Source organism: Staurois parvus, unplaced genomic scaffold (genome assembly GCF_062004578.1).
Source record: "Staurois parvus isolate SC_StPar_1 unplaced genomic scaffold, SC_StPar_1.0 ptg001111l, whole genome shotgun sequence".
Taxonomy (NCBI): domain Eukaryota; kingdom Metazoa; phylum Chordata; class Amphibia; order Anura; family Ranidae; genus Staurois; species Staurois parvus.
The window spans coordinates 6,510-78,598 of NW_028318907.1; the positions used below are offsets into that span (position 1 = coordinate 6,510).

General features: G+C 43.5%; 3 protein-coding genes across 3 annotated transcripts; all 3 read left to right on the forward strand.

Annotated features, from left to right (window-relative positions):
• Positions 1 to 3,899: 3,899 nt before the first annotated feature.
• On the forward strand, positions 3,900 to 18,940 carry LOC149440121 (killer cell lectin-like receptor subfamily G member 1; the record flags this gene model as incomplete). Its single annotated transcript, XM_089658908.1, has 6 exons — positions 3,900 to 4,049; positions 4,275 to 4,331; positions 8,794 to 8,871; positions 14,274 to 14,425; positions 17,928 to 18,049; positions 18,143 to 18,940. Coding segments are annotated over 6 exons (683 nt in total), but the record flags the coding sequence as incomplete, so codon positions are not given.
• Positions 18,941 to 29,574: 10,634 nt separating this feature from the next.
• LOC149440122 (C-type lectin domain family 2 member L-like) lies at positions 29,575 to 40,987 on the forward strand. Its single transcript, XM_089658909.1, has 6 exons — positions 29,575 to 29,704; positions 29,915 to 29,983; positions 31,021 to 31,080; positions 35,444 to 35,595; positions 40,658 to 40,770; positions 40,864 to 40,987. Exons 1-6 carry the CDS (start codon positions 29,575 to 29,577, stop codon positions 40,985 to 40,987), a joined length of 648 nt encoding a protein of 215 aa, XP_089515035.1.
• Positions 40,988 to 54,868: 13,881 nt separating this feature from the next.
• Positions 54,869 to 66,997, forward strand: LOC149440123 (killer cell lectin-like receptor subfamily G member 1). The gene is made up of 7 exons (XM_089658910.1): positions 54,869 to 54,881; positions 57,088 to 57,189; positions 57,400 to 57,468; positions 58,500 to 58,559; positions 62,520 to 62,671; positions 65,660 to 65,772; positions 65,866 to 66,997. Exons 1-7 carry the CDS (start codon positions 54,869 to 54,871, stop codon positions 65,987 to 65,989), a joined length of 633 nt encoding a protein of 210 aa, XP_089515036.1. The 3' UTR covers positions 65,990 to 66,997.
• Positions 66,998 to 72,089: the final 5,092 nt, after the last annotated feature.

Genomic DNA, 72,089 nt, shown 5'->3' on the forward strand with positions numbered 1-72,089 from the left:
TGGAGATCATACCCCCCCTTATGTATTATACATGGAGATCATATCCCCCCTTATGTATTATACATGGAGATCATATCCCCCCCTTACGTATTATACATGGAGATCATATCCCCCCTTAATCTCCTCTTCTCAGTAGAAAATACATTCAGTTCCTCTAATCTTTCCTCATAGCTGAGCTCCTCCATGCCTCGTATCAGTTTGGTTGCCCTTCTCTGTACTTTCTCCAGTTTCCCAATGTTCTTTTTGTGAATTTGTGCCCAAAACTGAACTGCATATTCCAGATGAGATATTACTAATGATTTGTACTGGGGGAGGGGAGGGGGGGAAATGATATCTCTCTCTCTGAAGTCTATACCTCTCCTAATACAAGAGAGGATTTTGCTCGCTTTAGAAACGGCAGCTTTGCATGCTATTATTAAGATTGTGATCTACCAGAACCTCAAGATCCTTCTCCACCATTGACCCCCCCAGATCCTTCTCCACCATTGACCCTCCCAGTTGTACCCCCCCTAGTATGTAGAATGCATTCATATTCTTAGCCCCCAAGTGCAGAACCTTACATTTATCAACATTACACCTCATTGGCCCCATAGTCCCCCAATTACACAGAGCATTGAGGTCGGCTTGTAAGTTGGAGACATCCTGTAAGGACGTTATTCCCCGGCACAGCTTGGTGTCATCTGCAAAGACTGAAATGGGATTTATAATCCCAGACCCTATATTGTTTATAAATATATTAAAAAGTAAGGGTCCCAACACTGAACCTTGGGGTACACCACTGACAACACTGAACCTTGGAGTACACCACTGACACCCCTAGACCCTTCAGAGTATGAATCATTAACCACTACTCTCTGAATACGATCTTTTAGCCAGTTTTCTATCCATTTACATGCAGACTTTTCAAAGCCTGTAGACTTTACCTTACACATTAGCCGTGTTGTTGCCAGCGGTTTAGACATTAATGGCGGTGTGTTGAGTTATTACAGCAAATGTACATGTTATGCAAGCTGTACACTGACTACGTCACATTGTAGCAAAGTGTCATTTCTTCAGTGTTGTCACATGAAAAGATAGAATAAAATATTTACAAAACTGTGAGGGGGGGACTCACTTCTGTGAGATACTGTATATCTGTTGGAAACATGTACAACAGGCCTTGACCACCGTTACCTGCAACTGACTTCACTTCCGGTATGTTGGTGCACAGTGTCACCACACCGTTCTGTGCATGATGACGTCCCACATCTGAGAACCGCCGACACACACAGAGGCCACTCACAGAGGAAGGCGGCACCCAACAAGGACACCACTCCCCCACCAAGCGGCCAACACAAAGGGCCTTACTCCACCAGGGAGACCAACTCTCCCCATGGAGCAGGCCCGTGTGTGTAAGGAACCCCAATGCGGGTTTGATCCCTTTAGGTGTAGGAAGCAGTAGACGACCAACCCACACATGGTTGCCTGTGAAAAATGGAGGTGTGTTTCACAAAGACATTTGTACATAGCATATGTCAATTATGCAGAAAGACATAGGTGGAAGAATGAGGACTAGGGATATTTTAGACCCCAATCCTGGCAGATAGAGAACAACACAGAAAAACTAAGAAATAAAAAATAATATACGATACGATGTTTGTATATATGAGCAAGACCAGAGGACATATATAGGAGAGCAAAAATGTTAATCCCTAAAAAATGGCCATTATTTTTCCAGTCCCCGGAAGAGAAGTCCTCTAAGAATGGTTTAAAACTGATAGCTTCCTTTAATCTGGGGGGATGTGGTGTGAAGTGTAAAGATCCATCTAAGTTCCAAATGTAACAACGACTTATTCCAGTCTCCCCTCCTAGGATTGGGGTGTATACGATCCAAAATCAAGAATTTTAATTTTGGAAATTTGCCACCATGCACCAAGATGGTGTGTTGTCCCAAAGGGAGTTCAGGATCACATTTTTCCATACCCCTAATATGTCGATCTGCTTGTCTTCAAAATTCTAATTTGATCTTGTCCAGACAGAAGCAACCACATACATAAAAAAGTAACTACACAACCCCAAACGTTCTACAATTTGAAAAGTGTCTTGGTTTAAATAGATCTCCATTTGGTAGTCTAGGTTGAAATTCAGTATGCATGTACTTGTAATAATTGCAGCACATACAAAGGTGTGTGGAGCCTGGGAGGGGGCCCCAGAGAGGGGAGCCTACCTACAGGCAGGATACTAGAAAGGAGGACCTCCACTGTGCCATGTCTCTTAGGGGGGAGAGACATGCTGACGGACATTGTTCTTCTGCACCAGCCCGGTTTAAGTAATAATGTTTCTTCCTCATTCTACGTACTTTCAAACATAGCAACAGTTCTCTATGTATTTACTTATTATTCTCATGTTATATACAGAAACCGTGTGTATTGCATTTAGCCTACCACAGTTTCCAATCCCTATGTAAATGCTGTTGTTTGATTCTTTCCATTCTTTACCCCAATGTCTACACTGACCAGTCTGCTGCAGTATCTCTAGCCATAGAACACTGTTTTTTTAACACTAATTATACATTGCAGTCCTACATCTGAAGGGCATGGCTTCTTGTTACCAAATCTTTCATAATATCCAGTTGGCTGTAGGATCATCTACCATACAACAGCTCAATGGGACAAAACCTGTGGTAGACTGTGGGACGTTGCGTAGACAGGGAACATGAGACAGGGAAGAAGACAATCCCAGTCCCAATCATCTTTTTCAATTTCTTCACACAACATTCTTTTTAGCATTTTGTTAAACTACTCCACCAACCCTTTAGGTGATTTACAGAAGTTCTTGACAATTTGATTTTTAGCAGTGTATATAAAACCTTCAATGCTGTTGCTATTTTAGTGCAGGTGAACATATGGAATAGTTCTTTAGCAATGGCTTTTGCCGAGGTGTTCTCAAAGGAATCTCTTCTGGATAGCAGGTTGCGTAATCTAAAACCAAAATATACCAGTGGTCCTTGACCAATGGTCCAACCAAATCCATTGCAATCCTTTCAAAAAGCATCTCAATAATTGGCAGGGCTTAGCCATGGCCCTCCTTTCTAAAATGGTGGGACATTATAAGTTCTTATGTTCCTCTATTTATGTTGACTAAGTGGTTTAATAGGTCATTGATTGCCACTATCAATGCAAACATGTCTGGCGCCCCTGGGACATGGGCAACCCCATTCCTTAAGATTTGTGGTGCTATTAGCTCTGATATTATTCCCACAAACCGATTCCTGCCAATTCTTTCTAAAAGTTCCCTCATAAGGACTGGTGAGCTGCAATATATTACATTTTTGATTTTGGAGTTAGATACATTTTATTGGAGATGTAGGACTTGTTACTTATGAACATGTGATTGGTTTGTGGCCAGGAAGCTCCACAGCTCCACTCTATTTCCTGGATGTATAATTCTGTAGAGGAGGAAGTTACATCTCAGAGACATCACTTCCAACTCTGGTGTCCGTTTATGACACAGAGAATAGCTGCGATTCAACAGATCTCAGCTATTCTCTGGTCATTCACAGTTTATGACACTCAGGAGATCATGTCAGCCTTTCTCTGGAGATCTGTGTTCTCCCTCCAGATTCTCCAGCCCAGAGCTGGAGAATCAGAGGGACCAAAAACTAAGCAGAGATAATTTACCTCTGCCTAGTAAACTGATCTTTTACTGTAATCTCACGAGATTATAGTAAAATGAGCCGTTTTCCAGAGTTTGTAGACCGTTCTCCCTTCGTTCGGAGAACTGCTTCATAAACTGCATTCACAGGAGAACTGTGTTCTCCGAGAATGCCGGAGAACTGAGCAGCGATCTATTACCGCTGGTTCATAAACGGACACCTCTATAAAGTAAGTTAGGATTGCCTCTTATCTCATCCATGGCAGGAAATCCATCACTGCACTTTATTACTGATTTATTGATAATCTCTACAGATAACAGTGGGAAGAAACTCTGGCGTCCTTCCTGGAGAGGGGTCATTATAACCGTCCTTGTGGGATCCAATATCATCCTCATCCGTATCATTGAAGCGTTGGGTAAGTTACACAGTGTGCTGGACACAACCCATAAGAAGGGAGAGTTCCTGGACCTGTTTTATCAAACTGCCTATTGAAATGTAGAATCTGATTGGTTGTTGGAGGGACACAAAGACCATCAGATATAATTCTTCTTTCTGATTTGAACTGCGAAACGCGATGACCCCTCGTAACATGTAAGAGTTTTATTCTGCCTATTATGTCTCCTGTCTTTGTGTCTTCCAGTTTATAAAGGTCAGACTATGGAAAATGAGATCAGCCAGCTAAGGATGCCATCCTCAGGTACGTTTATTTTTATTAGATACAGCCTAGGATATTGTCAGACCGTTCACTGACGCCATATGGAAGATTCTTTTCCAGAAGTAAAATAAACTTGGACTGATCAGAACTAAAACTGAGGGACAGTTTGAGATGTACAATGCACTTCACATTTATATATCTATATAAAGGCATTCATTATATGTACTGTACAGATATATCTATGCTTTAATAATAAAATAATGTACCAAAAGTACTCTTATCCTTTATATGGGACCGTATAGGAGTTTTGAACATATTTTCTCTCTCTTTGTTATGGACAGGACTAAAATATTAAAACGATTAAAATACTGGGGTTAAAACAATTACATATGAAAATGATGTAGTCTTTTACCCAGCCAGCAGGTAAAGCTTTAATCTCCTTTTCACATATTCCCCTGTCTCCTGACCATGTACTGTTAAAAAAAAAATGTTGTTTACCGAGAACAATAGCTCAATCAGCTTCAGCTAAAATTTTCACACACAAGAGAAAGAACAAAGCAATTGTTCCCCCTATTATAACAACCAGCCCGAGGTTTCAGTGGGAGGCAGCATGCCTGAAAACAGGCTTCTGTTGCTGTGTTGTTTCTAGCTAAGCCACAGTGCTCTGTGATTCCCTTCTGTTTATTGTAAAATCAGAGAATTTACATAATGGGTATATTATTATTATAATACAGGATTTATATAGTGCCAACAGTTTGCTCAGCACTTTACAATATAAGGGAGACAGTACAATTACAATACATTTCAGTACAGAAGGAATGTGAGGGCCCGGCTCGTGGAGCTTACAATCTAAAGGATGGGGGAGGTGATACAAAAAGGTGATAGCTGCGGGGGATGATCTGGCGGAGGTGATTCAAGTACAGTTCTTAGGTGGAGGTGGGGTAGGCTTCCCTGAAGAAGTGAGTTTTCAAAGATCGCCTAAAGGCAGACAGGGTGGGGGCTGACCGGACATACTGTGGTAGGGAGTTCCAGAGGATGGGAGAGGCTCTGGAGAAGTCCTGGAGGCGAGCGTGGGAGGAGGTGATGAGGGATCTATAGAGGAGGATATCATGGGAGGAGCGGAGTGGGTGATTTGGGCGGTATCTGCGGATGTGGTTGGCAATGTAGCTAGGGGCAGTGTTGTGGATGGCTTTGTAAGCTGTGGTTAGTATTTTTAATTTTTTACATTGGGTTGGTGGAAGCCAGTGAAGCATTATAATTAAGTTGACTCCAAAACATGATATGTTCCCTTTTATCCTTACAGGTAATTTAGCAAATCGTTTTTTGCAGCTTATACACATTTTGCATAAAAAGTCAAAGTTTTTATGGAATACATTGTAAAACAAAGGTTAAAATTAGACATAGTGACAAAAAAAAAGAAAAAAAAAAAGTTAAAAATGGCGAATTAAAGATATAATAACAACATATTTATTGTAAATCTGAAAATTGTTCAGCTTCCTTTAAACCTTGAGGTTGAAAAAAAAATTGGCATAGAGGTTTTTTTGAATCACAAATTAAGATGATTCACATATTGTGAACATTAGACAGATATAAAAGACATCTAGTAAATCCAGTTATATATGTATTAACATGTCTTTAATAAACGATTAAATAGTACCAAAATTGCCGGTTCTCGGCAGTACTTTCCTCAAGCTTTGACAACGTGAGGAAAGTGCAGCCAACAACCGGCAACTGCATTTACCCAGTGATCTGCTGTGTCATTGGACACAGCTGATCACGTGGTAAAAGGCTGCTGTGATTGGCCTTTTACCACATCACGTGATCAGCTGTGTCTGTAGGACACAGTGATCATGGAGATCACGGGCGCGTTCTGGGAGGACGTCATATGATGCCCTCCCAGAACTGGACAACCGCGCTGTAGCCGTCATTCACCTATAGCCCGGTTGTCAAGTGGTTAACCTACACTCAGTACCCCATAATGACAAAGTGAAAACAGAATTTTAGAAATGTTTGGAAATATATGAAAAAAAGAAAAACTGAAATATTATATTGGCATAAGTGTTCAGATCCTTTGCATCAACACTAGAAATTTAGTGCCTGCCGTTTCTCTTGATCATTGCTGAGATGTCCACCTGTGGTAAATTACGTAAATTGATTGGACCTGAAATTGAAGGACACACCTCTCCATAAAAGGCCTCACAGCTTACAATGCACACTGTATCAGAGCAAAGGCCATGAGGTCAAAGGAACTGCCTACAGAGCTCAGAAACAGGATTATTGCAAGGCACAGATCTGGGGAAGGCTATAAAAAATGTTTGCTGCACTGAAGGTCCCCAGGAGCACAATGGCCTCTATAATTCTCTGATGGAAGTTGTATTCGCACAACAGGACTCTTCCAAGAGCTGGTCGTCTGGCCAAACTGAGCTATTGGGTTAGAATGGCTTTAGTAAGAGAGGTGACCAAGACCCTGATGGTCACACTGACTTAGCTCCAGAGATTCTGTATGGAAATAGGACAAAGTTCCAGAAGGGCAACCATCACTGCAGCCTTCCACCGATCTGGGCTTTAGGGCAAAGTGGCTAGATGGAAGCCTCTCCACAGTGCAAAACACATGAAAGCCCACTTGGAGTTTACAAAAAAGCACCTGAACAACTCTCAGACTCTTAGGAACAAGATTCTCTGGTCTGATGAAATCAAGACTGAACTGTTTCGCCTCAATTCTAAACGTTATGTCTGGAAGACACCAGGTACCGCTCATTACCTGCCCAATACCACCCCAAAAGTGAAACATGGTGGTGGCAGCATCGTGCTGTGGGGGTGGATTTCAGCAGTGGGGATTGGGAGACTGGTGAGGTTGAGAGAAAGCTGAATGGAGCAAAGTACAGAGTGAACCTCAATAGAAGCCTGTTCCACAGTGCTCAGGACCTCAGACTGGACCGAAGGTTCTCCTTCCAGCGACAGTGATCCTAAGCACACAGCCAAGAAAGCACGGGAGTGGCTTAGGGACAACTCTGTGAATGTCCTAGAGTGGCCTAACTAGAGCCTGATTTGAACCTTATTAAACATCTCTGGAGAGACCTGAAAATGATTGTCCACTGAGGATCCTCATCCAACCTACTCCCTCCTCACTGGTCTACCGTTACACAGGCTATCCCTCCTTCAGTCTATTATGAATGCTGCTGCTAGACTCATCCACCTTACCAACCGATCAGCGACTGCTGCCCCTCTCTGCCAATCCCTTCACTGGCTTCCACTAACCCAATGTATAAAATTCAAAATACTAACCACAGCTTACAAAGCCGTCCACAACACTGCCCCTAGCTACATCACCAACCTCATCCACAGATATCGGCTAAATCGCCCACTCCGTTCCTCCCAAGATATCTTCCTCTCTAGCTCCCTCATCACCTCCTTCCACGCTCGCCTCCTGGACTTCTTGTCAAGGTCCTACCTTTTCCCAGAGGTTATGTTACTCCATGTGCTGGCATCCATCTTGGATTTCTGCTGAGCATGGTGGGAATCTTTTATGCCTGCAGGTCTCTGAGGTCCATCCCCCAGAGGGGTATGGCTGATGACATATAAGCCTGTGGTCCGCACATGCTCTTTGCACTTGTGTCTTGTGTCTTTGTGTTGCTATTACGCTGTTCTGACTCTCGTAACTCTCCTGGAATCTGACTCTGCTTGTGACTTGACTATTCTTTGTGTTCTCCTTCGATCTGACCCTCTGTTGCTGAACCCGGCTCGTGACCTGTGATTCTCGTCTGCAGTCCTGTACCGTTTTGTCCCGTTGTTGTCGACCCGGCCTGCCTGACTACTCTATTGTCTTTTCCACCATCTACATGCCATTGGCGGCAGCCATTACCGCAACTGAGGTGTCTCGGGGGCCGCGACCTGGTTCCTGGCTGCGTCCAGTCCATCCCCACCATCAGGGGCCCTGGTGAAGGGCAGCCTGGGACTTAGACTCCGCGCCCTGAGGGACTTCGGTCTGTGGGTGGTGGTTGTCGTCAGCCAGTGCGTTTTAGGCCTGTCTGTCCGTTCCTCAGCTCTTGCCCTGACACTTCTCCAGAGCCTCTCCCATCCTCTGGAACTCCCTACCACAGCATGCCCGGTCAGCCCCCACCCTGTCCGCCTTTAGGCGATCTTTGAAAACTGACTTCTTCAGGGAAGCCTACCCCACCTCCACCTAAGAACTGTACTTGAATCACCTCCACCAGATTATCCCCTGTGGCTATCACCTTTTGTATCACCTCCCCCTTCCTTTAGATTGTAAACTGCACGAGCCGGGCCCTCCTATTCCTTCTGTACTGAAATGTATTGTAATTGTACTGCCCCCCTTATATTGTACAGCGCTGCGCAAACTGTTGGCGCAGCGCTGTACAATAGGGGGCCTGAATACTTTATGAATGCACTGTATATGACAAACCTATTTCACACAAGTAAATATAAGCAATTCCATAACTCCTACAAAACATATTATTTTTTCCATTGATTTCCTTGTTTACAGCTCAGCTTCGTGATGGGGAGATCAAGCTGATGGACATAAAGAAGCAGCTTTGTTTGAACACCAACGTGGAACTTGCTGGTATGTCCTGTTAGCTACTGTCAGGGTTTTCTTTCAGCAGGAACATGGGGGAACCAGGGGGGGACTGACAACTAATGGGGCCCCCGGGCAATAGGGGATCATGGGGCCCCTGTGTCCTTGCCCAAACTCAAAAAAGCCTATGAAAAAGGTACCAGGGGCATCTCATGGGGCCCCCTACTGACCCCGGGCCCTCGGGAAGTGCCCGAGTTTCCAAATGGTCAGTCCGCCCCTGGGGGGAACGCAGCTCCAGCACCTTTTGCACTGAATGTATGTAATGGCAACAGGTACTGAGGTGTGCTGGAGAGTCTATTGATGCTGGCTGCTGGGGGATCTATTGTTGCGGGGAAGGTATATTGTTGCTGGGGAATCCTGTGTTGCTGGGAATGCTCTACTATTGAGAGAGCAGTCTATTTTTGCTAGCTGCTGGAGGGTCTTTTGATGCTGGATGCTGGGAGATCTATTGATACTGGCCGGGGTCTATTGTTACTGAGGTGGATTTATTGTTAGTAAGTGGTATCTATTGTTGCATGGGGATCTATTGTTGCTGGGGAGGGGAGTCTGTTGTTGCTGGCAGCAGGGGATCCATTTTAGCACTTTTCCTATTATCATTAATACATTCCAAAAAAGTTACTTCGCACTACAAAATACTTGGTTCTGTATTCTCTAAAAGGGGCTGTACTGGGAGGTGGGTTGGGGGTGGAGACAAGGAACAGTGCTCAGAGGTGGGTAGTGGTGGGGACAAGTAGTGACTTGGAAGGGGGAGTACCTGTGCCCAGGGGCGGACTGACAACTCATGGGGCCTACATACCTTTGTAGTACAAACTTACATTGAATAAAATGTAATTCTCACCCTATCTTTTGATCTGGAAGCTTTCAGTGCGGTTCTCTCCTCGCCAAAACTTGAGGCCCTGGACGGTCCCTCAACATCATCACATACACTGCAGGGTTATTAACCCTGCATTGTACAGGAGGAGGCAAGCTTGCAACCGGAGCCTGAAGCACCTTACAGCCAGGGGCGGACTGACAACTCATGGGGCCCCCGGGCAATAGGGGAACATGGGGCCCCTGTGTCCTTGCCCAAACTCAAAAAAGCCTATGAAAAAGGTACCAGGGGCATCTCATGGGGCCCCCTACTGACCCCGGGCCCTCGGGCAGTGCCCGAGTTTCCAAATGGTCAGTCCACCCCTGCCTGTACCTATTCTCTGAGCAAAAAAGGCCTGGCTACTGTCCATGTGATCTTATCAAGTAGAGAAAAACTGGAATACCCTACAGGAAGAGGAAATGGGCCTTTAAAGGCAAATTGAAGAGGGGAGCGCACAATGGCTTGGTAATGTACATCAGAGAGTTGACTACCATGGCCAGGAAGGTATTTTGGAGCTTTATTGTGCCCTCTCTACATCTGAAAAACAGGTTCAGTTAAAAAAAAAAACAGATAATGGAGGACCTTGCAGCCTCTCTGTACAACCGCGGGGAAGTTTTTTGAGACACTTGGAGACCATGGCAATATTTTGTCTTAACTGATTCTTATCTTCAGGCACCTTCTGAGCTGGTTTGAGGGGGCTTGACACGTTTGTTGTCATGGTTGGCTTGCTGTTCGGGGCCCCTGGATAGGAGGGCTGATTTGTCCTACTCTCCTACCTCTTCCAGCTTTATTTTCCTTGGTCCCTTCTTGTCTGGTTCTCCCTTGTTTCTGCTTTTCTTCCTTATCCCCTCTCTTTCTGGTTTTCTTCACCAATTTCATCCACCGCTCTCTCTCTCTTGTCCCTTTCCCCTTCCCTTTGTGCCCTGTTCTCCCCCCCCCCTCTTTTCTTTTCATGATTCCTCCATGTAACCTCAGTCTTCCTCATTGATTTCTCAATTGATGGGGAATTCTTTGTCTGAATTGTTTTTTTCAGTTGGTTGCCTGAGATCCTTGGTGGAGTCTCCTTTCCCCATGTCTGAGATCTTGGGATGGCCTGGTTTTGTGTGTGGCCCGTCTAGTTGGTTATCTGTATTTGGACCATTGCCACATCAGCTGGTTGGGGTTACACAGTACCACGCACCTGTTTCCATTTTGTTGTTGCCTATCTCGGTTTTTACCATGCTGCTGTTTGCTCACCTGATTATTGGTTATGTATGACCTGCATATTGCCAGTTGCCATGTGGCTTCTGTGTACCTTATATTGTATGTTTGGCTACATTGCAAAAATGTATAAATAAAGGAATAATAAAAAAAAAAAAAACAGACTCCTAAATTTTAGGCCACTAATATGCTTTTGTCTTTTATATCTTCAGACCTACAGTAGGTGGCTCCCAGAGTAGTCACTTTTCTGTTTTATGAGGAGACACAAAGCTCTTCTAAATCAGTTGTAGGTAAGGGTGCGCAGAGGGCGGGGTTTATAGAAAGGAGTATATAATCTATTATTTTGGATTTTGATTAGGGATTGAAGGTTGTTATTCCAAAGCAGAGATTAATGGTCTTGTAATCTCATCCTGCTGGGTGCCACCAGGGGAATGGGCACTGCTGTTAATGATGCTTATTGAGACTTTTAATTAAAATGTACATTCAGCTAACAGTGAACATCAATCCATGAGATGCATACAGGGAGGAAAGCCAACATGCTCTGTACTTTAGCTTTTCATCCAGATATTGCTCTACTAAACCAGTTCCCACCATTACCTTTCATCCATAATCTGGTGATTCTGAGATGAGATGCTGGGACATCCTCATCAAGCTCTTCGCTGCCTGTTACATAGTGAAAACCTGGTGTATAGAAACCCAGGAAAGATTGTTTTCTATCAGCCACCAATCAGATTCAAAGTTGACTTAAAAGTGGGAATGAGGTACTCGAATTTCCTTTTTCTATGATTCTGTTTTATAAGACAGTTTTTTTTTTTTTTTTTTACTTTTTTACCTTCTTTTTGATGTATGCTCTGCTTCAGCAAATGGTGCTGTTTTTTTTGCCTATCTCCTAATAAAAACGTTTGTAAACAAAAAAAAAAAAAAAGTGGGAATGAGGAGAAGTTAAATGATAAAATCACCAAATCCACCAGTATGTGTCCAGAATGAGTTTTGTTTATCGTTGTGATCAACAAAATCCGTCAGCACATCTTGAGATTTTAAAGGCTCTGCTTCATCAGGGTTGGAAAATGAGGAGAACTCTGGTAGGGATGAAATATACTTATACCAGCAAGTGGTTTGGCAGGAGCATATATATTATTATATTATTATTATACAGGATTTATATATTATTATTATTATACAGGATTTATATATTATTATTATTATACAGGATTTATATATATATATATTATTATTATTATACAGGATTTATATATTATTATTATATTATTATTATTATTCAGGATTTATATATATATATATATATTATTATTATTATACAGGATTTATATATTATTATATTATTATTATACAGGATTTATATACTATTATATTATTATTATTATACAGGATTTATATACTATTATATTATTATTATTATACAGGATTTATATACGATTATATTATTATTATACAGGATTTATATACTATTATATTATTATTACACAGGATTTATATATTATTATATTATTATTATCCAGGATTTATATACTATTATATTATTATTATACAGGATTTATATGGCACTAACAGTTTGCTCAGCGCTTTACAATATAAAGGGAGACAATACAGCAACAATACAGTTCAATACAAGAGGGATAGGAGGGCCCTGATCCTTGGAGCTTACAATCTAAGAGGGAGGGGCTGGTGGTACAAAAGGTAGTAATTGTGGGGGATGGACTGGTTGGAGGAGTAGAAGATTCCATTATTAGCTGAGGGCAGGATAGGCTTCCCTGAAGGTTTTCAGAGATCGCCTAAACATGGGCAGAGTAGGCGATAGTCTGATAAATTGGAGAGTTCCAGAGGATGGGGGAAGCTCTGGAGAAGTCTTGGAGATGAGCATGGGAGGAGGAGACAAGGGAGCTAGAGTGCAGGAGGTCGTGCGAGGAGCAGAGAGTATGGTTTGGGTGATATTTGGAGACAAGATTGGTGATTTAATTTGGGGCGGAGTTATAAATGGCTTTATATGTTATTGTTAATGTTTTGAATTTTATCCGTTGGGTAATGGGAAGTCAGTGGAGGGATTGGGAGAGAGGGATGGAAAACACTGAGCGGAGGCCAGTGGAGGGATTGGCAGAGAGGGATGGAGGACACTGAGTGGAGGTCAGTGGAGGGATTGGAAGAGAGGGGTGGAGGACACTGAGTGGAGGCCAGTGGAGGGATTGGCAGAGAGGGGTGGAGGACACTGAGTGGAGGTCAGTGGAGGGATTGGAAGAGAGGGGTGGAGGACACTGAGTGGAGGCCAGTGGAGGGATTGGCAGAGAGGGATGGAGGACACTGAGTGGAGGCCAGTGGATGGATTGGCAGAGAGGGGTGGAGGACACTGAGTGGAGGCCAGTGGAGGGATTGCCAGAGAGGGGTGGCAAATACAGAAGGGTTAGTAATGTGGATGAGTCTGGCAGCAGCAATCATGACAGACTGAAGAGGGGATAACCTGCGATGAGGTTGGCCAATGAGGAGGGAGTTACAATAGTCAAGGCGAGATATAACAAGGGAGTGAATATCTTGGAGATGTTGCGGAAGTTGGAGATGTTGCGGAGGTGAAGTCTACAAGATTTGGACAGTGATTGGATTTGGGGCTGGAAGGACAGATGGGAGTCTAGGATTACACCTAGTACCCTGGAATGAGGGGAGGGGCTGATGGTTGTATTATTGATCTTGATGGAGAAGTCGGGGGGGGGGGGGGGGCACGGGCTGGAGGGAATAGTATGAGCTCAGTTTTGGAAAGATTGAGTTTAAGGAAGTGGAGTGACATCCAAGCTGAGTAGGTTAGTAATGCGAGAGGAGACTGAAGGGGTGAGGTGAGGAGGAGACTGAAGGGGTGAGGTGAGGAGGAGACTGAAGGGGTGAGGTGAGGGGTAGAGAGATAGATTTGTGTGTCATCAGCAAAGAGATGGTACTTAAAGCCATGGGAGTTTATCAAGTGACCAAGTCAGTCCTACCCCAATTCACTGCTACATACTGTATATCCAATACCTGATCAGTTATCCATAGCCATTACCATTCAAATTTCAGCTTTATTATTTTTCAACCCTGAAAAAAGGGAACCTCAAACTCTTGAAATGTGTTGAATCATTTGGATGATTAAGTAAAGATAATTAAATGTATTCTGGACAGATACCAGTGGATTGGCACTTCCACCATTTACCCTCTCTTCATGCTTCTACAAGGACCCCTCCAGAGGCTCCTGTATGATCAGAGATCTGCCTGTCATCCCACATTTACTATCCAGATCCTCCTCTCTATCTCAATATTATTAATATATTTGGATTTTATAAGCAGTTAAACCATTTTCTTATAGAGTGCACGGTGTGTCCTGAAGGCTGGTTGCGGCACAGAGAGAATTGTTATTACTTTTCATCTGGCAAAGAATACAGAACATGGAATGAGAGCCAGGAAATGTGTGAAGGGATGGGAGCCCATCTACTGGTCATAGAGGACCGGGATCAGCAGGTATGGAATAACATGGCAATAGATGTGAAATGGATGGACATATAGAGATACAGAATTTTGAAGAGTAGGATGTGGACTTTCTAGGCACATACACTCAGGGCCGGTGCTGCCACTAGGCATACTAGGTGGCGCACTGCCACTTAGGGGCACCTGGACGGAGCACAGGCCAGCACTCTTTCTGTGTGTGACACGGCCACATCATGAATGATCCTCCAGCTGGAAGGAGGGGCAGCAGAGGGGAAGAAAAAGGGACAGAGGAAGATGCCCGGTGTCTGGGACCAGTGTAGCAGCTGAGCTGCTGTTCCTTCCAGTGTTTCTCTTAGACTCGGTCCCTTACTCACAGTCTCTGCTCTAATCGATCCCAAAAGGTGTTCTGCCGGGTTAAGGTCAGGACTCTGTGCAGGCCAGTCAAGTTCCTCCACCCCAAACTCGCTCATCCATGTCTTTATGGACCTTTCTTTGTGCACTGGTGCGCAGTCATGTTGGAACAGGAAGAGGCCATCCCCCAAACTCTTCCCACAAAGTTGGGAGCATGAAATTGTCCAAAATGTCTTGGTATGCTGACATGCTTAAGAGTTCCCTTTACTGGAACTAGGGGGCCAAGCCAAACCCCTGAAAAACAACCCCACACCATAATCCCCCCTCCACCAAATTTTTCACTTGGCACAATGCAGTCAGGCAAGTACCGTTCTCCTGGTAACCTCCAAACCCAGACACATCCATCGGATTGCCAGACAGAGAAGTGTGATTGGTTACTCCAGAGAACACATCTCCACTGTTCTAGAGTCCAGTGGCGGCATGCTTTACACCACTGCATCCAACGCTTTGCATTGCACTTGGTGATGTAAGGCTTGGATGCAGCTGCTCGGCCATGGAAACCCATTCCATGAAGCTCTCTACGCACTGTTGTTGGGCTCATCTGAAGGCCACACCAAGTTTGGAGGTCTTTAGCTATTGACTCTGCAGACAGTTGGCGACTTCTGCGCACTGTGCGCTTCAGCATGCGCTGACCCCGCCCTGTCATGTGACGTGGCCTACCACTTGGTGGCTGAGTTGCTGTTGTTCCCAGTTGCTTCCACTTTGTTATAATCCCACTAACAGTTGAGCGTGGAATATTTAGTAGCCAGGAAATGTCACGGATGGACTTATTGCACAGGTGACCACCTATCACGGGACCACGCTTGGAGTCACTGAGCTCCTGAGAGCGACCCATTCTTTCACCAATGTTTGTAGAAGCAGTCTGCATGCCTAGGGGCTTGATTGTATACACCTGTGTCCATGGAGGGGATTGGAACACCTGAATCACATGATATGGAGGGGATTGGAACACCTGAATCACATGATTTGGAAGGCGGGGCCAATACTTTTGCCAAAATAGTCTGTGTGCATGGACGCATAGGATAACATGCTGGGGAGTTTACTAGCTGTAAAAAAAATGCTAGAGGCCCAAAACAGCAGCTGTAAAAACCCCAAGTGTGCATGAGGCCTACATCTCCCACAAATACAATGCTACAAATCTCAAATGAAACAATGTTACAAAACATATAATACAGAATTGCAAAATAAAACGCTACAAAATAAACTGTGTTGTCACTTCGCAGAAATCACAACCAAAACTCCCATCCATTTATTTATATATTTTTAATAGTTTGTTTTGAATTATGCCTGGTGGGTTGTGGAGACTGTAGGGATGGGTTGTAGCTCACCACACACATTACAATCTGATTGTACAATTTAAATCTACCAACAATTATGTAATGTAAAGGTATGACTGATTGGATGTGAATCAGTTGGATGGTTCAAATAGGTCCTTATTCACTTGAGGATTTTGAACATGAGAGGTTCAGTACATCCCAAAATACAACAACGTTTTTAGAATGCGGCTCTTAGGCTCCATGTACACGGGACGTTTGGAAAACACTTCTGAATGATGGAAACTGACTGCTGGAAAACGTAGGTTAAAAAATGTCTGTTTAGCCGCGTTTGCATACCGCGTTTATGAGCATTTAAGAAGCGTTTTTTTTAAGATAACCTCAGCAGACCTTCCAAAATGCCCAGAATGCACTGAAAAACAGTAAAAAATTAACTATTTCAGACATTTTGAGAGAAATAGAGAGAGCAGAAGCAGAGAGAGCAGTATGTGTTGAGATTAGCTGTCTTTTTTTTTTCTATGTGGTGTTGGATGTGTTCCGTCTCATTTCTGTGCAGAAATTATTGCAGCCGTGTCTAACATATTTTCTTTCATGCAAAACTTCAAAGTACGGTGTACCGGGTAAACGCATTCCAAAAATGTAGATTTGTACTTTTAAAGACATACAGTATATTGGAAATGTATTTTTAAAAATATTTTTCATATATTTTGTAATAAAAACGCATTTCAACATAGTGTGTTTGTGTATGTATATGTGTGTGTGTGTGTATGTATGTATGTATGTGTATATATATATATATATATATATATATATATCTATATATATATATATATATATATCTATATATATATATATATATATATCTATATATATATATATTTATATATATATATATCTATATATATATATATCTAGAGAGAGAGATATATAGATATATATAGATATATAGATATATATATATATATTTATATATATATAGAGAGAGAGAGAGAATCTATCTCTCTCTCTCTCTCTCTCTCTCTCTCTCTCTCTCTCTCTCTCTCTCTCTCTCTCTCTCTCTCTCTCTCTCTCTCTCGGGAAAGATATTCTCTCTCTCTCTCATATATATATCTATATCCATCCCTTGGCGATTGCATGGACTGTCACTTGTAAGCGACTTTTTCCATGAATTCTCTTAGCAATTATTTTACAGGGTAGGTTGCCAGGTCTTTCATATATATATATAACAACAAAGGTCCCTCCCGGCCGCCATTTTGCAATAGGCTGGATGGGAAGTGGTTAAAAAAACTTTGTGTTTTCTTTTATGCCACTTTCATTTTTTTAAGCTTTTGTTTTCTCATTTCACTTTATTGCTATCACATGGGGTTGGGCAGGGACATAATGGAAATGACAGGTCCCCTTTATGAAGACATCAGGGGTCTATTAGAGCCATAATGTCCCCCATGGACCTCCCTGAAGTTGAAGTGCAGATTGCACATCACCAGCTTCTTTACCTCTCACAGTATCTGGAGGAAGGCAGACTGACATTGGAGGTGATGAAATCCTCATAGGTGAGATCAGATGGTGTATGTGCGCTGATCTCCCTCTAGTCTAAAGCCAGAGATCGCTCATGCTGGTTCTGGGCCCACAGGAGGGACAGCAGAGCCTGGGATATATGGAGGTGATGGGTCGGGGGAAGGGTTGTGCGGTACCATCTCAGGACCATTTAAAAGGCAATTGACAAAAAATTCCAGTTCACAGATTATCAGCTTCAGTACAAATTATGGACTAGACAGATCTCCAGACTTCCATCCATGTGTGTGTCCCATGTCTGTGTCTGGATTGTGACCGATGATGTTCTGTTGTCTCAGGACTTTATAAACAGAGCCATCAAGCAACAAACAGTACAAGCAAATGGAAGGTTCTGGATCGGTGTGTACAGAGATGGAGATGGATGGAGATGGGTGGACGGTCAGCACTATGATACCAGCCTGTAAGTGACTCTTCATCTACACTGACAATATGAATGTTGTCCATCCAGGAAACAATAGATCCTCATAACTACTCATTGTTATTTATTACCCAGATTTCAGCTATCAGGAGAATTGCCAGGAGACTGCGTACACATGCATGCAACTTCTAGATATTATAGTGATCGCTGCCAATCCCCACATGGCTGGATTTGTCAGAAGAGAGCTCCGAAGATCTGACAATTACCTCCCAACATCCCGACACACTGCTCGATCCATAATACAAAGTAATACATAAACTTCCAATGCATTATATCCTTACAGTCTAGATCAGGGGTCTCCAGACCTTATAAATGAAGGGCCAGTCTATTGTCATTCAGACTTTAGTGGGGCCAGACTGTGGCCAGTGGGAGAAGAAAATGTCCTGACATCAGTGGGAATAAACAATGCCGATGTGTACATGGACACATAGGGGAACATTAGGGAGAGTTCAGGGGCTGCTGAAAAAAACACAGAAAAGCTCCTGAACGTCATTTTATCAGCTGCAGTGTACATGGAGCCTTAAGATTCCCACCGTCTGACAAGTTTTCTATTTGATGCACACAACATTAATGGCAGTTGGTGCCTCGGCTTGGATTGGATGGCTGTTCATGGTTTATATCCTGGGTTGTTGGGTCGGCTGAATGGCAGTCCAGTACTCAAGGTGACAACAGAGATGCAGGTTATTGTGAATTGTGTTTAGGTACTATGTTTAAATCTGTGATATTTTCTGCAATTCAATCATTTTTCTGCATCATTATTTGGATATTGTAATGTGAACATTTGTCATATAGAATGTTTCTCAACAGTCACAAGCTTACAATGCTAGGAACATTTATGTGTCTTAATTCTTGCAATAAAGTGAAGAAAACGGGCCTGGCAGAGTATTATTGTACTTTTACTACATAAATACATGAATACAAACTACACGAATGGATACAGGCAAAAGAAACATAACAGATCCACTTGCCAACCGCAATACATACATATACCATGCAGTTAGCAAGTGGCTTCCCGGGGTTATGGCTGCAGATATCAGCCATAACCCCGGTATCTTTTTTTCTTTTGAAAGCAGTCCGAGTGGCTCATTAGCCACTGGATCGCTTTCAGTAGATGCCCCCCCCCCCCCACTGCTCGTCGGTGTTTCTCCAGCTTACCGTTAAAACCGACACACTTGGGAAATGATCCGCTGGTGCGGCCGTCTGCTCCAGAGGTGATAAGAGAGTCTCTGTTGTCACCTCTATGGCCTTGCAGGACTGGAGCAACATCATGACGCCACTTTCGGACTGGGGCAGATGTAAACGATTCACAGAAGAACACATACAATAGTTGCACACGCAGGGCTGCTGTTAAAAACCATGGGGCCCCATACAGCCAACCCGAGAGGGCCCCTCCCCTCACAAAAAAAATAGTCTGCTATGCTTCATTTATGAATAAACACAGTGAGTGATTGGTACCAATCACTCATTGTGCTCATCTAGGAAAGGAAGGGGCTGGGGGTTTTCAGTAGATGCCCCCTCCCCTCCTGCTGCTCGCCGGTGCTTCTCCGGCTTACTGTTAAAACCGACACACTTGGGAAATGATCCGCTGGTGCGGACGTATGCTCCAGAGGTGATAAGAGTCTCTGTTGTCACCTCTATGGCCTTGCAGGACTGGAGCGACGTCATGACGTCACTTTCAGACTGGGGCAGATGTAAACGATTCACAGAAGAACGCATACATAAGCTGCGCACACAGGGCTGCTGTTAAAAACCATGGGGCCCCATACAGCCAACCCGAGAGGCCCCCGCCCCTCCCAAAAAAAACACAGTCTGCTATGCTTCAGTTATGAATAAACACAGTGAGTGATTGGTACCAATCACTGATTGTGCTCATCCAGGAAAGAAAGGGGCTGGTATAATCTTTTTCCCAAAAAATTGCATTTGAAAAACCGCTGCGCAAATGCTATGTGACATAAAAAATTGCAACAATCGCCATTTCATTCTCTCGGGTCTTTGCTAAAAAAAAACAAAAAAAACATATATATATATATATATATATATAATATTTGGCGGTTATAAGTAATTTTTTTAGCAAAAAATGCTAATTTAAACTTGTAAGCAAAAAGTGCCAGAAAGTGCTTGGTCTTCAAGTGGATAAAGAACCGGACTCTGAGTTTGAAATGATCTCAGAGAACAGGATCTGATTCTGGTTAGACACAATGAAGCATGTCAGCATCTAGCTTTAACCACTTGCCCTCCAGAGGATTTACCCCCCTTCCTGACCAGGCCATTTTTTGCTATTCGGCACTGCGCTATTTCAACGGGTAATTGCGCGGTCATGCAATGCTGTACCCAAACTAAATTTATGTCTTTTTTTCACACAAATAGAGCTTTCTTTTGGTGGTATTTGGTCACCTCTGTGGTTTTTAAAAGGTGCTGGGGTTATTCGGTGGGTCCATGTGTATTTATACATGTTGATCATATCCCCCCTTATGTATTATACATGGAGATTATATCCCCCCTTACGTATTATACATGGAGATCATATCCCCCCTTACGTATTATACATGGTGATCATATCCCCCCCTTATGTATTATACATGGAGATCATATCCCCCTTATGTATTATACATGGAGATCATATCCCCCCCTTATGTATTATACATGGAGATCATATCCCCCCTTATGTATTATACATGGAGATCATATCCCCCCTTATGTATTATACATGGAGATCATATCCCCCCTTATGTATTATACATGGAGATCATATCCCCCCTTATGTATTATACATGGTGATCATATTCCCCCCTTATGTATTATACATGGAGATCATATCCCCCCTTATGTATTATACATGGAGATCATATCCCCCCTTATGTATTATACATGGAGATCATATCCCCCCTTATGTATTATACATGGAGATCATATCCCCCCTTATGTATTATACATGGAGATCATATCCCCCTTATGTATTATACATGGAGATCATATCCCCCCTTATGTATTATACATGGAGATCATATCCCCCCCCTTATGTATTATACATGGAGATCATATCCCCCCCCTTATGTATTATACATGGAGATCATATCCCCCCTTATGTATTATACATGGAGATCATATCCCCCCTTATGTATTATACATGGAGATCATATCCCCCCTTATGTATTATACATGGAGATCATATCCCCCCCCCCCTTATGTATTATACATGGAGATCATATCCCCCCTTATGTATTATACATGGAGATCATATCCCCCTTATGTATTATACATGGAGATCATATCCCCCCTTATGTATTATACATGGAGATCATATCCCCCCTTATGTATTATACATGGAGATCATATCCCCCCTTATGTATTATACATGGAGATCATATCCCCCCTTATGTATTATACATGGAGATCATATCCCCCTTATGTATTATACATGGAGATCATATCCCCCCTTATGTATTATACATGGAGATCATATCCCCCCCTTATGTATTATACATGGAGATCATATCCCCCCCTTATGTATTATACATGGAGATCATATCCCCCCTTATGTATTATACATGGTGATCATATTCCCCCTTATGTATTATACATGGAGATCATATCCCCACTTATGTATTATACATGGAGATCATATCCCCCCTTATGTATTATACATGGAGATCATATCCCCCCCCCCTTATGTATTATACATGGAGATCATATCCCCCCTTATGTATTATACATGGAGATCATATCCCCCCTTATGTATTATACATGGAGATCATATCCCCCCTTATGTATTATACATGGAGATCATATCCCCCCTTATGTATTATACATGGAGATCATATCCCCCCCCCTTATGTATTATACATGGAGATCATATCCCCCCTTATGTATTATACATGGAGATCATATCCCCCCTTATGTATTATACATGGAGATCATATCCCCCCCTTATGTATTATACATGGAGATCATATCCCCCCTTATGTATTATACATGGAGATCATATCCCCCTTATGTATTATACATGGAGATCATATCCCCCTTATGTATTATACATGGAGATCATATCTCCCCTTATGTATTATACATGGAGATCATATCCCCCCTTATGTATTATACATGGTGATCATATCCCCCCTTATGTATTATACATGGAGATCATATCCCCCCTTATGTATTATACATGGAGATCATATCCCCCTTAATCTCCTCTTCTCAGTAGAGAATACATTCAGTTCCTCTAATCTTTCCTCATAGCTGAGCTCCTCCATGCCTCTTATCAGTTTGGTTGCCCTTCTGTGTACTTTCTCCTGTTCCCTAATGTTCTTTTTGTGAATTGGAGCCCAAAACTGAACTGCATATTCCAGCTGAGGTCTTACTAATGATTTGTACCGGGGGAAATTATATCTCTCTCTGTCTGGAGTCTATACCTCTTTTAATACAAGAGAGGATTTTGCTCGCTTTAGAACCCGCAGCTTTGCATTACATGCCATTATTAAGTTTGTGATCTACCAGAACCCCCAGATCCTTCTCCACCATTGATTCCCCCAGTTGTACCCCCCTGATTGTTAGATGACTTTGCAATTTATGTGCCCTATCCTTAAATTCCTTGGTTTTCATGTGTCCAGTGAAGAAAGGGTTAGAAGTCCTCTTTAATGCCTAGTCCTCTTTGACAGGTCCTGCCATAAAAACTGAGGTTGTATTCATTATTGTCTGCCTGACCCTAGTTGTTTACACTAAGTGCATGGCCTTAATAGATTCCTCAGTTCACAACCACCTAGACCTTATACCTCTGGCTGTACGTTACTGAGTGGATGGCTTAGTGGGTCCTCTTCATCTTTTATCAAGATACACTTCTTTTCCATTGGCTCAAATTATGGTCATCAGAACTTCTGTGCAAGAAGTGTCTCAAAAGGATGCCCTTCGAAAGAAAGCACCTATTTTGGTACCGTCTTAAACAAGCACATAAAGGAGATCACTGGGGTGAGCGTACTCTTCTGCACCAAAAAATAAAGGCTTGCATTCCTACAGATAGAGCTGCACCTTCTTAAACTAGGAAAAGTTTATTTTGCCCCTCTACAGATTTGCACTTCAAGTCTAAGCCCGGCATAATTCTGTCAGAAGGCATGGACCTCCAACCAGGCCACGGCGGGGTCCAAGCCCACTACCCAATGAAGGGGTGGCCTCAGAATGGGAAAACATGTGTTGTCCTTCTTAGCCATCTGGTTTCATACAATTACAGACTTTTGGGTCTTATCCAGGGGTTACAATTTAGAATTTTAGACTCTGCTGCCTCAGCACTTTGCAAAAAATAGGCAGATCTCCTCACTGATATTTGGCATCTTCTCTCGCAGGGGATCATTACCAAGTTGAGAATGAGAAAGAGATTCAGGGTTTTTGCTCTAACCCATTCCCGGGACAACAAAGGCATTCGGCCCATTGTGATTCTGAAAAACTCTAAACAGGTGGATCAGAAAAACTCTCAGCTTGTTCCTGCAATTTCAAAGGTTCTGCATGGAATTAGCTATTCCCTCCCTTCCACCGGGAGACATTCTGGCCTCTGTGTATGCTTAATTGTACATCCCTCTCTTTCCTCCTAATTAATGCTATCTGCATTTTGCTGGGGGCAGACTTCATTACTAATTTGTTCCCCACCACTTTGGCCTGCCAGTTGCACCCAGGATCTTCAATAAGGTGCTTGCCCCGCTCCTAGCTCTGCTCTGTTCTCGTATGATATACATTGTGGGTTACATGGATGATCTACCATTAAAGGATCAGTTCTCCCAAGCCCTGACAGCCAATGTCTAGTGGATATCTAGAAAATAGGAGTGTTGGTAGACATACAGGTAAGCAACCTGCCTACATTCCTAATACCCAGCACAAGATGTATATATTCCCTGACACTTTAACAGGCAGTAATAATAGTAACCAAAAAACAGAATATAAAACAGGCTGGTATTTAGAGTGTATACTTAGTAAAACATGTTGAGGTTCACCCAAAAACCAACATCATTACTAGAGATGAGCGAATCAAACATGACGAAGTGGAATTCGTTCCGAAGATTTGGAAAAATTCTATTCGCGACGAATCCGAAGATTAGCAAACTTCGGATGCACGAATCGAATTTTCCCAAAAATGGCAGCGACATGTGTGGCGACGGAGAAAATGGACAGAGAAGATGGGGCGGGGATCTCTGGGAAGGCGCGCAGACAAGGCGCGCTGACCCATAATGCATTCATGACATGTGATCGCATTAGCCAATCAGCAGCCAGCCAGCACTGTGTAATGGTGGAGCTATAAATCGCGGCCATCTTAGAATTCTCCATTAGCCTCCGGTCATTCAAGAGAGACAGACCTGTGTGTATTAAGGGACAGAGTTAGGGCCACAGAATCGTTACTCAGGGACACAGAATCGTTACTCAGGGACACAGAATCGTTACTTAGGGCCACAGCTATCAAAGAATCGAAAATTTAAAGTGACATACACCCTTTTTTTTTTTGGTGGCTGTCGTGCACAGTTGGTGCTGCAGTTTGCCGATTGTGCAAAATAAACTGACTTTCTGCTTCACAACCACTATTGTACGTTCAAAGAGTTAAATCCATTTATACGCCGGGTGGCGGTAATATTTTTTGGGTGATTAGTGCATTCCAGTGACAGAAACGTACAGTTTCCAGCCAACGGCAAGCTGCAATTGACCGATTGTGTACAATAAACTGACTTTCTGCTTCACAACCACTATTGTACGTTCAAAGAGTTAGATCCATTTATACGCCGGAGTATTATTTCTCTTCTCATTTAAATTAAAGGTACAGTGTTCTGCACTAATATAAAGGCTCTCTGAAGCCTAGAAACACCCTTTTTATAAGTTAAATTCGAAGCGAATATATTCGGCTCGAAGCGAATTTATTCGGCGAATTCGGCGAATCAGCCGAACCGAATTTTTGAATAATTCGCTCATCTCTAATCATTACAGGAGAACATCACAATGAAGAACGTAATACGCAAAGGTTCTTCAAAGGGGTAAAATCAATCACCCACTGTGTTTTGAGATAGACAGCTTTTCCTCTTCCTCAGGGGTGTATAGAAGGTCTTGGGTCTGCAGAATAATCACATCTATCAGTGAAATTCAAATCGATACTGTAACATATAGAGTCCATAAATATATATTACAACACGGTGTACTTACAACCAATGCACAAAGCCAAACTTAACCAACCAGGTGTGAAAAAACACATTAACTGATAAGAAGATGTCATAGACTGTCTCACCATAACTCGGGTAGCGCATGGATCCCCCAACAGGCCAACACGCATCCTCAGAGGCCAAGAGGGCCCCAGCTACAAACCATCAAAGAATAAAAAAAAATAACAAAAACATAAGAAAAAGGAAGAGTGCTCACTGGAAAAGCATGCCATGTAGATTAAATGGTGCCAAAACATGTTCAAAATTGTAAGTATATAGTAGACTAATGTCCAAGTCTCATGCATAAGGATACCCCAAAAGTGCATCTATACAAAAAGAGAAAAAAGCAATGTGATTTATTCTGGGGATCCAACATCTATGTGCTATCAATATTGATATCAATATCCATGTGTTCTATGGCGATGGCTAACCATGTATATGGTACAAACAAAACACGTGATGGGAATGTTTATTTCCGCCTTCCTCCGGTCTCCTTGAGCATGAGACAAATAGACACATCCTGAACTGCAAAGCCAGGTTCCCTGTTGTGGTGGATTCCAACCAGCTGTCAGAATGTAGTCAGACAATGCCATGAAGGTAGCCTACATCAACCATCAAGGAGGCACAAGAAGTTGTGTTGCTCAGTGTGATGAGGCCCTAATTCCCAGTTGGGCAGAATGGCACATTTTAGTCCTGTCCACCATCCACATGCTAGGTGTGAATAATGTAAAGGTGTACTGTCTCAGCCATGAGCATCTGGATTCAGGGAATGAACTCTCCACCCAGACATGTTCTAATCTCTTTTCCACAGGTATGGAATGGCAGATGTATATCTTCCTGTGTGCAGATTCACCAGCATACTGAACAGTTTTTTCACCGGGTCCAGGGGCCCTCAGACCTTAGCATTTAATACTCTTGTGGCTCTATGAAATCAGTTCAGCCTCATCTGTACCTTCCATCCTCTACAGCTTCTTCCTTTCTGCTCCACAAGATCGAGATGGAGGGCATTTCATTGATTCCCATTGCACTGAACAGACCCAGGAGGATGTGGTACTTGGACATGTGGTACTCATTGAAGACTCTCTGTGGACTGTTCTGGATTTCAATGAAAACCTATGAGAACAGTTGATAGGGTGATAAGGAATAAGCACATGCTGCAGCAAAAACTGAATGTGGCTAATTATTTCAAAAGGTTTGGTTTAAGGTCTGACGAAGAAGCAATCAGCTTTGAAACGTGTTACCGCCCCTTCATGCGGCATCATGTTCCCGTAGTGACATCACTTCCGCCCCGCGGCCATCTTGCGTTCTAGCCTGGTTCTATACACTTGACACAGCCCATGCATGCTGCACAGGACTTGATGTGAGTTAGGAGACCTGGCCTTCACCACAGCCGTGGCCCCCAGATGCTCATCTACCTCCTCTACTCTCCGGTACCTCTTCTGGATGACGTCCCTATGTACCCATGCCTGCTTAATATGTACCTCCTGTGAGTTACTTACTATTGTGTGCAATAAAATGATTGTTTCATCCTGCACTTAGTCTGGCGCCCCTCTCTCTCCTTTATCTTACAGTAAAGAAGATGTTGAACAGACAGAAAGTTCTGCAGTGCAATTAGCAAACAAAACCAGAAAAACAATCCATTACAGGATGCAAAAGTGGTACCATTCAGTGTCCATGTAGACCTAATACGCCCGGCTTAGTGGTACTATCAGAGTCCATACATACAGAATAAGAAGAGATACACCCAGCATACAGGATGTATAAAGAAGACTCCTTCACATTGACATGAAAAGAAGGAAACACAATTCTATCCAGTGTGTGATCACACTCATGGTGACTCTGATTTTAGGGGGAGTTGACATGGCGGCACACAGACTGGGCCACATCAGTTCTTGCACCCAGAGGGAGCTAAGAATCTAATATCCATACACAGTCATACAAACATACATACATACTCTGACATACAGGATGTTCTGATCCTCACACTGTTCTTTATGGTTAGACTAGACTGGGCAGATCTCAGCCTGGGTGACCACACAGGAACAGGGGGATGGCCGTGTAGTCACACCATGTACAGTATTAGTGATATCATACATATATCCTATTAGACCGGACATCACAGTACAGAGGTTCAGGACTCTTCTTGTGTTATCAGACATGGAGACAAAAGGTAAAAGGCTCTTCTGTCTTATAATATTTTAGAAAAGATTGGTGGGATTTAGTATTCATTCCAGAACAGTGATCACCGGTATTAGTAATCATCACTTAGAATAGAGGAATCACCGGTGTCACGTGACTCGGGGACTTCAGACTCCATTGGGGTCATTTACTAAAACTGGGGAGTGCAAAGTCTGGTGCAGCTGTGCATAGTAACCAATTGGCTTCCAGGTTTTATTGTCAAAGCTTTATTGAACAAGCTGAAGTTAGAAGCTGTATATAAAATTCCAATGTGAAAAAATTGTATAAATGTAAGCGAAAAACTACTAAATGATAAAGTCCATCTCCATAGCATGATTCTTTCAATATATAATGATGATTTGTGTCATTTAAATTTTCTTTTGAACAAATACAATGTGCCTTCACCCACACCAGATGTGCGCTCACAATTAAGTTTGGACAAAAATAGGTTGCGCTCATTAAATGGACATATATTAGTGGCAAGATCTCTCTGAAGACTCTCCTTCACTGATGATTCAGCTCCTTCCTTCTCCTCCTCTCAGCACATATATAGGAAAAACACAGGCAAACCAATGGTGGTTTATTGTTTAAAAAACTAACAATTTGTTATAATATACAACGACCAATCACATAATACAGGCGCTCCATTGTACCAGTCAGCTGACCTGTCCCGGAGAGTGCTCATGGAGAGGAGTCCGGTGAGATCCATTAGAGCCTGAGGGTGTCAGCTACGGTTTAACCACTTCAATACCGGGCACTTGTACCCCCTTCCTGTCCAAGCGAATTTTCAGCTTTCAGCGCTGTCGCACTTTCAATGACAATTGCGCAGTCATGCAACTCTGTACACATATTAAATTTTTATCATTTGTTTTCACACAAATAGAGCTTTCTTTTGGTGGTATTTAATTATGCTAAATAAAACAAAAAACACCTGAAACTTTTGAAAAAAAATGCACTTTTCTTCATTTTTTTGTTATAAAATTTTGCAAATAAATAACATTTCTTCATAAATTTAGGTCAAAATGTATTCTGCTACATTTCTTTGGTGAAAATAATAATAATAATTGAATTTGTATTTTTTTTTTCAAATGTTTCTATTATTTTTTTTATTTTGTATTACATTTCTTTTCTTTTTTTTTACTATTTTATTTTTCAGCACACTGTGACCAAAGCAATACAATGTTACCATAGTAACATTGAACTACTCTGGGCAAGTGATCAGGATTTATTTATTTTTAACACATTATGATTGCTACTACCAATGTATTGTATGTTTTAGTATTCATTATACAGTGTAGTCCTACATCTGACAGACATGTTAAATCAAACTCTTGTGGGGCTTGGCTTCTTCTTCCCAAATCTCTTTTGTAGTATCCAGCTGGCTGTGGGACCATCTATGTATAGCTGCACAATGGGGAAAACCCCTCTGGTAGACTGTGGGATGTTGGGAACATTGCAGAGTGCAAACATAAGACAGGAAAGAAGACAATTCCAGTCCCATCCATCTTTGTCAATTACCCAACACAATATACGATTTAGCTCTTTGTTAAACCACCTATCAGATTGTGAGTGATACATAGAGAATCTTGAATGTTTGACCTTCACTGTGTACATACTGTAACTCCTTTGTCATTTCTGTCATAAAGGGTGTCCCATAATTCATAAGGACCTCTGCTATTCTAGTGTAGGTGAACGTAGGGAATAGTTCTTTGCTGATGGTTTTTGCCAAGATGTTTCTCAAAGGAATCGCTTCTGGATAGCAGGTTGCGTAATCTAAAACAAGAATATACTGGTGGTCCCTAGCAATCTTCACCGATGGTCCAACCAAATCCATTGCGATCCTTTAAAAAGGCACCTCAATAATGGGCAGGGCTTATCCATGCCCCACCCAACTAAAAGGGTAGGACACCGCAAGTTGTTCAAATATTTCTCCATTTATTTTGGATAAGTGGTACAAAATGTTGTTGATTACCACTGTCTGTGGAAACATGTCCACCACCAATGAGACTTGGAGAACCCCATATATCTCCTTAACGTGCCGCTAATAGCCCCACCCAGCATTCCACCCCATTCCCAGGAATTATTTTCCAAATCTCCCAGGTATGGCAATGGTTGTCACACAGTTCCAAAATATAAAGTTGGAAGGATTTAAGCCTACTATGATTAATGAATGATTTATTGATAATCTCTACAGATAACAGTGGGAAGAAACTCTGGCGGCCTTCCTGGAAAGGGGTCATTATAACCGTCCTTGTGGGATCCAATATCATCCTCATCCGTATCATTGAAGCAGTGGGTAAGTTATACAGTATGCTGGACACAATCCATAAGAAGGGAACGTTCCTGGACCTGATTTATCAAACTGTCTAATAAAATGTAGAATCGGATTAGTTGTTGGAAGGATACAAAGAACATTAAAAAAAAAAACTCTCTGATTTGCATAGTAATAAACAATGACCCTTCTAACATGTAAGAGTTCAATTATAACTATTATGTCTCCTTCCAGTTCATAAAGGTCAATCTTTGGAAAATGAGATCAACCAACTAAGGATGAACCTCACCCAGTCATCTGCAGGTAAGTGTATTTTTATTACATAAGGCCTAGAGCAGCTTTTGGGAACCTAATACAGAGGAACCTTTTTTTTCATGTCTTGGGGAACCCCTGCTATTATTACATCTCTAGCTCACGGCACATTTCTGTGGTCAGAAAGTTGTAAATAAAAGAATACATAAAAGAATAACGAGTGTAGTGTATCTAGAATATTTGAAACTTTGCTCTATAAGAAAACATTGTTCGTTTAACAATCATGAAGTGGAACTAATAATAATAATAATAATAATAATAATAATAATAATAAACGGAAAAGAATAACTAATGGTAATAATTTTATTGTCCCTTTACATTGGTGGTCAGTGGAAAAGGGATTTCTTATACTGGTAGTCGGTGTAGTGGTCCCATACATTGGTGACCAATGGGGGAAGGAGCCCTTTTATTAATGGTCAGTGGGAGAAGGACACTCTTACATTGTTCAGATTCAAAATTCAGAAAATTTTCTTAATCCTGAAGGGAATTATTATTGCTGACCAGCGGGAAAGAAGCCCCATTACACACAACTAAAAATCATTGATATTGGGGCTTACTTGGAATTAGAATCTCTTCATTGCTCAAGGAACACCTAGCAGTCCTGGTTGAGAAACCCTGGCCTAGGGTGTTATCAGACCTTCCAATGACTCCAAATGGAGGATTCTTTCCCAGAATGCAAATCAACTCAGGCCAATTAGAACTGGATCTAATGAGGGACTCTGCGAGATGTACATGTGTGTAGCTAAGCCATAGTGCTCTGGGAACCCCTTCTCATGTATTGGGTGTTAATTGGAAAAACAGAAAAAATACTGTATACAGTATATGTATAAAACATTAAATAAAATTGACCGCAAACCATTACAGGCTCCTCTTTATGTTGACAATTAAGTTTACTTGCAGGTAAATTAATAGGTGTGCCATGTGAGCTAATTATAAAAGCTATTTCACACATGCAAAATGAATATAAATATTAAATCCTTTCCACAAAAAGATTTGTGTTCTTTTTCCATTGCTTTCATTGTTTATAGATCAGCTCTGTGTGGAAATAAAGAATCAGCTCTGTGTGAAAACCAATGAGAGACATGATGGTACGTCCTGTTAGATACTGTCTATGTGATCTTATCAACTACAGTTGCAAGAAAAAGTATGTGAACCCCTTGGGATTACGTGGAGTTTTGCATGAATTGGGCATAAAATGTGCTCTGAACGTTATCTAAGTCACAACAATAAAAGAACACAGTCTGCTGAACATAATACTACACAAACATTAGATGATGCCATGGTTTAACTGCACATAACATGTAAACATTCACAGTGCAGGGAGGAAAAAGTATATGAACCTTTGGACTTAATAACTGGTTGACCCTCCTTTGGCAGCAATAACCTCAACCAAACGTTTCCTGTAGTTGCAGATCAGACCTGCACAACGATCTGGAGTCATTTTGGACCACTCCTCTTCACAAAACTGTTTCAGTGTAGCAATATTCTTGGGATGTCTGGTGTGAATCGCTCTCTTAAGGTCATGCCACAGCATTTCAATCGGGTTGAGGTCAGGACTCTGACTGGGCCACTCCAGAAGGTGTATTCTGTGCTGTTGCAGCCATTGTTTTGTTGAATTACTTGTATGCTTTGGGTCATTGTCCTGTTGCATCACCCATCCTCTGCGAAGCTTCAGTTGGCGGACAGATGGTCGTACGTTTTCCTGCAAAATGTCTTGATAAACTCTGGAATTAATTTTCCCATCAATGACAACAATCCGTCCAGGCCCTGAGGCAGCAAAGCAGCCCCAAACCATGATGCTCCCTCCGCCATGTTTCACAGTGGCGATGAGGTTTTGATGTTGGTGTGCTGTGCCTTTTTTTCTCCACACGTAGTGTTGTGTGTTCTTCCCAAACAACTCAATCTTGGTTTCATCTGTCCACAGTATATTTTGCCAGTAGTGCTGTGGAACATCCAGGTGCTCTTTTGCAAACTTCAAACGTGATGCAATATTCTTTTTGGACAGCAATGGCTTCCTCCGTGGTGTCCTCCCATGTACTCCATTCTTGTTTCATGTTTTCCTTATTGTAGATGTGTCAACAAAAATGTTAGCATGTGCCAGAGATTTCTGTAAGTCTTTAGCTGACACTCTGGGATTCTTCTTTACCTCATGCAGCATTCTGCGCTGTGCTCTTGCAGTCATTTTTACAGGACGACCACGCCTAGGGAGAGTAGCAACAGTGCTAAACTTTCTCCATTTGTAGACAGTCTGTCTTACCATGGACACAGGAACATCAAGGCTTTTGGAGATACTTTTGTAACCCTTTCCAGCTTCATGCAAGTCAACAATTCTTGATCGTAGGTCTTCTGAGAGCTCTTTTCTGCGAGGCATGGTTCACATCAGACAGTGCTTCTTGAAACCAGTAAACCCAAAACAGGTGTGTGTTTTTTAAGGGCAGGACAGCTGTCAGAAACACATCCAATATCATCACACTGATTGGAGTCAAGGTTGGCTCACTCCTGGCTCCAATTAGCTCTGGGGGAAGTCATTAAGCTAGGGCCTCACGTACTTTTTCCTCCCTGCACTGCGAATGTTTACATATTATGTGCAATTAAACCATGGCAACATCTAATGTTTGTGTAGTATTATATTCAGCAGACTGTGTTCTTCTATTGTTGTGACTTAGATGATGTTCAGAGCACATTTTATGCCCAATTCATGCAAAATTCCACGTAATCCCAAGGGGTTCACATACTTTTTCTTGCAACTGTAGATAATAACTGAAATAATGCACAAATGCAAACCTTGTATATATAATACGTGAAAAAGCAAAGTGAAGGTGTGAAGAGCTCATGACAGCTTGGTAATATACTGTATAGAGCAGGGGCGGACTGACCATTTGGAAACTCAGGCACTGCCCGAGGGCCCAAGGTCAATAGGGGGCCCCATGAGATGCCCCTGGTACCTTTCATAGGCTTTTTTGGGTGTGGTTTGAGTGTGGGCAAGGACACAGGGGCTCATGATTCCCTATTGCCCAGGGGCCCCATAAGTTGTCAGTCCGCCCCTGGTATAGAGATAGCAGCCATGACCTGTAAGGTGTCTTTGGAGCTTTGTAGTTCCCCCTTTCACCATCTGAAAAACAGGTACATTTAAAAAACGATTAGAATCCCAAATGCTAGTCCCGGGTCACACTCATGTGCTGTCTCTCCTATCTGGAGACCTGAGCACAGACTTGCTAGGTCGCTCCCAAGGTGGTGAATTTCCTGTCTTTTAAATAGAAACAAAGTTCTGCTCCATAAGTTGTAGGCAATCATTCTCCTTTAGTCCCCGGGCACACTGGGTGCGACTTGGCATACGATTTGCATGCCATACGATTTGCAAATCGCATGGCAAGTCGCACTCTATTGTCCGCAGTTACAGCGGTCATATCGGTGTGGCTCCGGCTTGGTCAGAGCCGCACCGATTAATAAAGTAGTGCATCTGTGTCAGATGTATTGCAAATCGCACCTCAAATCAGCAGGTCAAACGACTTTGAAATCGTGGGACTTCACTGTAATTTGCACGATTTTAAAGTCGGGATCGGTGTGACCGGGGTGCAACAAGGGTGCACAGAGGACCTAGTTTATAGGAAGGAGTTTATAGTCTGTTATTTTGGAATCTGGAGACTGAAAGCTGTTAATCCAACGTGGGGCAGAGGGGCTTGTAATCCAACGTGGGGCAGAGGGGCTTGTAATCCAACGTGGGGCAGAGAGGCTTGTAATCCAACGTGGGGGAGAGGGGCTTGTAATCCAACATGGGGGAGAGGGGCTTATAATCCAATGTGGGGGAGAGGGGCTTGTAATCCAACGTGGGGGAGAGGGGCTTGTAATCCAATGTGGGGCAGAGGGGCTTGTAATCCAACGTGGGGGAGAGGGGCTTGTAATCCAACGTGGGGGAGAGGGGCTTGTAATCCAACGTGGGGCAGAGGGGCTTGTAATCCAAAGTGGGGCAGAGGGACTTGTAATCCAACGTGGGGCAGAGGGGCTTGTAATCCAACGTGGGGCAGAGGGGCTTGTAATCCAACGTGGGGCAGAGGGGCTTGTAATCCAATGTGGGGCAGAGAGGCTTGTAATCCAACATGGGGCAGAGGGGCTTGTAATCCAACGTGGGGCAGAGGGGCTTGGAATCCAACGTGGGGGAGAGGGGCTTGTAATCCAACGTGGGGCAGAGGGGCTTGTAATCCAACCTGGGGCAGAGGGGCTTGTAATCCAACGTGGGGCAGAGAGGCTTGTAATCCAACGTGGGGCAGAGAGGCTTGTAATCCAACGTGGGGCAGAGAAGCTTGTAATCCAACGTGGGGCAGAGGGGCTTGTAATCCAACGTGGGGCAGAGGGGCTTGTAATCCAACGTGGGGGAGAGGGGCTTGTAATCACAACCTGTTGGGTGCCACCAGAGAAGTGAACAGTGGGATTGATGATGCTTATTGAGGCTTTTTATTAAAAAAGAACACTTCCGCTAACACTGAACATGAATCCATAAGGTGCATACAAGGAGCAGAGCCAACATACTTTTGTTCTTCACCCAGATATGTGCTAAACCAGTCCCCACCATTACATTTTTTGTCCATATTCTGGTGATTCTGAGATGTTCTGGCTTGAAAAACTGGAGCACCCACGGCAGGCTCCTTGACGTACTGAAATCCTGGTGTCAAAAAATGCCAGCCACCAGAGTCAAGTCTGCCCTAAATGTAAGAATGAGGAGAAGTTCAATGACAAATTTGTCAAATGCACCAATGTGTGTCCAGAAATCATTGTAGCCAACAAAATTGTCCAATGTGTTTCCGTGGCTGGAAAATGATAAATCTGAAACCTAGACTAGGGCCATAGGGTTATAAATACAATGAAGAACTCGGGTAGGGCCGCAATGTACTTGTTCCAGTTAGTGGTTTGGTAGGGGCACATTTCAGTCTTACCCCAATTTTTCAGTGTATATATCTATTACCAGAGTTAAAGTTCAGCTTTATCAACATTCTGCTCTGATGAAGGGGAAACTCCAACATCTGAAATTAACTGGTTGACTTTTTAAGACTGCCCTAATATTCCGAATCCTTTGATTCCTTTTATATTTTTTCTATGTGTCCAATAAATATCATTGTTTTGATATACTTTTTGCATACTCATTGAGGCTTCTGCCCTCAAAATCCCTAGGGGAATATTTTCAGTTTTTTCTGGTATGCCCAATTAAGGTCTATAGCCAAAATGTAAAGGTCCATTTAGTCCATAAATGTAAAGGTCCATTTAGTCCATAAATGTAAAGGTCCATTTAGTCCATTAGAGATACAACTGTGAGAGCTGAAGTAGTTAAAATACAGTTGCGATGAGAGAATTACACAAGATGCTATTGTTTGGATAAGACAACTGAGTTTTGAAGGACAAGGTTTATGGATATGAATTTTTTTGGATTTTAAAAGCAGTTAAACCATTTTCTTACAGAGTGCATGGTGTGTCCTGAAGACTGGTTGCGGCACAGAGAGAACTGTTATTACTTTTCATCTGGCACAGAATACAGAACATGGAATGAGAGCCAGGAAATGTGTGAAGGAATGAGAGCCCATCTACTGGTCATAGAGGACCGGGAACAGCAGGTATGGAATAACATGGCAATAGATGTGTCAGGAAAGCAATATCCAGGTACACAGATGCCCTGGATTGAGGAACTCTGTCCATGGCTGGATCATAGGTGCGTGTGCATGAACAAATTTTTGTGTATGAATGATTGCACATGCGCAAGTGCGCATTGGCTCCTGGAGGACTATTTAAACTGCAGTATGGCATGGAGTCCTTGCCGCTTGGTCTACTACGTTCCATGAACCATCTGATACCTTTTCCTGCGTTGACTTCTTGATACCGACTTGATCTACCTCTGAACCTACCTGACCGCCGCCTTTACCGACCCCCCCCCCCCCCCCGGCTTGTCTCTGGATTTCATCTTTGCCTGCTCCTTCTGTTTATCCACCCATCTGCCTACTATTACAGACCCTGGCCTGACCTTGACTGCCTGCTGATTGTTCTCTGTTTTGCCTGTCCGCTTCCCAACCCTGCTCTCCTACATCTGAACTTGCTGTCTTGTGATTAGCCCCTTCCCCCTAGTACTGCTACAGGGTGGCACGGGTGCGCAAAATCAAGTGTATATATATATGTGTGATTTCGCATTTCCAGGTAGGGGGCGCACACGAGCCATGCGTGCTCTACCCGTGCCGCCATTTGCGGCCTCGGCTGTTCATCACCTGGTCCCAGCTGGTGATTGCTCGCCAGTGCCCGGTAATTGCTGAGCATCTCCGATGGAGGAAAAACTGTTTGTAAACAAAACAGTTCTCTCCCCTGTCAGCTCCTGCTCCTGCACACACGTAAACCAAATAATTTACACGTATTGGGATTTTTTTTAGCAAAGACACGGAGCAGAATACATTTTGGATGAAATTTATGACGAAATTTGATCTTTCAAATTTTTTTTACTGGACATGTTTTATAGCAAATGTCAAAAATATTGTTTTTTTCCTCAAAAATGTCACTTTTTTTTTTAGAGAGCAAAAAATAAAAATCGCACAGGCAATCAAATAACCACAGAAAGAAAGCTCCGATTGTGGGGAAAAAAAGGACGTAAATTTAATTTGAGTGCAGCGTTGCATGACCGCGCAATTGTCAGTTAAAGTAACGCAGCGCCGTAACGCAAAAATGGCCTGGTCAGGAAGGGGGGAAATCCTCTGGAGGGGGAGGGGTTAAAGTGAATTGAATGAAAAAAAAAAAATAAAGACCCTCCAATCAATATATTCAGTGAGCTCTTGAATGATTTCAACATCACCAAAGGTGGAATTACATGGATTGCTTTTTGTTTCATAAAACCAACAGTGATACCAACTGATCAAATGATCATTTTTAATAGATTTTATCAATTTATGGTCGTAAGGACTGAGACAATCTAAAGCTCACCACACACATTACAATTTGATTGTACAATTTAAATCTACCAACAATTATGTAATGCAAGAGCTTGCTTGACTGGACGCAAATCAGTTGGATGGTTTAGGTGGGATCCTATCCACTTGAGGATTTTGCACACGGCAGATACATCCTAAAAAAAAAAGTTTTTGAGAATCACCGCCTATGTCAAGCCCCTTCCCCCCACATTGAAATGATCTGACTATTGTAACTCCCTCCTCATTGGCTGACCTCATCGCAGGCTATCCCCTCTTCAGTCTATCATGAATGCTGCTACCAGACTCATCCACCTTACTAACCGTTCCATGTCTGCCACCCCTCCACTGGCCTCCACTCCGTGTCCTCCACCCCTCTCTGCCAATCCCTCCACTGGCCTCCACTCCGTGTCCTCCACCCCTCTCTGCCAATCCCTCCACTGGCCTCCATTCAGTGTCCTCCACCCCTCTCTGCCAATCCCTCCACTGGCCTTCACTCAGTGTCCTCCACCCCTCTCTGCCAATCCCTCCACTGGCCTCCACTCAGTGTCCTCCACCCCTCTCTGCTAATCCCTCCACTGGCCTCCACTCAATGTCCTCCATCCCTCTCTGCCAATCCCTCCACTGGCCTCCACTCCGTGTCCTCCACCCCTCTCTGCTAATCCCTCCACTGGCCTCCACTCAGTGTCCTCCATCCCTCTCTGCCAATCCCTCCACTGGCCTCCACTCAGTGTCCTCCACCCCTCTCTGCTAATCCCTCCACTGGCCTCCACTCAGTGTCCTCCATCCCTCTCTGCTAATCCCTCCACTGGCCTCCACTCAGTGTCCTCCATCCCTCTCTGCCAATCCCTCCACTGGCCTCCACTCCGTGTCCTCCACCCCTCTCTGCTAATCCCTCCACTGGCCTCCACTCAGTGTCCTCCATCCCTCTCTGCCAATCCCTCCACTGGCCTCCACTCAGTGTCCTCCATCCCTCTCTGCCAATCCCTCCACTGGCCTTCACTCAGTGTCCTCCATCCCTCTCTGCTAATCCCTCCACTAGCCTCCACTCAGTGTCCTCCATCCCTCTCTGCCAATCCCTCCACTGGCCTCCACTCAGTGTCCTCCACCCCTCTCTGCCAATCCCTCCACTGGCCTCCACTCAGTGTCCTCCACCCCTCTCTGCCAATCCCTCCACTGGCCTTCACTCAGTGTCCTCCACCCCTCTCTGCCAATCCCTCCACTGGCCTCCACTCAGTGTCCTCCATCCCTCTCTGCCAATCCCTCCACTGGCCTCCACTCAGTGTCCTCCATCTCTCTAAGCCAATCCCTCAACTGGCCTCCACTCAGTGTCCTCCATCCCTCTCTGCCAATCCCTCCACTGGCCTCCACTCAGTGTCCTCCACCCCTCTCTGCCAATCCCTCCACTGGCCTCCACTCAGTGTCCTCCATCCCTCTCTGCCAATCCCTCCACTGGCCTCCACTCAGTGTCCTCCATCTCTCTAAGCCAATCCCTCAACTGGCCTCCACTCAGTGTCCTCCATCCCTCTCTGCCAATCCCTCCACTGGCCTCCACTCAGTGTCCTCCATCCCTCTCTGTCAATCCCTCCACTGGCCTCCACTCAGTGTCCTCCATCCCTCTCTGCCAATCCCTCCACTCAGTGTCCTCCATCCCTCTCTGCCAATCCCTCCACTGGCCTCCACTCAGTGTCCTCCATCCCTCTCTGCCAATCCCTCCACTGGCCTCCACTCAGTGTCCTCCATCCCTCTCTACCAATCCCTCCACTGGCCTCCACTCAGTGTCCTCCACCCCTCTCTGCCAATCCCTCTGCTGGCCTCCACTCAGTGTCCTCCATCCCTGTCTGCCAATCCCTCCACTGGCCTCCACTCAGTGTTCTCCATCCCTCTCTGCCAATCCCTCCACTAGCCTCCACTCAGTGTCCTCCACCCCTCTCTGCCAATCCCTCCACTGGCCTCCACTCAGTGTCCTCCATCCCTGTCTGCCAATCCCTCCACTGGCCTCCACTCAGTGTCCTCCATCTCTCTCTGCCAATCCCTCCACTGGCCTCCCATTGCCCAACGGATACAATTCAAAACATTAACAATAACATATAAAGCCATTTATAACTCTGCCCCAAATTACATCACCAATCTTGTCTCTAAATATCACCCAAACCATACTCTCCGCTCCTCCCACGACCTCCTGTTTCTAGCTCCCTTGTCTCCTCCTCCCATGCTCATCTCCAGGACTTCTCCAGAGCCTCCCCCATCCTCTGGAACTCTCTACCCCAATCTATCAGACTATCGCCTACTCTGCTCACTTTTAGGCGATCTCTGAAAACCTCTCTCTTCAGGGAAGCCTATCCTGCCCTCAGCTAATAATGGAATCTTCTATTCCTCCTACCAGTCCATCCCCCACAGTTACTACCTTTTGTACCACTAGCCCCTCCCTCCTAGATTGTAAGCTCCCAGAATCAGGGCCCTCCTATCCCTCTTGTATTAAACTGTATTGTTGCTGTATTGTCTCCCGTTATATTGTAAAGCGCTGAGCAAACTGTTAGCGCCATAAATCCTGTATAATAAAAATAATAATGATCTGGGAGAAGTCTTGTATCAGGAGAATCTTTCTCTCTTTCACATTCATCATTTCTATAATATTGGTCCAGCATTGTACCATTGGTCCAACAATTTCTCTCGTTGTGTCTATGGAGGGGTCTGGATTTTCTCCTGTTTATGCATTATCACGTTTGATTTGGATGATAGATTGCTCTCTTATATCCACGGCAGGGATCCTCTCCTATGTTCCGGTTATACATAGGCAGAGGACTGTAGAATGTATGAAAGATCTTCCCATAGACAATGACAATTTGATCTACCAAAAGAGATCATCCATCCTCCGTGTGATGGTGCCGGGTATCATTGGATTGTCCTTCCTGGGTACAGTAAATGATCCCACGGCCACCCTGGTGTAATCCAGTGGATTCAAACCAGCAATAAAAGCTTACACCATATGTAGTCACATGTTCTGTAAAGGAATGAAGCATGTCTGTGTCCTCACCAACCCTCCTAATGGCCGCTGCACGATCCGGGCAATGTTGGCTGTACAGATCCTCCTTGTATCACCAGCTGAAGGTAAGGAATCTGCTGAAGCCTGTCATCGGCATGGAGATGGTACTGCGCATGCGCCCGAGCCTGGCGGTGCCTCATTCCGTAGCTGATGATCGTGGGGTTGAGAGAAGCTGAGGTGCAGAAGACAGACACACACGTGTGTCACGGTTGCCAAGATGACGCATTTCGGAGGCCATGCCTCTGAAACGCGTCGTCCTGGCAGCCACAACACACGTGTGTGTCTGTCTGTCATGTTATTGCAGATTTTTATCCATTCCCCAATCTAGGTGTTGAAGAGTCGCAGCGCTACCTACCTAGTCCTCCCATCGTTAGCCTCTGATCTATTATACATCATGGAGGCTGATGGAGACCAGAGCATAGACTAGCATGGTGGACCTTATCGGTTTACAATAAAGGATCGTGTATCTTTGATTTGATATAGAAGAATAGAAATGTAAATGTAATGTTATTAACAGAACATCAGGAAACTGAAAAATATTTCACAAATCATTTTTTTTTTCTGGAGACATTTGTCCACAATGGGGATTTTGTACAAATGATGGAATAGGCAGATCTCCAGACTTCCATCCAACGTGTATCCCATGTCTGTGGCTAGATTGTGACCGATGATGTTCTGTTGTCTCAGGACTTTATAAACAGAGCCATCAGGCAACAAACAGATGGAAGGTTCTGGATCGGTGTGTACAGAGATGGAGATGGATGGAGATGGGTGGACGGTCAGCACTATAATTCCAGCCTGTAAGTGACTCTTCATCTACACTGACAATATGAATGTTGTCCATCCAGGAAACAATAGATCCTCATAACTACTCATTGTTATTTATTACCCAGATTTCCACTATCAGGAGAATTTTCAGGAGACTGCGTACACGTGCGTGTAACTGCTAGATATTATAGTGATCTCTGCCAATTTCCACACAACTGGATTTGTCAGAAGAGAGCCCTGAAGATCTGACAGATACCCCCCAACATCCCGACACACTGCTCGATCCATAATACAAAGTAATACATAAACTTCCAATGCATTATATCTAGAGATGAGCGAATCGAACCAGGCGAAGTGGAATTCGATTCGAATTTCAGGAAAAATTCGATTCGCATCGAATCCGAATATTAGCCTACTTCGGGTGCGCGAATCGGATTTTTTCCGATCAGCCGGCAAAAGTGTCCCTGCAGAGAGCTCCGCTATTTCTGACAGTTCTCTGACAGTTCCTTCACATGTACAGCAGTTGAAACATTGTATCTATTTGTTTCCATTTAGGATACAGATGTTTTTATTCGGAAACAGATACAATGTTTCAACTGCTGTAAATGTGAAAGTCAGAGAACTGTCAGAAATAGAGGAGCTCTGCAGATACACTTTTTGCCGGTTTGGAAATCTTCTTATTTTCATCCTACTTCTTCTTCTTCTTCTTCTTCATCCTCATCCTCAGAAGAAGAAGAAGAGGATGAGGATGAGGATGAAGAAGAAGAAGAAGTAGGATGAAAATAAGAAGAATTCCAAGCCGGCTAAAAGTGTATCTGCAGAGCTCCTCTAAGTGTATCTGCAGAGCTCCTCTAAGTGTATCTGCAGAATAGAGGAGCTCTGCAGATACACTTTTTGCCGGCTTGGAATTCTTCTTATTTTCATCCTACTTCTTCTTCTTCTTCTTCTTCTTCTTCTTCTTCATCCTCATCCTCATCCTCTTCTTCTTCTTCTGAGGATGAGGATGAGGATGAAGGCATTTAAATTAAAGGTACAGTGTTCTGCACTAATTTAAAGGCTCTCTGAAGCCTAGAAACCCTTTTTATAAGTTAACTTCGTAGCGAATAAATTCGCATCGAATCGAATTTCTTCCTGAAATTCGGCGAATCAGCCGAATCGAATTTTTGAATAATTCGCTCATCTCTAATTATATCCTTACAGTCTAGATCAGGGGTCTCCAGACCTTATAAATGAAGGGCCAGTTTACTGTCATTCAGACTTTAGAGGAGCCGAACTGTGGAAGAAAGTGTCCTGGCATCAGTGGGGATAAACAATGCCTCATCATTGGTATTAACGGGAGGAATAGTGCCCCATCACTGGTATCAGTGGGAGGAATAGTGCCCCATCACTGGTATCAGTGGGAGGAATAGTTTCCCATTGTTGGTGTCAGTGGGAGGAATAGTGCCCCATCATTGGTGTCAGTGGGAGGAATAGTACCCCATCATTGGTGTCAGTGGGAGGAATAGTGCCCCATCATTGGTGTCAGTGGGGGGAATAGTGCCCCATCAATGGTATCAGTGGGAGGAATAGTGCCCCATCACTAGTATCAGTGGGTGGAATAGTTTCCCATTGTTGGTGTCAGTGGGAGAAATAGTGCCCCATCAATGGTATCAGTGGGAGGAATAGTGCCCCATCACTGGTGTCAGTGGGAGGAATAGTGCCCCATCAATGGTGTCACTGGGAGGAATAGTGCCCCATCAATGGTGTCACTGGGAAAAATAGTACCCCCTCATTGGTGTCAGTGGGAGGAATAGTGCCTCATCATTGGTGTCAGTGGGAGGAATAGTGCCCCATCAATGGTGTCACTGGGAGGAATAGTGCCCCATCAATGGTGTCACTGGGAGGAATAGTGCCCCATCAATGGTGTCACTGGGAAAAATAGTACCCCCTCATTGGTGTCAGTGGGAGAAATAGTGCCTCATCATTGGTGTCAGTGGGAGGAATAGTGCTTCATCATTGATATCAGTGGGAGGAATAGTGCCCCATCATTGGTGTCAGTGGGAGGAATAGTGCCCCATCATTGGTGTCAGTGAAGGAAAACTGCCCCATTGTTGGTATCAGTGGGAGGAATAATCCCCCATCATTAGTGTCAGTAAGAGGAATAGTGCCCCATCATTGGTGTCAGTGGGAGGAATAATGTCTCATCATTGGTGTCAATGGGAGGAATAGTGCCTCATCATTGGTGTCAATGGGAGGAATAGTGCTTCATCGTTGGTATCAGTGGGAGGAATAGTGCCCCATCATTGGTGTCAGTGGGAGGAATAGTGCCCCATCATTGGTATCAGTGGGAGGAATAGTGCCCCATCATTGGTATCAGTGGGAGGAATAGTGCCCCATCATTGGTGTCAGTGGGAGGAATAGTGCCCCATCATTGGTGTCAGTGGGAGGAATAGTGCCCCATCATTGGTATCAGTGGGAGGAATAGTGCCTCATCATTGGTGTCAGTGGGAGCAGTAATGCCCAGTTGTTGTTGTCAGTGAAAGGAATAGTGCCCCATCATTGGTGTCAGTGGAAGGAATAATGCCCCATTGTTGGTGTCAGTGAAGGAATACTGCTCCATTGTTGGTGTCAGTGAGAGGAATAGTGCCCCCTCATTGGTGTCAGTGGGAGGAATTATCCCCCATCATTAGTGTCAGTAAGAGGAATAGTGCCCCATCATTGGTGTCAGTGGGAGGAATAGTGCCATATCATTGATGTCAGTGGGAGCAGTATTGCCCCATTGTTATTGTCAGTGGAAGGAATAGTGCCCCATCATTGGTGTCAGTGGAAGGAATAATGCCTCATTATTGGTGTCAGTGAAGGAATACTGCCCCATTCTTGATGTCAGTGGCGGGAAACTATGCCCCACTGTTGCTGATGGTGGGGGCCACATAAAAGCAAGCAGGTGGGGGCCACAGTTTGGAGACCACTGTTCTAGATGCTAAGAAACCACTTCTCCGTTGGGAAATTCAGGTCTTGGTAACAATTGTTCTATTTCTAATGCAGTGAATGACACCTTCCTTGAGCACTTGTTAGAGGCAGCCTTGATAGCTGGGAGCATGGCTCTGTAAAGTGGAACTAAACCCTCCTCTCCTGTACAGCCCAGGAAGCTGCCATCTTGGCCTCGGTTTGATTTGCAGCTGCCACGGTGCTGCACATGAGATCAGGTATGGCACCAGCCATTTCATGGCTTTACAATGTGTTGAGAGCACAAGCAACTGTGACGGTAAGACTACATTCACATGGGCACATGGGGGTGGCCAGGGGTGGCAAGAATCAATAGAATCCTGACAATGGTACTACATGCTGCCTACATACACTGTGTGCGACCAGCAGCAGCTGTCAGATTTGTATTCTGTACAGAACAATGGGCAGTGCAGCCGCTGGTCACAGGCAACCACTCATCTGACTTGTGTAGAGGCTCTGGACTGACCGCGGACGGTGTGTATCCAGGGAGTGTTGGGCCATACACAGACTGGTCCCAGCTCATCGGCCAGTTTGTATGCGACCGTATCGCAGAGCGTTGCGTCCAAAGGCGGGGTTTAGCCTGTGTGAATGTACCCTTATCATCCATAGCATGCCTTCCATGTGATTGATTCAGGAAACAGTTAATTCAATGGGTGTAGTTCCACTCGGGCGGACTGACAACTCATGGGGCCCCCGAGCAATAGGGGATCATGGGGCCCATGTGCTTTGCCCAAACTCAAAAAAACATATGAAAAAAGGTACATGGGGCATCTCATGTGGCCCCCTACTGACCCCGGGCCCTCGGACAGTGCCAGAGTTTCCAAATGGTCAGTCCACCCCTGGTTCCACTTTAGGTGTCTTTGTTGATTTAGTATATTGTAGATGTTTTGATATACTCACTGTCCTGATTGGATGCAGTTGTGCGGGGGTGGGCTTTGAGGTCGACTGAAAGCGGAGTTCCACTCACCTGTCAAAAAATAAAAGTCAGCAGCTACAAAAACAGTAGCTGCTGACTTTTAAAAAACAGCCACTTACCTGTCACTCGGTCCCGTGGTGTCCTCCCTGCAGCCTGTTTCACTGGCCATCCTGTATTCCAGGAGGCCGGCATCTTCAGTGTGGGCACCCGGCTGTGACAGCTTGCGGCTTCACAGCCGAGTGCCCACTGTGCATGCGTGAGTAGTGCTTCATGAATGGTCCTGTAGTCTTCTGAGACCTGTCACGTGTCCCAAAAGACTACAGGGAGGGAGGGCACCTTCCGCTTCCAATAGCCTAGGCGATCGGACCGGAAGTTGGAGCGGGTACCTGTCAAATTTGGGTACCCGCTTCCCCCCGCCCCCCAAACATGCCAATCCTTAATGGGGAGCGGGGGAGCAGTCCTTAAAGCAGAACTTCCCCTTTTGGGTGGAGCTCCGCTTTAATGAAGGTTGGGGTACAGGCGCTGGCCTTTAAGGCTCCATGTGCACGGGACGTTTGGAAAACTCTTCTGAACGATGGAAACTGACTGCTGGAAAACGTAGGTTAAAAAACATCAGTTTAGCCGCATTCGCACATCGTGTTTGCGTTTAGAAACTTTTTTTAAGATAACCTCAGGAGACCTTCCAAAACGCCCAAAATGCACTGAAAAACAGTAAAAAAATGAACAATTTCAGACATTTTGAGAGAAATCGAGAGAGCAGAAGCAGAGAGAGCAGTATGTGGTGAGATGTATAACTTTCTTTCATATGTTACCTATACCATACATAACTCCCCAAATGTGAAAAAATTAAAAATATATAAAAAAAATGTCTAAAAATGAAGCAATAATATCCAAATAAAGTCAATATATAAAAATCACGCACTTGTTTCCTCAGAAAATATAAAGTCATAAAAATGTGATTCCAAATAACTCCGGGTGCTTGAGCCGTCCAAATGACTCCCACAAACAAAGTAATCCTCAAAAATGGAAAATTTACAGTTATATATAGATACACTTTCAAGGGTGAAGGTGTGATGTCATGCTATAGGGGATATTTTTCATTTAGGTTGATACTGTAATTACATACACATGTGTGGAGATGACCGGTCTTTTCTGGTTGTATTCACTATGGATCCCATCAATGCGGCACGTTCTACCATTGTTTCCTTCATGCGAAACCTGGAACTGACTGCGCTGGTGTACCGGGTCCATCTGAATACATGGAAAACGCTTTGCATGCATTTCTGATGATGAAAAAAGGCTCCGGACAGCATCTGGACATGGAAGAGTTAAAAAACGCTTCTAAACGCAAACGCTTATAAACACGGTTAGCCGCGTTTACAAGCATTTGGTGTTTGAAATGCTGATAAAATCTACTCCTGAATGCAAGTTTGGTGCTTTCAAAAAAACGACTTTAAACCAGGAGCGGACTGACCATTTGGAAACTCAGGCACTGCCCGAGGGCCCGGGGTCAGTAGGGGGCCCCATGAGATGCCCCTGGTACCTTTTTCATAGGCTTTTTTGAGTTTGGGGAAGGACACAGGGGCCCCATGATCCCCTATTGCCCGGGGGCCCCATGAGTTGTCAGTCCGCCCCTGCTGTAAACTCAACTGCCTGTAAATGACGATGTGTACATGGATACATAGGAAAACATTAGGGAGAGTTCAGGGGCTGCTAAAAAACACACAGAAAAGCTCCTAAACGTCAGTTTATCAGCTGCAGTGGACATGGAGCCCAGGGGTGGACTGACAACTCATGGGGCCCCCGGGCAATAGGGGATCATGGGGCCCCTGTGTCCTTGCCCAAACTCAAAAAACCCTATGAAAAATGTACCAGGGGCATCTCATGGAGTCCCCTACTGACCCTAGGCCCTCAATAGGGGATCATGGGGCCCCTGTGTCCTTGCCCAAGCTCAAAAAAGCCTATGAAAAAGGTACCAGGGGCATCTCATGGGGCCCCCTACTGACCCCAGGCCCTCAATAGGGGATCATGGGGCCCCTGTGTCCTTGCCCAAGCTCAAAAAAGCCTATGAAAAAGGTACCAGGGGCATCTCATGGGGCCCCCTACTGACCCCGGGTCCTCGGGCAGTGCCCGAGTTTCCAAATGGTCAGTTCGCCCCTGATGGAGCCTAAGATTCCCACCGTCTGACAAGTTTTCTATTTGATGCACACAACATTAATGGCAGTTGGCGCCTCGGCTTGGTTTGGATGGTTGTTCATGGTTTATGTCCTGGGTTGTTGGGTCGGCTGAATGGCAGTCCAGTACTCAAGGTGACAACAGAGATGCAGGTTATTGTTTAGGTATTATGTTTAAATCTGTGATGAGTGTAGCACATAAAATAAATGGAGATAATTCACCTTTGTGTTGGCGCAGATGTGGAGAAAGGGGTACAATGTATCACCTATGGTGGGAGTGTCAAAAATTCAAGAGTATTGGGGGGAAATAGATTGCTTAATTCAGAAAATAATGGAGATCAATATCCCAAAGGAGCCTCAGATTTGTCTTTTTATGGCACTGAATTATCAGTAAAAAAATATAAAAAATCTGGATTTATGTAATATTTGAATGCAGCTAAGGGCCTGATACCCAAGTTTTGGAGGGAACAACAAGCACCGAAAATAAAGGACTGGATTGAGAGGGTAGAAAAAATATATAGATTGGAAGAACTTTACCATGAAGACAAAATGGGGCTTTTCCGTATGAGGTGGGAAAAATGGGAGGAATTTAAAAAGTCAAAAATATACCTAGAAAATGTGTAATAGAGAAAAGTAATCTTCTAGGATAATTGAAATATTAAGCTGGTTCTCCCATGAAATAGGAATTATAGAGTGAATGGAAAAGTGCGAAATCAAGGTTGTCTATGGGGTGGGTGGGAGGGGTAGATAGGGTTCTGGGGTAGACTGGGAGGGAGGGGTGAGGGAGAGGGGAACATGTTACCAAGTTTTAATGTTAATATTTTTTTTTTCTATAATGTTAAAAGAAAAAAAAATAGATTGGAGTATTTTATTGTGTGAGTTTATTGGCTTTTGTATATGTTAAATGGTAATCTGAAAATCAATAAAATATTTAATTAATAAAAAAAATAAATCTGTGATATTTTCTGCAATTCAAACATTTTTCTGCATCATTATTTGGATATTGTAATGTGAACATTTGTCATATAGAATGTTTCTCAACAGTCACAAGCTTGCAATGCTAGGAAAATGTATTTGTCTTAATTCTTGCAATGAAGTGAAGAAAACGGGCCTGGCAGAGTATTATTGTACTTTTACTACATAAATACATGGATACAAACTACACGAACGGATACAGGCAAAAGAAACATAACAGATCCACTTGCCAAGCGCAATACATACATATACATTGGGGTCAGCAAGTGGCTTCCCGGGGTTATGGCTGCAGATATCAGTCATAACCCCGGTATCTTTTTTTATTTAGCTGGCAGCCGGCTTTCTTTTGAAAGCAGTCCGAGTGGCTCATTAACCACTGGATCGCTTTCAGTAAATGCCCCCCCCCCCCCCCCCGCCACTCGTCGGTGTTTCTCCGGCTTACCGTTAAAACCGGCACGCATGGGAAATGATCCGCTGGTACGGCCATCTACTCCAGAGGTGATAAGAGAGTCTCTGTTGTAACCTCTATGGCCTTGCAGGACTGGAGCGATGTCATGACGCCACTTTCAGACTGGAGCAGATGTATACAATTCACAGAAGAACGCATACATAAGTTGCGCACACAGGGCTGCTGTTAAAAACCATGGGGCCCCATACAGCCAACCTGAGAGGGCTCCCCCCCCCAAAAAAAAATGCAGTCTGCTATGCTTCAGTTATGAATAAACACAGTGAGTCATTGGTACCAATCACTCATTGTGCTCATTCAGGAAAGGAAGGGGCTGGGGGCTTTCAGTACATTCCCTCCCGCCGCTTGCCGGTGTTTCTCCGGCTTACTGTTAAAATTGGCAAGCATGGGAAATAATCCACTGGAGCCTCCGTCTGCTCCAGAGGTGATAAGAGATTCTGTTGTTGCCTCTATGATGGAGCGACGTCATGACGCCACCTTCGGACTGGGGCAGATGTATACAATTCCAAGAGGAACGCATACCTAAGTTGCGCACACAGGGCTGCTGTTAAAAACCATGGGGCCCCATACAGCCAATCTGAGAGGGCTCCTCCCCACCCCAAAAAAAAATACAGTCTACTATGCTTCAATTATGAATAAACACAGTGAGTGATCGGTACCAATCACTCATTGTGTTCATCTGTCATATTTACCGGACCCTTCCCCCACTCTCCATTCTGAAGGATACTACTATGTGCTTGCAGCTGCCAATGGGAAGAAGAGGAGGAAATCCAGCAGCACTATGGGGGCTCACGGAGGGGGGGGGGGATGGGCAGCAGGAGGGAATGTATGGTGCACAGGAAGGCTGATGGGTGTGGGGAGGGGCAATTACTGGAACCAATCCCCTCTATTGCTCTCTGCAGCAGCTGAAAGCCAGCGGGAGGGAGAGGAGAAGAAGCTGGCTTTCAGCTCCTGCAGAGCGAGCCATACAGGGGATTGGTTCCGGTAATTGCCCCCCCCCCCCCACCTTTCCAAAGATCACCCTCCCTGCACACATCCGATGCACCCAGCTGCCTGGGCCCCCATGCTGGCCTGGGCCCCATACAGGAGGACTGGTGGTACCCCCTTATCTACTGCCCTGTGCGCACACACATGTAAATGGTGTTCACAGTACACATGTGAGGTATCGGCATGAACATTAGAGCGAGTGCAATAATTCTGGCACTAGACCTCCTCTGTGACTCTAAGCAGGTAACCTGTAAAAATTGTTAAAGCATTGCCTATGGAAATCTTTAAGTGCCATAGTTTGTCACCAATCCATGAGTGTGCACAGTTTTAAATCGTGACATGTTAGGTATCTGTTTACTTTCTGTAACATTCTCTTTCATCTTTAAAAAAAAATGGAATATATAATGTGTTTTGTGTTTATTAATTCATTAAAGTATATTCTTTTTCCCAAAAAATTGCATTTGAAAAAAACCGCTGCGCAAATACCATGTGACATAAAACAATTGCAACAATCGCCATTTCATTCTCTCGGGTCTTTGCTAAAAAATATATATAATATTTGGCAGTTATAAGTAATTTTCTAGCAAAAAATGCTAGTTTAAACTTGTAAGCAAAAAGTACCAGAAAGTTCTTGGTCTTCAAGTGGATAAAGAAGAATTTAAATATGCATACATACACACGCATAGTCCTTCCTGATCCTTCCTGATCCAGTCAGAAAACATATACATCAGTGTGTAAGAAAATCCTATAAAGTTCAATAAAACACTGAGCTTCCGTTAGTGCTGGTTCACAATTCCCTTAGTGAACAGGACTCTGAGTTTGAAATGATCTTAGAGAACAGGATCTGATTCTGGTTAGACACAATGAAGCATGTCAGCATCTAGCTTTAACCACTTGCCCTCCAGAGGATTTACCCCCCTTCCTGACCAGACCATTTTTTGCTATTCGGCACTGCGCTATTTCAACTGGTAATTGCACCCTCATGCAACGCTGTCCTTTTTTCACACAAATGGAGCTTTCTTTTGGTGGTATTTGGTCACCTCTGTGGTTTTTAAAAGGTGCTGGTGTTATTCGGTGGGTCCATGTGTATTTATACATGTTGATCATATCCCCCCTTAATCTCCTCTTCTCAAGAGAGAATACATTCAGTTCCTCTAATCTTTCCTCATAGCTGAGCTCCTCCATGCGTCATGAAGGCTTGTGTTCCTACAGGTAGAGCTGCACCTCCTGAAACTAGGTAAAGTTTATTTTGCCCCTCAAGTATAAGCCTGGCACAATTCTGTCAGAAGACATGGACCTCCAACCACGCCAAGGCTGGGTCCAAGCCCACTACCCAATGAAGGGGTGCCCCCAGAATGGGAAAACATGTGTTGTCCTTCTTAGCCATCTGGTCTCAAACAAGTTCAGACTTTTGGGTCTTATCCAGGGGTTAGAATTTAGAATTTTAGACTCTGCTGCCTCAGCACTTCATACTTTGCAAAAAATAGACAGATCTCCTCACGGCTATTTGGCATCTTCTCTCACAGGGGATCATTACCAAGTTCAGAATCAGAAAGAGATTCAGGGTTTTTGCTCTAACCTATTCCTGGGGCAACAAAGGCATTCGACCCATTGTGATTCTGAAAAACTCTGAACAGGTGGATCAGAAAAACTCGCAGCTTGTTCCTGGAATTTCAAAGGTTCTGCATGGAATTAGCTATTCCCTCCCTTCCACCTGGAGACATTATGGCCTCTGTGTATGCTTAATTGTACATCCCTCTCTTTCCTCCTAATTAATGCTATCTGCATTTTGCTGGGGGAAGACTTCCCCACCACTTTGACCTGCCAGTTGCACCCAGGATCTTCAATAAGGTGCTTGCCCCGGTCCTAGCTCTGCTCTGTTCTCATGTGATTTCCATTGTGGGTTACATGGATGATCTACTATTAAAGGATCAGTTCTCCCAAGCCCTGACAGCCAATGTCTAGTGGATATCTAGAAAATAGGAGTGGGGTGTAGACATATAGGTAAGCAACCTGCCTACATTCCTAATAACCAGCACAAGATGTATATATTCCCTGACACTTTAACAGGCAGTAATAATAGTAACCGTAAAACAGAATAAAAAAACAGGCTGGTATTTAGAGTGTATACTTAGTAAAACATGTTGAGGTTCACCCAAAAACCAACATCATTACAGGAGAACATCACAATGAAGAATGTAATATGTAAAGGTTCTTCAAAGGGGTAAAATCAATCACCCAGTGTGTTTCGAGATACAGTAGATAGCTTTTCCTCTTCCTCAGGGTTGTATAGAAGGTCTTGGGTCTGCAGAATAATCACAGCTATGAGTGAAATTAAAAATCGATAGTATAACATATAGAGTCCATAAATATATATTACAACACGGTGTACTTACAACCAATGCACAAAGCCAAACTTAACCAACCAGGTGTGAAAAAACACATTAACTGTCTCACCATAACTCGGGTAGTGCATGGATCCCCCAACAGGCCAACACGCATCCTCAGAGGCCAAGAGGGACCCAGCTACAAACCATCAAACAATAAAAAAAAAATAACAAAAACATAAGAAAAAGGAAGAGTGGTCACTGGAAAAGCATGCCATGTAGATTAAATGGAGCCAAAACGTGTTCAATATTGTAAGTATATAGTAGACTAATGTCCAAGTCTCATGCATAAGGATACCCCAAAAGTGCATCTATACAAAAAGAGAAAAAAACAATGTGATTTATTCTGGGGATCCAACATCTATGTGCTATCAATATTGATATGAATATCCATGTGTTCTATGGCAATGGCTAACCATGTATATGGTACAAACAAAACAGGTGATGGGAATGTTTATTTCCGCCTTCCTCCGGTCTCCTTGAGCATGAGTCAAACAGACACATCCTGAACTGCAAAGCCAGGTTCCCTGTTGTGGTGGATTCCAACCAGCTGTCAGAATGTAGTCAGACAATGCCATGAAGGTAGCCTACATCAACCATCAAGGAGGCACAAGAAGTTGTGTTGCTCAGTGTGATGAGGCCTTAATTTCCACTTGGGCAGAATGGCACATTTTAGCCCTGTCCACCATCCACATGCTAGGTGTACTGTCTCAGCCATGAGCATCTGGATTCAGGGTATGAACTCTCCACCCAGACATGTTCCAATCTCTTTTCCACAGGTAGGGAATGGCAGATGTAAATCTTCCTGTGTGCAGATTCACCAGCATACTGATCAGTTTTTCACCAGGTCCAGGGGCCCTTAGACCTTAGCATTTAATACTCTTGTGCCTCTATGAAATCAGTTCAGCCTCATCTATACCTTCATCCTCTACAGCTTCTTCCTTTCTGCTCCACAAGATCGAGATGGAGGGCATTCCATTGATTCCCATTGCACTGAACAGACCCAGGAGGATGTGGTACTTGGACATGTGGTACTCATTGAAGACTCTCTGTGGACTGTTCTGGATTTCAATGAAAACCTATGAGAACAGTTGATAGGGTGATAAGGAATAAGTACATGCTGCAGCAAAAACTGAATATGGCTAATTATTTCAAAAGGTTTGGTTTAAGGTCTGATGAAGAAGCAATCAGCTTTAAAAAGTGTTACCGCCCCTTTCATGCGGCATCATGTTCCCGTAGTGACATCACTTCCGCCCGGCGGCCATCTTGCGTTCTAGCCTGGTTCTATACACTTGACACAGCCCATGCATGCTGCAGAGGACTTGATGTGAGTTAGGAGACCTGGCCTTCACCACAGCCGTGGCCCCCAGATGCTCATCTACCTCCTCTACTCTCCGGTACCTCTTCTGGATGACGTCCCTATGTACCCATGCCTGCTTACTACATACCTCCTGTGAGTTACTTACTATTGTGTGCAATAAAATGATTGTTTCATCCTGCACTTAGTCTGGCGCCCCTCTCTCTCCTTTATCTTACAGTAAAGAAGATGTTGAACAGACAGAAAGTTCTGCAGTGCAATTAGCAAACAAAACCAGAAAAACAATCCATTACAGGATGCAAAAGTGGTACCATTCAGTGTCCATGTAGACCAGCAATGGGCAAACTACGGCCCGGCGGACCTTTTAATCCGGCCCGCGGAGCTAGGCTCCCGCTAGGCTCCTCTCACAGTCCGCCCTGAAGACCGGTGTAGCATGAAAATCTGTCTCCTATGAGGATCTGTCCCCCTCGACGTATCTGCGCATGTGCCGGAGATCGCCGATCGGCTGCTAATGCCTGAAACTGGCACATGCGCAGATACGTCGAGGGGGACAGATCCTCATAGGAGGAACGGCGCGGGAACACGGCGAGAGGAACGCGCGGAGCAAAGGTAAGTGAATTGACACAGGGGGGACTTGGGGACTTAATATGGGGGATGAATTAATATGGGGAATGAATTACTATAGGGGGATGAATTACTATATGGGGGATGAATTACTATATGGGGGATGAATTACTATATGGGGGATGAATTACTATTTGGGATGAATTACTATATGGGGGATGAATTACTATATGGGGGATGAATTACTATGGGGGATGAATTACTATATGGGGGATGAATTACTATATGGGGGATGAATTACTATATGGGGGATGAATTACTATTTGGGATGAATTACTATATGGGGGATGAATTACTATTTGGGATGAATTACTATATGGGGGATGAATTACTATGGGGGATGAATTACTATAGCGGGGATGAATTACTATGGGGAATGAATTACTATATGGGGGATGAATTACTATATGGGGGATGAATTACTATATGGGGGATGAATTACTATATGGGGGATGAATTACTATGGGGGATGAATTACTATGGGGGATGAATTACTATATGGGGGATGAATTACTCTATGGGGGATGAATTACTATGGGGGATGAATTACTATGGGGGATGAATTACTATATGGGGGATGAATTACTCTATGGGGGATGAATTACTATGGGGGATGAATTACTATGGGGGATGAATTACTATATGGGGGATGAATTACTATATGGGGGATTAATTACTATGTTTACTATGGGGAAATATTACTATACTTACTATGGATGACACATACACATCATTCATCTACTCTTGGTCCGGCCCCCGGGTCCAATATATGAACCCATTGCGGCCCTCAAGTCAAAAAGTTTGCCCACCCCTGATGTAGACCTAATACACCCGGCTTAGTGGTACTATACAGAGTCCATACATACAGAATAAGAAGAGATACACCCAGCATACAGGATGTATAAAGAAGACTCCTTCACATTGACATGAAAAGAACAAAACACAATTCTATCCAGTGTGTGATCACACTCATGGTGACTCTGATTTTAGGGGGAGTTGACATGGCGGCACACAGACTGGGCCACATCAGTTCTTGCACCCAGAGGGAGCTGATAATCTAATATCCATACACAGTCATACAAACATACATACATACTCTGACATACAGGATGTTCTGATCCTCACACTGTTCTTTATGGTTAGACTAGACTGGGCAGATCTCAGCCTGGGTGACCACACAGGAACAGGGGGATGGCCGTGTAGTCACACCATGTACAGTATTAGTGATATCATACATATATCCTATTAGACCGGACATCACAGTACAGAGGTTCAGGACTCTTCTTGTGTTATCAGACATGGAGACAAAAGGTAAAAGGCTCTTCTGTCTTATAATATTTTAGAAAAGATTGGTGGGATTTAGTATTCATTCCAGAACAGTGATCACCGGTATTAGTAATCATCACTTAGAATAGAGGAATCACCGGTGTCACGTGACTCGGGGACTTCAGACTCCATTGGGGTCATTTACTAAAACTGGAGAGTGCAAAGTCTGGTGCAGCTGTGCATAGTAACCAATCGGCTTCCAGGTTTTATTGTCTAAGCTTTATTGAACGAGCTGAAGTTAGAAGCTGTATATAAAATTCCAATGTGAAAAAATTGTATAAATGTAAGTAAAAAACTACTAAATGATAAAGTCCATCTCCATACCGCGATTCTTTCAATATATAATGATGATTTGTGCCATATAAATTTTCTTTTGAACGAATACAATGCGCCTTCACCCACACCAGATGTGCGCTCACAATTAAGTTTGGACAAAAATAGGTTGCGCCCATTAAATGGACGTATATTAGTGGCAAGATCTCTCTGAAGACTCTCCTTCACTGATGATTCAGCTCCTTCCTTCTCCTCCTCTCAGCACACATATAGGAAAAACACAGGCAAACCAATGGTGGTTTATTGTTTAAAAAACTAACAATTTGTTATAATATACAACGACCAATCACATAATACAGGCGCTCCATTGTACCAGTCAGCTGACCTGTCCCAGAGAGTGCTCATGGAGAGGAGTCCGGTGAGATCCATTAGAGCCTGAGGGTGTCAGCTACGGTTTAACCATTTCCATACCGGGCACTTGTACCCCCTTCCTGTCCAGGCCAATTTTCAGCTTTCAGCGCTGTCGCACTTTCAATGACAATTGCGCAGTCATGCAACTCTGTACCCATATGACATTTTTATCATTTTTTTTCACACAAATAGAGCTTTCTTTTGGTAGTATTTAATTATGCTAAATAAAACAAAAACCACCTGAAACTTTTGAAAATAAATGCACTTTTCATTTATTTGTTATAAAATTTTGCAAATAAATAACATTTCTTCATAAATTTAGGTCAAAATGTATTCTGCTACATTTCTTTGGTGAAAATAATAATAATAATTGAATTTATAATTTTTTTTCAAATGTTTTTATTATTTTTTTATTTTGTATTACGTTTCTTTTCTTTTTTTTTACAATTTTATTTTTCAGCACACTGTGACCAAAGCAATACAATGCTACCATAGTAACATTGAACTACTCTGGGCAAGTGATCAGGACTTATTTTTTTGTAACACATTATGATTGCTACTACCAATGTATTGTATGTTTTAGTATTCATTATACAGTGTAGTCCTACATCTGACAGACATGTTAAATCAAACTCTTGTGGGGCTTGGCTTCTTCTTCCCAAATCTCTTTTGCAGTATCCAGTTGGCTGTGGGACCATCTATGTATAGCTTCACAATGGGGAAAACCCCTCTGGTAGACTGTGGGATGTTGGGAACATTGCAGAGTGCAAACATAAGACAGGAAAGAAGACAATTCCAGTCCCATCCATCTTTGTCAATTACCCAACACAATATATGATTTAGCTCTTTGTTAAACCACTCCACCAACCTATCAGATTGTGAGTGATACATAGAGAATCTTGAATGTTTGACCTTCACTGTGTACATACTGTAACTCCTTCGTTATTTCTGACATAAAGGGTGTCCAATAATTCATAAGGACCTCTGCTATTCTAGTGTAGGTGAGTATAGGGAATAGTTCTTTGCTGATGGTTTTTGCCAAGATGTTTCTCAAAGGAATCGCTTTTGGTTAGCAGGTTGCGTAATCTAAAACAAGAATATACTGGTGGTCCCTAGCAATCTTCACCAATGGTCCAACCAAATCCATTGCGATCCTTTATAAAGGGACCTCAATAATGGGCAGGCCTTATCCATGCCCCACCCAACTAAAAGGGTAGGACACCGCAAGTTGTTCAAATGTCTCTCCATTTATTTTGGCTAAGTGGTACAAAATGTTGTTGATTACCACTGTCTGTGGAAACATGTCCACCACCAATGAGACTTGGAGAACCCCATATATCTCCTTAACGTGCCGCTAATAGCCCCACCCAGCATTCCACCCCATTCCCAGGAATTATTTTCCAAATCTCCCAGGTATGGCAATGGTTGTCACACAGTTCCAAAATATAAAGTTGGAAGGATTTAAGCCTACTATGATTAATGAATGATTTATTGATAATCTCTACAGATAACAGTGGGAAGAAACTCTGGCGGCCTTCCTGGAAAGGGGTCATTATAACCGTCCTTGTGGGATCCAATATCATCCTCATCCGTATCATTGAAGCAGTGGGTAAGTTATACAGTATGCTGGACACAATCCATAAGAAGGGAACGTTCCTGGACCTGATTTATCAAACTGTCTAATAAAATGTAGAATCGGATTAGTTGTTGGAAGGATACAAAGAACATTAAAAAAAAAAACTCTCTGATTTGCATAGTAATAAACAATGACCCTTCTAACATGTAAGAGTTCAATTATAACTATTATGTCTCCTTCCAGTTCATAAAGGTCAATCTTTGGAAAATGAGATCAACCAACTAAGGATGAACCTCACCCAGTCATCTGCAGGTAAGTGTATTTTTATTACATAAGGCCTAGAGCAGCTTTTGGGAACCTAATACAGAGGAACCTTTTTTTTCATGTCTTGGGGAACCCCTGCTATTATTACATCTCTAGCTCACGGCACATTTCTGTGGTCAGAAAGTTGTAAATAAAAGAATACATAAAAGAATAACGAGTGTAGTGTATCTAGAATATTTGAAACTTTGCTCTATAAGAAAACATTGTTCGTTTAACAATCATGAAGTGGAACTAATAATAATAATAATAATAATAATAATAATAAACGGAAAAGAATAACTAATGGTAATAATTTTATTGTCCCTTTACATTGGTGGTCAGTGGAAAAGGGATTTCTTATACTGGTAGTCGGTGTAGTGGTCCCATACATTGGTGACCAATGGGGGAAGGAGCCCTTTTATTAATGGTCAGTGGGAGAAGGACACTCTTACATTGTTCAGATTCAAAATTCAGAAAATTTTCTTAATCCTGAAGGGAATTATTATTGCTGACCAGCGGGAAAGAAGCCCCATTACACACAACTAAAAATCATTGATATTGGGGCTTACTTGGAATTAGAATCTCTTCATTGCTCAAGGAACACCTAGCAGTCCTGGTTGAGAAACCCTGGCCTAGGGTGTTATCAGACCTTCCAATGACTCCAAATGGAGGATTCTTTCCCAGAATGCAAATCAACTCAGGCCAATTAGAACTGGATCTAATGAGGGACTCTGCGAGATGTACATGTGTGTAGCTAAGCCATAGTGCTCTGGGAACCCCTTCTCATGTATTGGGTGTTAATTGGAAAAACAGAAAAAATACTGTATACAGTATATGTATAAAACATTAAATAAAATTGACCGCAAACCATTACAGGCTCCTCTTTATGTTGACAATTAAGTTTACTTGCAGGTAAATTAATAGGTGTGCCATGTGAGCTAATTATAAAAGCTATTTCACACATGCAAAATGAATATAAATATTAAATCCTTTCCACAAAAAGATTTGTGTTCTTTTTCCATTGCTTTCATTGTTTATAGATCAGCTCTGTGTGGAAATAAAGAATCAGCTCTGTGTGAAAACCAATGAGAGACATGATGGTACGTCCTGTTAGATACTGTCTATGTGATCTTATCAACTACAGTTGCAAGAAAAAGTATGTGAACCCCTTGGGATTACGTGGAGTTTTGCATGAATTGGGCATAAAATGTGCTCTGAACGTTATCTAAGTCACAACAATAAAAGAACACAGTCTGCTGAACATAATACTACACAAACATTAGATGATGCCATGGTTTAACTGCACATAACATGTAAACATTCACAGTGCAGGGAGGAAAAAGTATATGAACCTTTGGACTTAATAACTGGTTGACCCTCCTTTGGCAGCAATAACCTCAACCAAACGTTTCCTGTAGTTGCAGATCAGACCTGCACAACGATCTGGAGTCATTTTGGACCACTCCTCTTCACAAAACTGTTTCAGTGTAGCAATATTCTTGGGATGTCTGGTGTGAATCGCTCTCTTAAGGTCATGCCACAGCATTTCAATCGGGTTGAGGTCAGGACTCTGACTGGGCCACTCCAGAAGGTGTATTCTGTGCTGTTGCAGCCATTGTTTTGTTGAATTACTTGTATGCTTTGGGTCATTGTCCTGTTGCATCACCCATCCTCTGCGAAGCTTCAGTTGGCGGACAGATGGTCGTACGTTTTCCTGCAAAATGTCTTGATAAACTCTGGAATTAATTTTCCCATCAATGACAACAATCCGTCCAGGCCCTGAGGCAGCAAAGCAGCCCCAAACCATGATGCTCCCTCCGCCATGTTTCACAGTGGCGATGAGGTTTTGATGTTGGTGTGCTGTGCCTTTTTTTCTCCACACGTAGTGTTGTGTGTTCTTCCCAAACAACTCAATCTTGGTTTCATCTGTCCACAGTATATTTTGCCAGTAGTGCTGTGGAACATCCAGGTGCTCTTTTGCAAACTTCAAACATGATGCAATATTCTTTTTGGACAGCAATGGCTTCCTCCGTGGTGTCCTCCCATGTACTCCATTCTTGTTTAATGTTTTCCTTATTGTAGATGTGTCAACAAAAATGTTAGCATGTGCCAGAGATTTCTGTAAGTCTTTAGCTGACACTCTGGGATTCTTCTTTACCTCATGCAGCATTCTGCGCTGTGCTCTTGCAGTCATTTTTACAGGACGACCACGCCTAGGGAGAGTAGCAACAGTGATAAACTTTCTCCATTTGTAGACAGTCTGTCTTACCATGGACACAGGAACATCAAGGCTTTTGGAGATACTTTTGTAACCCTTTCCAGCTTCATGCAAGTCAACAATTCTTGATCGTAGGTCTTCTGAGAGCTCTTTTCTGCGAGGCATGGTTCACATCAGACAGTGCTTCTTGAAACCAGTAAACCCAAAACAGGTGTGTGTTTTTTAAGGGCAGGACAGCTGTCAGAAACACATCCAATATCATCACACTGATTGGAGTCAAGGTTGGCTCACTCCTGGCTCCAATTAGCTCTGGGGGAAGTCATTAAGCTAGGGCCTCACGTACTTTTTCCTCCCTGCACTGCGAATGTTTACATATTATGTGCAATTAAACCATGGCAACATCTAATGTTTGTGTAGTATTATATTCAGCAGACTGTGTTCTTCTATTGTTGTGACTTAGATGATGTTCAGAGCACATTTTATGCCCAATTCATGCAAAATTCCACGTAATCCCAAGGGGTTCACATACTTTTTCTTGCAACTGTAGATAATAACTGAAATAATGCACAAATGCAAACCTTGTATATATAATACGTGAAAAAGCAAAGTGAAGGTGTGAAGAGCTCATGACAGCTTGGTAATATACTGTATAGAGCAGGGGCGGACTGACCATTTGGAAACTCAGGCACTGCCCGAGGGCCCAGGGTCAATAGGGGGCCCCATGAGATGCCCCTGGTACCTTTCATAGGCTTTTTTGGGTGTGGTTTGAGTGTGGGCAAGGACACAGGGGCTCATGATTCCCTATTGCCCAGGGGCCCCATGAGTTGTCAGTCCGCCCCTGGTATAGAGATAGCAGCCATGACCTGTAAGGTGTCTTTGGAGCTTTGTAGTTCCCCCTCTCACCATCTGAAAAACAGGTACATTTAAAAAACGATTAGAATCCCAAATGCTAGTCCCGGGTCACACTCATGTGCTGTCTCTCCTATCTGGAGACCTGAGCACAGACTTGCTAGGTCGCTCCCAAGGTGGTGAATTTCCTGTCTTTTAAATAGAAACAAAGTTCTGCTCCATAAGTTGTAGGCAATCATTCTCCTTTAGTCCCCGGGCACACTGGGTGCGACTTGGCATACGATTTGCATGCCATACGATTTGCAAATCGCATGGCAAGTCGCACTCTATTGTCCGCAGTTACAGCGGTCATATCGGTGTGGCTCCGGCTTGGTCAGAGCCGCACCGATTAATAAAGTAGTGCATCTGTGTCAGATGTATTGCAAATCGCACCTCAAATCAGCAGGTCAAACGACTTTGAAATCGTGGGACTTCACTGTAATTTGCACGATTTTAAAGTCGGGATCGGTGTGACCGGGGTGCAACAAGGGTGCACAGAGGACCTAGTTTATAGGAAGGAGTTTATAGTCTGTTATTTTGGAATCTGGAGACTGAAAGCTGTTAATCCAACGTGGGGCAGAGGGGCTTGTAATCCAACGTGGGGCAGAGGGGCTTGTAATCCAACGTGGGGCAGAGAGGCTTGTAATCCAACGTGGGGCAGAGGGGCTTGTAATCCAACGTGGGGCAGAGGGGCTTGTAATCCAACATGGGGCAGAGGGGTTTGTAATCCAACGTGGGGCAGAGGGGCTTGTAATTCAACATGGGGCAGAGGGGCTTGTAATTCAACATGGGGCAGAGGGGCTTGTAATCCAACGTGGGGCAGAGGGGCTTGTATTCCAACATGGGGCAGAGGGGCTTGTAATTCAACGTGGGGCAGAGGGGCTTGTAATCACAACCTGTTGGGTGCCACCAGAGAAGTGAACAGTGGGATTGATGATGCTTATTGAGGCTTTTTATTAAAAAAGAACACTTCCGCTAACACTGAACATGAATCCATAAGGTGCATACAAGGAGCAGAGCCAATATACTTTTGTTTTTCACCCAGATATGTGCTAAACCGGTCCCCACCATTACATTTTATGTCCATAATCTGGTGATTCTGAGATGTTCTGGATTGAAAAACTGGAGCACCCATGGCAGGCTCCTTGACGTACTGAAATCCTGGTGTCAAAAAATGCCAGCCACCAGAGTCAGGTCTGCCCTAAATGTAAGAATGAGGAGAAGTTCAATGACAAATTTGTCAAATGCACCAATATGTGTCCAGAAATCATTGTAGCCAACAAAATTGGCCAATGTGTTTCCGTGGCTGGAAAATGATAAATCTGAAAACTAGACTAGGGTCATAGGGTTATAAATACAATGAAGAACTCGGGTAGGGCCGGAATGTACTTGTTCCAGTTAGTGGTTTGGTAGGGGCACATTTCAGTCTTACCCCAATTTTTCAGTGTATATATATATCTATTACCAGAGTTAAAGTTCAGCTTTATCAACATTCTGCTCTGATGAAGGGGAAACTCCAACATCTGAAATTAACTGGTTGACTTTTTTAGGCTGCCCTAATATTCCGAATCCTTTGATTCATTTTATATTTTTTCTATGTCCAATAAATATCATTGTTTTGATATACTTTTTGCAGACTCATTGAGGCTTCTGCCATCAAAGTCCCTAGGGGAATATTTTCAGTTTTTTCTGGTATGCCCAATTAAGGTCTATAGCCAAAATGTAAAGGTCCATTTAGTCCATAAATGTAAAGGTCCATTTAGTCCATAAATGTAAAGGTCCATTTAGTCCATAAAAGATACAACTGTGAGAGCTGAAGTAGTTAAAGTACAGTTGCGATGAGAGAATTACACAAGATGCTATTGTTTGGATAAGTCAGCTGAGTTTTGAAGGACAAGGTTTACGGATATAAATTTTGGGGGAATTTAAAAGCAGTTAAACCATTTTCTTACAGAGTGCATGGTGTGTCCTGAAGACTGGTTGCGGCATAGAGAGAACTGTTATTACTTTTCATCTGAAGAAGAATACGGAACATGGAATAAGAGCCGGGAAATGTGTGAAGGAATGGGAGCCCATCTACTGGTCATAGAGGACCGAGAACAGCAGGTATGGAATAACATGGCAATAGATGTGTCAGGAAAGCAATATCTAGGTACACAGATTCCCTGGATTGAGGAACTCTGTCCATGGCTGGATCGCAGGCACGCGTGCACGAACAAATTTTTGTGTATGAACGATTGCACATGTGCAAGTGCGCATTGGCTCCTGGAAGACTATTTAAACTGCACTATGGCATGGAGTCCTTGCCGCTTGGTCTACTACGTTCCATGAACCATCTGATACCATTTCCTGTGTTGACTTCTTGATACCGACTTGATCTACCTCTGACCCTGCCTGACCGCCGCCTGTACCGACCCCCCCCCGGCTTGTCTCTGGATTTCGTCTTTGCCTGCTCCTTCTGTTTATCCACCCATCTGCCTACTGTTACCGACCCTGGCCTGACCTTGACTAGTCATCTGCCTGCTGCATTGTTCTCTGTCTTGCCTGTCCGCTTCCCAACCCTGCTCTCCTACATCTGAACTTGCTGTCTTGTGATTAGCCCCTTCCCCCTAGTACTGCTACAGGGCGACATGGGTGCGCAAAATCACGTATATATACACGTGATTTTGCATTCCCAGGTAGGGGGCGCACACGAGCCACGCGTGCCCTACCCGTGCCGCCATTTGCAGCCTCGGCTGTCAATCACCTGGTCCCAGCTGATTACTCGCCAGTGCCCGGTAATTGCTGAGCATATCCGATGGGGGGGGGGGGGAAACTGTTTGTAAACAAAACAGTTCTCTTCTCTGTCAGCTCCCGCACACTGCTTTGGATGGCTCTGCATAACACAGCCATACAAAGCAGTGTGCTTACAGCGAAGCACAAGCACAGCCACACAGTTACAAAAGGCACACAGTGAACCCTTTGCTCGCCCCAGATGTTATCCCCTTCCTGCCCAGTGTCATTAGTACAGAGTTAGTGCTTTTTATTAGCACTGATCACTGTATTGGTGTCACTGGGGATGTCAGTGACACCAAGTCAGTTCTCCCCCCCAGTGTCAAAATGTCTGATGCAGTCCTGCTCTAAGTCGCTGTTTGCCATCATTACTAGTAAAAATAAAAATCCCAGTATCTGTACCGCCATTTGTAAACGCTATAACTTTCATGTAAACCAATTAATTTACACGTATTGGGATTTTTTATAGCAAAGACACGGAACAGAATACATTTTGGACGAAATTTATGACGAAATTTGATTTTTCAAATTTTTTTTACTGGACATGTCAAAAATATTTTTTTTTTAGAGAGCAAAAACTAAAAAAAGCAGAGGCGATCAAATAGCCACTGAAAGAAAGCTCCATTTGTGGGGAAAAAAAGGACGTAAATTTCATTTGGGTGCAGCGTTGCATGACCGCGCAATTGTCAGTTAAAATAATGCAGCGCCGTAAGGCAAAAATGGCCTGGTCAGGAAGGGGGGAAATCCTCTGGAGGGTTAAAGTGAATTGAATAAAAACACACAATAAAGCCCCTCCAATCAATATATTCAGTGAGCTCTTGAATGATTTCAACATCACCAAAGGTGGAATTACGTGGATTGCTTTTTGTTTCATAAAACCAACAGTGATACCAACTGATTAAATGATCATTTTTAATAGATTTTATCAATTTATGGTCGTAAGGACTGAGACAATCTAAAGCTCACCACACATATTACAATTTGATTGTACAATTTGAATCTACCAATAATTATGTAATGCAAGAGCTTGCTTGATTGGACGCAAATCAGTTGGATGGTTTAGGTGGGATCCTATCCACTTGAGGATTTTGCACATGGCAGATACATCCTAAAAAACAAAAGTTTTTGGGAATCACCACTTATGTCAAGCCCCTTCCCCCACTCTGAAATGATGTGGGAGAAGTCTTGTATCAGGAGAATCTTTCTCTCTTTCTCATTCATCATTTCTATAATATTGGTCCAGCATTGTACTATTGGTCCAACAATTTCTCTCGTTGTGTCTATGGAGGGGTCTGGATTTTCTCCTGTTTATGCATTATCACGTTTGATTTGGATGATAGATTGCTCTCCTATACCCACGGCAGGGATCCTCTCCTATGTTCCGGTTATACATAGGCAGAGGACTGTAGAATGTATGAAAGATCTTCCCATAGACAATGACAATTTAATCTACCAAAAGAGATCATCCATTCTCCGTGTGATGGTGCCGGGTATCATTGGATTGTCCTTCCTGGGTACAGTAAATGATCCTACGGCCACCCTAGTGTAATCCAGTTGATTAAAATCAGAAATAAAAGCTTACACCATATGTAGTCACAAAGGGATAAAGCATGTCTGTGTCCACACCAACCCTCCTAATGGCCGCTGCACGATCCGGGCAATGTTGGCTGTACAGATCCTCCTTGTATCACCAGCTGAAGGTGAGGAAGCCACTGAAGCCTGTCATCGGCATGGAGATGGTACTGCGCATGCGTCCGAGCCTGGGGGTGCGAGCTCCATAGCTCATGATCGTGGGGTTGAGAGAAGGTGAGGTGCAGAAGACAGACACACACGTGTGTTGTGGTTGCTGAGATGATGCGTTTCAGAAGCCATGCCTCCAAAACGCGTCGTCCTAGCAGCCACAACACACGTGTGTGTCGGTCTGTCATGTTGTTGCAGATTTTTATCCATTCCCCAGTCTAGGTGTTGAAGAGTCGCAGCGCTACCTACCTAGTCCTCCCATCGTTAGCCACTGATCTATTATACATCATGGAGGCTGTTGGAGACCAGAGCATAGACTAGCATGGTGGACCTTATCGGTTTACAATAAAGGATCGTGTATCTTTGATTTGATATAGAAGAATAGAAATGTAAATTTAATGTTTTCAATAGAACATCAGGAAAATGAAAAAATATTTCACAACTCATTTTTTTTTTCTGGTGACATTTGTCCACAATGGGGATTTTGTAAATGATGGAATAGACAGATCTCCAGGCTTCCATCCAACGTGTGTGTCCCATGTCTGTGGCTAGATTGTGACCGATGATGTTCTGTTGTCTCAGGACTTTATAAACAGAGCCATCAGGCAACAAACAGATGGAACGTTCTGGATCGGTGTGTACAGAGATGGAGATGGATGGAGATGGGTGGACGGTCAGCACTATAATTCCAGCCTGTAAGTGACTCTTCATCTACACTGACAATATGAATGTTGTCCATCCAGGAAACAATAGATCCTCATAACTACTCATTGTTATTTATTACCCAGATTTCAGCTATCAGGAGAAGTTTCAGGAGACTGCGTACAAGTGCAAGCAACTGCTAGATATCATAGTGATCGCTGCCAATCACAACATGGCTGGATTTGTCAGAAGAGAGCCCCGAGGATCTGACAGATACCTCCCAACATCCCGACACACTGCTCGATCCATAATACAAAGTAATACATAAACTTCCAATGCATTATATCCTTACAGTCTAGATCAGGGGTCTCCAGACTTTATAAATGAAGGGCCAGTTTACTGTCATTCAGACTTTAGAGGAGCCGGACTGTGGAAGAAAGTGTCCTGGCATCAGTGGGGATAAACAATGCCTCATCATTGGTATTAACGGGAGATATTGTGCTCCATCATTGGTATCAGTGGGAGGAATAGTTTCCCATTGTTGGTGTCAGTGGGAGGAATAGTGCCCCATCAATGGTGTCACTGGGAGGAATAGTGCCCCATCAATAGTGTCACTTGGAAAAATAGTACCCCCTCATTGGTGTCAGTGGGAGAAATAATTTCCCATCATTGGTGTCAGTGAGAGGAATAGTGCCTCATCATTGGTATCAGTGGGAGGAATAGTGCTTCATCATTGGTATCAGTGGGAGGAATAGTGCCCCATCATTGGTGTCAGTGGAAGGAATAATGCCCCATTGTTGGTGTCAGTGAAGGAATACTGCTCCATTGTTGGTGTCAGTGGGAGGAATAGTGACCTCTCATTGGTGTCAGTGGGAGGAATAATCCCCCATCATTAGTGTCAGTAAGAGGAATAGTGCCTCATCATCGGTGTCAATGGTAGGAATAGTGTCTCACCATTGGTGTCAGTGGGAGCAGTAATGCCCCATTGTTATTGTCAGTGGAAGGAATAGTGTCCCATCATTGGTGTCAGTGGGAGGAATAGTGCCCCATCATTGGTGTCAGTGAAGGAATACTGCCCCATTCTTGGTGTCAGTGGCGGGAAACTATGCCCCACTGTTGCTGATGGTGGGGGCCGCATAAAAGCAAGCAAAGGGCCACAGTTTGGAGACCACTGTTCTAGATGCTAAGAAAGCACTTTTTTTCTGCATCATTATTTGGATATTGTAATGTGAACATTTGTCATATAGAATGTTTCTCAACAGTCACAAGCTTGCAATGCTAGGAAAATGTATTTGTCTTAATTCTTGCAATAAAGTGAAGAAAACGGGCCTGGCAGAGTATTATTGTACTTTTACTACATAAATACATGGATACAAACTACACGAACGGATACAGGCAAAAGAAACATAACAGATCCACTTGCCAACCGCAATACATACATATACATTGGGGTCAGCAAGGGGCTTATCGAGGTTATGGCTGCAGATATCAGTCATAACCCCGGTATCTTTTTTTATTTAGCTGGCAGCTGGCTTTCTTTTGAAAGCAGTGGCTAATGAGCCTCTCGGACCGGATTGCTTTCAGTAAATGCCCCCCCCCCAAACCACTTGCCGGTGTTTCTCCGGCTTACCGGTAAAACCGGCATGCATGGGAAATGATCTGATGGTGCGGCCGTATGCTCCAGAGGTGATAAGAGAGTCTCTGTTGTCACCTCTATGGCCTTGCAGGACTGGAGCGACGTCATGACGCCACTTTCGGACTGGGCAGATGTATACAATTCCAAGAGGAACGCATAAATAAGTTGCGCACACAGGGCTGCTGTTAAAAACCATGGGGCCCCATACAGCCAACCTGAGAGGGCTCCTCCCCACCCCCAACAAAAAATACAGTCTGCTATGCTTCAATTATGAATAAACACAGTGAGTGATCGGTACCAATCACTCATTGTGCTCATCTGTCATATTTACCGGACCCTTCCCCCACTCTCCATTCTGAAGGATCCTATTATGTGCTTGCAGCTGCCAATGGGAAGAAGAGGAGGAAATCCAGCAGCACTATGGGGGCACACGGGGAAAGGGGGGGGATGGGCAGCAGGAGGGAATGTATGGTGCACAGGAAGGCTGATGGGTGTGGGGGGGCAATTACTGGAACCAATCCCCTCTATGGCTCTCTGCAGCAGCTGAAAGCCAGCGGGAGGGAGAGGAGAAGAATCTAGCTTTCAGCTGCTGCAGAGCGAGCTATACAGGGGATCGGTTCCAGTAATTGCTCCCCCCCCACACACCTTTCCGAAGATCACCCTCCCTGCACACATCCGATGCACCCAGCTGCCTGGGCCCCCCTGCTGGCCTGGGCCCCATACAGGAGGACTGGTGGTACCCCCTTATCTACGGCCCTGTGCGCACACATGTAAATGGTGTTCACAGTACACATGTGAGGTATCGGCATGAACATTAGAGCGAGCGCAATAATTCTGGCACTAGACCTCCTCTGTGACTCTAAACAGGTAACCTGTAAAAATTGTTAAAGCATTGCCTATGGAAATCTTTAAGTACCATAGTTTGTCGCCAATCCATGAGTGCGCACAGTTTTAAATCGTGACATGTTAGGTATCTGTTTACTTGCTGTAACATTTTCTTTCATCTTTAAAAAAAATGGAATATATAATGTGTTTTGTTTTTTTTAATTCATTAAAGTATATTCTTTTTCCCAAAAAATTGCATTTGAAAAACCGCTGCGAAAATGCCATGTGACATAAAAAAAGTGCAACAATCGCCATTTCATTCTCTCAGGTCTTTGCTAAAAAAACAATATATATATATATATATATATATATATATATATATATAAAATATTTGGCAGTTATAAGTTATTTTCTAGCAAAAAATGCTAGTTTAAACTTGTAAGCAAAAAGTACCAGAAAGTTCTTGGTCTTCAAGTGGATAAAGAAGAATTTAAATATGCATACATACACACGCATAGTCCTTCCTGATCCTTCCTGATCCAGTCAGAAAACATATACATCAGTCTGTAAGAAAATCCTATAAAGTTCAATAAAACACTGAGCTTCCGTTAGTGCTGGTTCACAATTCCCTTAGTGAACAGGACTCTGAGTTTGAAATGATCTTAGAGAACAGGATCTGATTCTGGTTAGACACAATGAAGCGTGTCAGCATCTTGTTTTAACCCCTTGCCCTCCAGAACAGGGGCGGACTGACAACTCATGGGGCCCCTGGGCAATAGGGGATCATGGGGCCCCTGTGTCCTTGCCCAAACTCAAAAAAACCTATGAAAAAGGTACAAGGGGCATCTCATGGGGCCCCCTACTGACCCTGGGCCCTCGGGCAGTGCCCGAGTTTCCAAATGGTTAGTCCGCCCCTTGTCCAGAGGATTTACCCCCCTTCCTTACCAGGCCATTTTTTGCTATTCGGCACTGTGCTATTTCAACTGGTAATTGCACCCTCATGCAATGCTGTACCCAAACTAAATTTATGTCCTTTTTCACACAAATGGAGATTTCTTTTGGTGATATTTGGTCACCTCTGTGGTTTTTAAAGGTGCTGGGGTTATTCGGTGGGTCCATGTGTATTTATACATGTTGATCATATCCCCCTTAATCTCCTCTTCTCAAGAGAGAATAAATTCAGTTCCTCTAATCTTTCCTCATAGCTGAGCTCCTCCATGCCTCTTATCAGTTTGGTTGCCCTTCTCTGTACTTTCTCCAGTTCCCCAATGTTCTTTTTGTGAATTGGTGCCCAAAACTGACCTGTATATTCCAGATGAGGTCTTACTAATGATTTGTACGGGGGGAAATGATATCTCTCTCTCTGGAGTCTATACCTCTCCTAATACAAGAGAGGATTTTGCTCGCTTTAGAACCTGCAGCTTGGCATTGCATGCCATTATTAAGCTTGTGATCTACCAGATCCTTCTCCACCATTGATTCCCCCAGTTGTACCCCCCTGTTTGTTAGATGACTTTGCAATTTATGTGCCCTATCCTTAAATTCCATGGTTTTCATGTATTCAGTGGAGAAAGGGTTAGAAGTCCTCTTTAATGCCTAGTCCTCTTTGACAGGTCCTGCCATAAAGACTGAGGCTGTATTCATTATTGTCTGCCTGACCCTAGTTGTTTACACTAAGTACATGGCCTTAATGGATTCCTCAGTTCACAACCACCTAGACCTTATACCTCTGGCTGTATGTTACTGAGTGGATGGCTTAGTGGGTCCTCTTCATCTTTTATCAAGATACACTTCTTTTCCATTGGCTCAAATTATGAACATCAGAACTTTTGTCAAAGAAGTGTCTCGAAAAGATGCCCTTCGAAAGAATGCACCTATTTTGGTACCGTCTTAAACAAGCACATAAAGGAGATCATTGGGGTGAGCGTACTCTTCCGTACCAGAAAATGAAGGCTTGCATTCCTACAGGTAGAGCTTCACCTCCTTAAACTAGAAAAAGTTTATTTTGCCCCTCTACAGATTTGCACTTCAAGTCTAAGCCTGGCACAATTCTGTCAGAAGGCATGGACCTCCAACCACGCCAAGGCTGGGTCCAAGCCCACTACCCAATGAAGGGGTGCCCCCAGAATGGGAAAATATGTGTTGTCCTTCTTAGCCATCTGGTCTCAAACAAGTTCAGACTTTTGGGTCTTATCCAGGGGTTAGAATTTAGAATTTTAGACTCTGCTGCCTCAGCACTTCTTACATTTCAAAAAATAGGCAGATCTCCTCACTGCTATTTGGCATCTTCTCTCGCAGGGGATCATTACCAAGTTCAGAATGAGAAAGAGATTCAGGGTTTTTGCTCTAACCCATTCCCGGGACAACAAAGGTATTCGGCCCATTGTGATTCTGAAAAACTCTAAACAGGTGGATCAGAAAATCTCTCAGCTTGTTCCTGCCATTTCAACGGTTCTGCATGGAATTAGCTATTCCCTCCCTTCCACCGGGAGACATTCTGGCCTCTGTGTATGCTTAATTGTACATCCCTCTATTTCCTCCTAATTAATGCTATCTGCATTTTGCTGGGGGCAGACTTCATTACTAATTTGTTCCCCACCACTTTGGCCTGCCAGTTGCACCCAGGATCTTCAATAAGGTGATTGCCTCGGTCTTAGCTCTGCTCTGCTCTCATGTAATTTCCATTGTGGGTTACATGGATGATCTACCATTAAAGGATCAGTTCTCCCAAGTCCTGACAGCCAATGTCTAGTGGATATCTAGAAAATAGGAGTGGTGGTAGACATACAGGTAAGCAACCTGCCTACATTCCTAATAACCAGCACAAGATGTATATATCCCCTGACACTTTAACAGGCAGTAATAATAGTAACCATAAAACAGAATAAAAAAAAATGGCTGGTATTTAGTAAAACATGTTGAGGTTCACGCAAAAACCAACCCCATTACAGGAGAATATCACAATGAAGAAAGTAATACGCAAAGGTTCTTCAAAGGGGTAAAATCAATCACCCAGTGTGTTTTGAGATAGATAGCTTTTCCTCTTCCTCAGGAGTGTATAGAAGGTCTTGGGTCTGCAGAATAATCACAGCTATGAGTGAAATTCAAATCGATAATATAACATATAGAGTCCATAAATATATTACAACACGGTGTACTTACAACCAATGCACAAAGCCAAACTTAACCAACCAGGTGTGCAAAAACACATTAACTGATCAGAAGATGTCATAGACTGTCTCACCATAACTCGGGTAGCGCATGGATCCCCCAACAGGCCAACACGCATCCTCAGAGGCCAAGAGGGCCCCAGCTACAAAATATCAAAGAATAAAAAAATAGCAAAAGCATAAGAAAAAGGAAGAGTGGTCACTGGAAAAGCATGCCATGTAGATAAAATGGAGCCAAAACATGTTCAATATTGTAAGTATATAGTAGACTAATGTCCAAGTCTCATGCATAAGGATAACCCAAAAGTGCATCTATACAAAAAGAGAAAAAAGCAATGTGATTTATTCTGGGGATCCAACATCTATGTGCTATGAATTTCGATATCAATATCCATGTGTTCTATGGCGATGGCTAACCATGTATATGGTACAAACAAAACAGGTGATGGGAATGTTTATTTCCGCCTTCCTCCAGTCTCCTTGAGCATGAGTCAAACAGACACATCCTGAACTGCAAAGCCAGGTTCCCTGTTGTGGTGGATTCCAACCAGCTGTCAGAATGTAGTCAGACAATGCCATGAAGGTAGCCTACATCAGCCATCAAGGAGGCACAAGAAGTTGTGTTGCTCAGTGTGATGCGGCCTTAATTCCCACTTCGGCAGAATGGTACATTTTAGCCCTGTCCACCATCCACATGCTAAGTGTACTGTCTCAGCCATGAGCATCTGGATTCAGGGAA

Excerpts from the sequence above, each read along its gene's own strand:
- LOC149440122 (XM_089658909.1), top strand. The coding sequence starts at position 29,575 with ATGAATGATTTATTGATAATCTCTACAGATAACAGTGGGAAGAAACTC. Across the intron at positions 29,705-29,914 it reads CCGTATCATTGAAGCAGTGG|TTCATAAAGGTCAATCTTTG; the intron begins GTAAGTTATACA and ends GTCTCCTTCCAG. Across the intron at positions 40,771-40,863 it reads CAGCACTATAATTCCAGCCT|ATTTCCACTATCAGGAGAAT; the intron begins GTAAGTGACTCT and ends TTTATTACCCAG.
- LOC149440123 (XM_089658910.1), top strand. Across the intron at positions 57,190-57,399 it reads CCGTATCATTGAAGCAGTGG|TTCATAAAGGTCAATCTTTG; the intron begins GTAAGTTATACA and ends GTCTCCTTCCAG. Across the intron at positions 65,773-65,865 it reads CAGCACTATAATTCCAGCCT|ATTTCAGCTATCAGGAGAAG; the intron begins GTAAGTGACTCT and ends TTTATTACCCAG.